Source organism: Thamnophis sirtalis, unplaced genomic scaffold (genome assembly GCF_051295495.1).
Source record: "Thamnophis sirtalis isolate CommonGarterSnake01/CBP01778 unplaced genomic scaffold, rThaSir2_p1.2 scaffold_2, whole genome shotgun sequence".
Classification (NCBI taxonomy): domain Eukaryota; kingdom Metazoa; phylum Chordata; class Lepidosauria; order Squamata; family Natricidae; genus Thamnophis; species Thamnophis sirtalis.
Window position 1 is genome coordinate 65,677,388 of NW_028261382.1, and position 71,758 is coordinate 65,749,145.

Here is a 71,758-nt window from a genome sequence, read left to right on the forward strand (position 1 = left end):
GACAATCTTCAACACAGTTTTTTACGTCATTTGTCGGAACACCTAAATCAATGGAGATCTGTGATCCGGAATCTCCTTTGCAATTCAAGGATTTTTCTCTGGGATTTAGAGCTTGAAGGGCTTGATGGCTCTGTGGTTAAAAAATAAATATAAATAAAAATGGCATTAACTGCGATGAAAGAACCAATTGTCACATCTTCTGCACCCCACTTGATTAGGGACAAAATAAGAGTTGGGCCTGAGCCAGATGTTCCAGCTGCGAGCCAGCGAAACAGCCAGGAGTCTTGCTTTTAAAACACCAAACCACTGTTTGCATGTTGGGGGGGGGGGGGAGAAAGAAAGCAAACCATGTGCAATAATTACAAATGAGTTGGGTGCGTTTGGCTCACTTTTGCCTTGTTAAATTTCCAATTTCCTGGAGGGTGAATTTCCCTGAGCATCAAAAGACACCACAGCTGTGTGTTGCCTCCTGAACGAATCCCAGGCTCCCAAGCCAGTTTTTACGAGTTGCCAAATAACACCTGCAGGTGTGGCAGGTAAAGGAAGAAGAGCGATCTGAGAAGAAACATCACTCGGGTGTTGCAGTGAATCTGTATATATATATAAAAGGCAAACACCACTCACCCATCACGAAATCTCCAGAACCGTAAACCCTACAACTTGAAATTTGGCATGTATTCCTCTTGGCTTCTAGGTGCTCGCTAGGAAAGGATTTTTTGAAATGACCATCAGATCATTAGTGTTTCATATACAATATTATATTCACATGGCTCTGATGCTAAGGAGTTAGACATTCTACTCTTCCCTTCCCACCTGAAAGGAACACTGTTTCAACTGCCAGTTGCCTTATATTAACACGCTCTGATGCTGCCCCTTCACTAGATACGGTGTGGGCATGGCCAGGGCATGACTCAACTGGCCTGCGGGCTGGGAATTTAGACATTCTACTCCCCCTCCCCACCTGAAAACAACTCTGTTCCAACTGCCAGTTGCTATATATTAACACACTCTGATGCTAAGGAGTTATACATTCTACATTAAGTTTCAATATTTAAATATCAAGCCTGATCACATAGTTTCATAGCGAAGCACAGGTATCCAGCTGTGTATGTGTTTGTGAATGTGAGTGTGTATGTATATACATACACTTAAAAAAAAAAATTTATGGTTGCACAAAGAGAAGACCCTGGATCCTGCAATCACCACATGCAACCAATCCCAGCCAGCTTCTGACAAGCAAAGTCCATGGGTGAAGCAGAATTCACTTAATGACCACTTGATTCACTTAACAACTGCAGTAATTGGCTTAACAACCAGGCCAAAAAGGTCATAAAGTTAGGTGTGACTCATTTAACAACTGCCTGGCTTAGAACTGGAAATCTGGGTCCCGATTGTTGCTGTATGTCAAGGGAATACCATGTTTAACCTCAGTTGAGCTAGTTTGGGACGCTGCATCTGGGTTAAGGGGCAGGTCTGGGTTAAGGCATGGCTTTTCATCACTTTCTTGGTTTTATTGTTCTGGATTTTATCCTGCGAAGAATCAACCCTTCAATATCTTCATAAATGACTTCTAAATGAGGGAATAGAAGGGGAACTCAACAAATTTGCAGATGACACTAAGCTGGTAGGAATAGCCAACAGCCCAGAAGATAAGCTCGGGATCAAAAAAGATCTTGACAGACTTGAATAATTGGCCCTATCCAACAACGTGAAATTGAATGTGGAGAAAAGCAAAGTTTTAAACTTGAGCAGGAAAAACCAAAAGTACAAGTACAGATTTAGCGGAAAAAACCCCAGTAACTGTGATTGGGACCTTTGGAGTCCCGGTGATCACTTAAATATGAGCCAGCCGTGTGGGGCAACAGCCAAAAAAGCAAATACAATCCTGAGTTGTATAAACAGAGGCTTTGAACCAAGATCAGGTGAAGTATTAGTACTGCTTTACAAAACCTTAGAAAGTCCACACCTGGAATGCTGCATCCAGTTTTGGTCACCACTTTATAAAAAAGATGTTGAGACTTTGGAAAAAGTGCAAAGAAGAGCAACTAAGATGGTCAAAGACCTGGAGACTAAAATATATGAAGAATGGTTGCAGGTTTTGGGTTTGGCTAGTCTAGAGAAAAGAAGGACTAGGGGAGGGGGGGACATGATAGAAGCATTCCAGTATTTGAGGGGCTGCCACAAAGAGGAGGGTGTCAACGTGTGTCAAAGCACCTGAAGGCAAAACAAGAAACAATGGATGGAAACTAATCCAGGAGAGAAGCAACCTGGAATTAAAGAGAAACTTCCTAACAGTGAGGACAATTAATCAGTGAAAGAGCTTGCCTCCAGAAATCATGGATACTCCCATCACTGGAGGTTTTTAAGAAGAGACTGGACAGCCACTTGTCTGAAATGAGCAGGGGGCTGGACTAGAAGATTTCCAAGCTCCCTTCAGCTTTATTTTGATTGATTGAATGGATGCGTTGAGATTCAATGTTAGGTTTAGAGTAAGGTTTAACTTTCATTTCAAGGTCTTCAGAACAGTTCTAGCTAGGTTCTATCCCTTCTCCTCCAGAGCAAACTCCTTTCTTTCTTAATTTGTGTGCAATTTAGTTATATCTCAATCCTGTCGGTCTCGCTACCTGTGATTAAGTAGGGTCTGCTTGGGCGGCGGGGTGGGGGATCGGACTAGATAACTTATAATGTTCCTGTTCTGACCTAGGCTTCACAAAATCACAGACTCCTTGTCCCGACAAAACCCCTCTTTATGAAGCTAATGTGAATTCCTCTCATTCACATCCAGCAAAGTCCCAGCAAACAGTCTTTCAAGGATGAATTGCCAACCGCAAACCTTATCAGGCTTGGAGAGCTGCCAGGCTGATATCTTCCAAATGCAACTGCTGTACAGGAAAATACTTGGCAAGGAGTCTCTGAGAGTCACGAACAAGTCTTCACACTAATTAAATGAAAGAATTGTCTCCTGAAAATTCCACTCTTCTTTTATTTTTCTTTTATTTCCTCTGGGACGGGCTATTCACCTGTGCCTTTACTCATAAGTCGGCCCTTTTTCCTTAGCTGTTCCCTTCATCAGGCAACACTGTGCATGCGCACACTGGGAACAGGCTCCAGATGTTCTTCTGCCTCACTGATCTCCGACTATGAAGGCAGCTGATAACTGTCGGACGGCCCTGGCCCCCTCTCTGCCTCCGATGCAGAGCCCTCCTCAGAGCCTTCCCCAGATTCCAGGACTGGCCCATGTTCCTCCCAAAACCTCCTCACTGTCCGAATCTGCCACAACAGTCCCTTCCAACTCTGTTAATCGGTATCTGTCTCCTGCGTGATGCAAATAAATAAATAAATAACACACTTTTTGTCCATTCCTGTCGTGAATCTTTTCTGTGGGCACTGAGGCCAGGAGAAATCAACTTTTTTTTTATAAACAAGGAAAAAGCATAAAACTGGACTGAGCATCCTTCAGGGCTCTGCCAAATTTCCAGAATGTCTGAGCATTAAAAATGGGCCCTTTGTCAAGCTTCGTTCTGGCCCTGCGTTTGGAAAAGGAGCAACAAAAATCTAAATTTTTCTTGTAAGTTTTCAACCGCCCTGGCAAGGGTGATACGTTATCGTTTTATTGAGTGCCACCAGTTTGAACACAGTCATGCTTGCAAAGGAAAGGAAAGGAGGAAGGAAGGAAGGAGAGCTCGGAAGATGGGAAGTTTATGGGATTCGTTGAGGCATTTACTATTGGCTAAGATTGCGTCTATCGTTTCTGCTCTACCTTTCTCCCAAGTCTCTTATTTTGCATCTAAAACTTGTCTTTGGGGCATCCTTCCAAGAAAATTCCTCCGGCTCAGAATAACAAAAGGGAATTGTTGCTGGTGAAGTCCAGAGGGCAGGATGCCACGTTGCAGGCATTCGCTTTCCAACCACAAATAAATAATTCACTGTGCAATATTGTTGCTTCAGCTCTGGATTTCTTGGTAATTCATCACACACTTTGCTTGGTTCCTGAAACAACCCTGTGAATTCTAAGCTAACCGAACGGGATGGTTCGTGCAAAAGGTGTCGTCGTAAAATTTCCAAAATAAGGTTAAGGCTAACTACGCTCAAAGGCAGCTGTGGCGTCTGTAACTAAGCTGGTTTAAGTCCCAAAGGTGTTTTTCCAAAAGGCAACTGGACTTTCTTGGTGGTGTTTTTTTTCCTACTTGAAAACATTTGAGAACAGAAGAAGCTCCTTGGATGAGAAGTGAAATGTTTTCAAGAAAACAACACGAAGAAAGTCCAATTGCTTTTTTGGAAAAACATATTTGGGATGATTGAGAATCTCCGTAGGCATAAACTGGTGAAGCATGCAGAGACACCGAAGGGCCAACAAACCAAGATATAAATGCTTAAACCCTGGATTAGGATTAGCCAGGCGAGGCTGTGAAAATGATCCGTAGCTGCTGGAGTTAAAACACACAGCTGATATCTCTGTCTTTCAATTTGGAGAGGTTCCTGCTAAAATTAAAAGGCTTGTTTTAGAAAGGCCAAATGAACCCCACGAACCTTAGAATTGGAAGGGATCATTGAGGGCATACGGCCCAACCCCCCCTGCTAGGTGTAGCAACAAATAGCCACCTAGCCTTGATTGTAACCATTCTTAAGTTGTTAGTTTCTTCCAGTCTTAAATTGCTGTAACCTCTGGGTTGTTTTTGCTGTAGGGTCCACAAGCAAGTAGGGGCAAGCAGAGGAGAGGAACTGGGGGTGGGGGAGAGATGGGCTATGGAATAAAGGGTGGGTCTCCCCAAATCAACTTTGAAGACGCCCTCAATTTAATAATACTTTTCTTTCCAGTTAATTTCTGAACCTTGGCAGTTCAGGCATTTTCTCCCAAGAATGAACATATCTTAAGTCTTAGAACAGCTGCACTCAACCCTGCTGATTATTTGCTGTCCTCCCTAAGAACAGGACTGTATTTCTGTTCACACTCATGTGGCTAAAGTCTTTGAAAATTTTTTTTCCAAAGGAGAGAGGGGAGAGGAGAGAGAGAGAGGAGAGAGAGAGAGAGAGAGAGAAGAGGGAGAGGAGAGGGAGGAGAGAGGGGGGGAGGGAGAAGAGAGAAGAGAGTGAAAAGAGAAAGAGAGAAGGGAGAGGAGAGAGAGAGAGAAAGAGAAGGGAGAGAGAAAGAGAGAAGACAGGAGAGAGCAGTGAGAATGAGAGAGAAGAGCGAGAAAAAGGGGAGACAGCAGAGAGCGAAAGAGAGAGAGAGAGAGAGTAGTGAGAACAGGAGAGGAGAGAGAGAAAAGAGAGAGAGAGAAAGAGGCAGAGAGAAAGGAGAAAGAGGAGTGAGAAAGAGGATAGGAGAGAGAAGTGAGAATGAGAGAGAAGAATGAGAAAAAGGAGAGAGAGAAAGAGAGCAGAGACAGAAAGAAAGAAAGAAAGAGAAAAAGTAGTGAGAGCAAGAGAAAAGTGAGAGAGAGAGAAAGAGAGAAGAGGGAGAGGAGAGGGAAGAGAGAGTGGGGAGGGAGGGAGAAGAGAGAAGAGAGTGAAAAGAAAAAGAGAGAAGAGAGAGGAGAGAGAGAGGGAAAGAGAAGAGAGAGAGAAGACAGGAGAGAGCAATGAGAATGAGAGAGAAGAGGGAGAAAAAGGGGAGACAGCAGAGAGCGAAAGAGAGAGAGAGAGAGTAGTGACAACAGGAGAGGAGAGAGAAGAAAGAGAGAGAAAGGGCAGACAGAAAGAGGAGAGAGAAAGAGGAGCGAGAAAGAGAGGATAGGAGAGAGAAGTGAGAACGAGAGAGAAGAGCAAGAAAAAGGAGAGAGAGAAAGAGAGCAGAGAGAAAGAGAGCAGAGAGAGAAAGAGAAAAAGTAGTGAGAACAAGAGAGAAGAGCAAGAGAAGAGTGAGAGAGAGAGAGAAAGAGAAGAGAGAGAGAGAGAGAAAGGAAGAGAGAGTGAGAAGTGAGTTGTGAGAGAGAGGAGAGAGAAGGGGGGAGTAAATATTAAGGGGAGAGGGACTTTATCTGGACCAGGCTAGAGACCAGAGAGAGAGAGGGTGGGGGTGGCTGGTTCATCACAGGGAGCCTTCCTCTGTACAGCTGAATGCCTGGCAAGATTTTGACTGCTTCAGCTTCGGTGGTGGCCGAGAGCACTTTCGTCTCTGGATCTCAAGTTCACTTTTCTCCCCTTCCTTTTTGGGGGAGCCATGAGCCAGAAGAGGATCTTCTCGAGGGCGAAGTCACACGTCTTCCCTATCCAGCTGGAGGAAAGTGGAGCAGGACTTGGCTTCTGGTTTCACACTCTTCGGCTCTACTGTTTCACATCTGGAAGACACCCCTTGGATCTCAGTAGGTTTCTGAATTCCATGCAACCTCCAGCCACATCCTTGCTTTCTCTTTTAGGAGACCCAGTTGGATCCATCTAATTGTCTTCTCCTGGCTGTACAGTCTTCTGAAGTCACTGTTGACGCTCTGGCTTCTTCCAGTTAAAAAAAAAAGCACAGTCTGGATTAGGATGGTTAGAAACTTAGGGAAATCCAAAGGTCAACCCAACTGTGACTTTTAATGCAACAGAAGGGGAAAACAAGAAGTACCCTCCTTGGGTGGAACCGTAGGGTCCATCTTTAAGTTTAATTATGTAGCACAGGGATAGTCAACCTTTTTATACCTACTGCCCACTTTTGTATCTCTGTTAGTAGTAACATTTTCTAACCGCCCACCAGTTCCACAGTAATGGTGATTTATAAAACAGGGCAGTAATTTTTATTTATAAAATTTATAAAGCAGAGTTACAGCAAACCCCTACCGCCCACCATGAAAGCCAGAATGTCCACTAGTGGGCAGTAGGGACCAGGTTGACTACCATTGATGTAGCAAATGGAAGTGGAACCCAATTTAGATTTCATACAAGCTCCAAGGTCCTTCTGAAGTTCAGACCTTGGGCCACCAAAATCTGATGTGGTCCTAACCTGATGAAGTTTATGCAACCCCAGAGTAAATCTATGGGACGGGGTGACTCAGTGGCTAAGATGCTGAGCTTGTCGATCAGAAAGGTCGGCAGTTTGGCAGTTCGAATCCCTAGTGCTGCATAATGGAGTGAGCTCCCGTTACTTGTCCCAGCTTCTGCCAACCTAGCAGTTTGAAAGCACGTAAAATTGCAAGTAGAAAAATAGGAACCACCTTTGGTGGGAAGGGAACAGCATTCCGTGCGCCTTCGGCGTTGAGTTATGCCGCCCACGACCACAGAGACGTCTTCGGACAGTGCTGGCTCTTCGGCTTTGAAACGGAGATGAGCACTGCCCCCTAGAGTCGGGAACGACTAGCACATATGTGCAAGGGAAACCTTTACCTTTACCTAGAATAAATCTGATCAAGATCCAAAGTTTGCTAATGAGTTTGTATGTATCTGTGATTATATTTTATACCACTCCAGACAAATGGTTGTCCAATCTCTTTTTAAAAAGCTGCAATGATGGAGCACCCACAACTTCTAGTGCAGGCCATTCCACTGATTAATTGTTCTCACTGTCAGGAAATTCCTTCTTAGCTCCAGGTTGCTTCTCTCTTAGTTCAGTTTCCATCCGTTGCTTCTTTTCCTGCCTTCTGGTGCTTTGGAAAATAGGTTGAGCCCCTCTTCTTTGTGGCGGCCCCTCAAATATCAGAACACTGCTTCCAATACCCATGTTCCCCTAAAAATTAGACTGGGTCTTATATTAATTTTTGTTCCGAAGGGGCATTAGGGGTTATTTTCTGGTTAGGTCTTATTTTCAGGGAAACACAGTAGTCCCAAAGGTGCTTTTTCAAGAGGCAATTAGACTTTCCAATTTTTCTTTGAAGACATTTCATTTCTCACCCAAGAAGCTTCTTCAACACTGAACTCAAGTAACTTTATTTAAAATACCAAGAGTGCCAAATCAGCAGAAGTATTAAACCCACGCTTAACCACCTTCCAAAACCCTCCCAACTTCTAACAATGGACTTTTCCCAGCCACCGATTTCCCCCCTTTTCAATCTCTTTTCCTAAATATTCTTCCACTTTCCCCTCCCTAATTATTTCCCGGCTTCCCAACACTCACTCACTCTCTCTCTCTCTCTCTCTCTCTCTCTCTCTCTCTCTCTCTCTCTCTCTCTCTCTCTCTCTCTCTCTCTCTCCCTCCCTCCCTCCCTCCCTCCCTCCCTCCCTCCCTCTCTCTCTCTCTCTCTCTCTCTCTCTCTTTTAAAAGTGGGTTTATATTTTTGAAGCTCAGTTAATTGTTTGCATCCTTCTCAAGCTGCGGCGGCGGAGAAAAGTCGGAGCGGCGACGGTGGGAAAGGAGGACAAAGTTTGATTGAAGTTTTCGAGCGGTCGCGCTTTGTAGTTTCTACCTGCTGTGGACTGAACCAGATGGTTTTGACTAAACCCAACCCCGTGCGTTTTGAAAGCCACTCTGTTTTTCGCCTCGCCTGAAACGAGATTCAGTTCCTGTCTTTCTCTGGTTCAGCAAATTCTACCAAGAACCATGTTCTGTTTTCTTCTGGATACCCAGATTTTTCCCAATTAAAAGAAAGCTCATCAAACAACCTTCGGAGCTTTTAAATGTATTTTCTTTTCTAGCCCGGCTAAGCAGAGGAGGAGAAGAAAAGAGGAAGAAAACGTAGAGATTTTCATTTCTGCACGAAATTCTTTCAGCCCGTTTTGTTTTATCTTTTCTTTTACGAGTCTGCTGAGCACAGGGAGTTGGAGAAATCGTCCCAAACACGCAACGCTACGATGAAATAAAGGCTTAAAAGCAGGACTCTCCAAACTTGGCAATTTTAAGACTTTTGGTGACTTCAATTCCCAGGATTCCCTAACTGCCGGAGGAATTCTGGGAGTTGAAGCCCACAAGTCTTAAAAGTAAAGGTAAAGGTTCCCCTCGCATATGCATGCTAGTCGTTCCCGACTCTAGGGGGCAGTGCTCATCTCCGTTTCAAAGCTGAAGAACCAGCGCTGTCTGAAGAAGTCTCCGTGGTCATGTGGCCGGCATGATTAAATGCTGAAGGCGCACGGAACACTGTTACCTTCCCACCAAAGGTGGTTCCTATTTTTCTACTTGCATTTTTACGTGCTTTCGAACTGCTAGGATGGCAGAAGCTGGGACAAGTAATGGGAGCTCACTCCATTATGTGATGCTAAGGATTCAAACCGCCAAATTACCAGCCTTTCTGATCAACAAGTTCAGCTTCTTAGCCACTGAGCCACTTCAAAGTTGCCAAATGTGGAGAGGGCTGGCTTAAAGGAATGGACCCGTGTAGAAGTCATTCAGTTGCACACTATGTGAAAGAAGCATGGAAACCCAAACCCAAGCTGGTCACACCCAATGTTGTGGCATTTGTGGATTTAATTTCCACCCACGCGGTATTTAGATAATACCAGAGCAGTGAATGTGTTAATCGCATCAAAGGGAATGGATAGGTGCGTTCAGCCTGACACTGTTTGAATTGTTTGATTTTGGGATTGACAAACACTGGGAATTGGCAACAGACTGGAGTCCTAAAAAAGGGATAGTTCTCAACTTACGACCATTTGTTTAACAATAGTTTGAAGTACACTCCCTTTTAGCACTGATAATGTTACTTAGTTGGGTCATGAAATGTCTGCAAGTCAACAATCAAATTAAAAGAGCACAAAGGATCCCACAGTCATCCCACTCCTCCTCCACTCTACAAACCCCTCTTCCTTCTAGCATTGATGATGTTACCTAGTTGGGTTATGAAACGTCTGCAAGAAGACCACCAAGCCCAGAGAGCACCAAGGACCTTACAATTTTCCTCCTCCCTGCAAATCTCACTCCCTTTTAGCCCTGATGAGGTTACCTAGTTGGGTCATGAAATGTCTGCAAGAAAACCCCCAAGCTCAGAGAGCACCAAGGACCCCACAGTCCTCCTCCTCCTCCTCTTCCTCCTCCTCCTCCTCCTCCTCCTCCTCCCCCCTCTCCCCCTCCCTCTCACTCCCTTCTAGCCCTGATGATGTTACCTAGTTGGGTCATGAAGTCTGCAATAAAACGATCAAAATTAGACAACACCAAAAACCACACACCCTTCCTCTTCCTCCTCCTCCTCCTCCTCCTCCTCCTCCTCCTCCTCCTCCTCCTCCTCCTCCTCCTCCTCCTCCTCCTCCTCCTCCTCCTCCTCCTCCTCCAGCCCTCTAGCAAATCTCATTCCTTTCTAAACCTGACAAGGTTTCCTAGTTGGGTCATGAAACATCTGCAAGAAAACCCTCAAGCTCAGAGAGCACCAAGGACCCCACCGTTCATCCCCGAGGGACAAAGATCCTCTTCTCTTGGAATTCTTGGCTTGTTTTTCAGAGTGCCAACTGCCAATTTGGCGTGGGGAAGGTCACCGAGAGCCAGCTTTCTCAGAACATGGATTTTGCTCCAGGCTAGCAAAGAGGCTCCTCGGCCTCCCTTGATTGGGTTTCGGTAAAAGGGACCCCGCAGCTTTTAAAAAGCTGGTATTTTCTTAGCCGACTGCCCTTTAGGATCAATCCAGCACTGTGTGTTGGTTGAAGAGCCCTTTGTCCCTCAACAGCAGAAGACCACGAAGTGTGGAGAGGGATGGGGAGACATCTCCAGGCTCCCAGCTGGGATGGCCACGACTGGTGCCAAACTCCCTACAGGAAGGGCAAGGGGAATTGTCTGTCACGCAGTGGCCATGGCCCTGGATTACAATGGGGCCACGGTGGAGGACAATCACCGCTGCTTTCTTGCCACGTTTTGGTGGCTCCTCCAACGGGTCCTTCTGGGGATGAGAATGCTATCTGATCTTCCCCTGGTGGTTTGGTGGAAGTGGTGTAAAGGAAGCAGAAGAGGCAGGCAGGGTTGCTGTGATGAGTGTAGCCCAAAGTGGCCCCAAAGTGTGAGGGTCCCCCCCCCTCTTTTGGTTGCTACTAACATGGAATGTGTTTTTCTGCATGCTTTTCTACTCTGGTGTATATTTATTTATTTTTCTTTCTTTATTTTGTCAAACATGTAAAAGAGAACAGGTGTAAGTATAAACATAAATAAGAACACAGTAAATGGGTACAAATAAATGGCGACAGTAGGACAGGGACGTTAGGCACACTGGTGCGCTTATGCACGAATGGGGGGAGGTCAACAGTAGACAGTCCTAGGTCAAGTGTTTGGGGATGTAGCAACGGAGTCAGGTAGAGCATTCCAGGCGTTGACCACTCTGTTGCTGAAGCTGAATTTTCTGCAATTGAGTTTGGAGTGGTTTACCTTCAGTTTGCATCGATTGGTTGCCTGTGTGTTAGTGTGGTTGAAGCTGAAGAAGTCGTTGACTGCTAGGATGTTATAGCAGAAGATTTTGTGTACTACGCTTAGGTCAGACTTTAATTGGCGTAGTTCTAGGTTGTCTAAGCCCAAAATGTCAAGCCTGTTGGCGTAAGGGATTGTGAGCAGAGGAGTGGAGGACTCTTCTCGTGAAATACCTCTGGAGCCGCTCAATTGTATAGCTGGTTAGACTTTTGCTGGTGATGGGCACGCTTTCGATCATACTCTCTAGCATATGGCACTTCTTAATTTTTTTAAAAAAAGATGCTCTACATAGGTTTTTTTTTCAGGTCATGCTGCATGAGGTTTATGCAAACTCTTTCCCAGTGTAATCCTTTCCTCTCCTTTTCCTCCTCCTTCTCATTGTCTGTCCTTTCTTCTCCTTCTTCCTCCTACCTCTAATTTTCCTCCTCTTCCTTCTTATTCCTTCTCCTCCCCTTTCTTGTCTTCCTTTCCTCCTTCTTCTCCTTCTCTTCTTCCTTCCATCCTCCTTCTTCTCCTTTCAATCCTTATTTTTTCTTCCATGCTTCTCCTTCTTTCTTCCATCATTCTTTCACCCCCTAATTCCATCCTCCTCCATTTCTTTTTGCCCTCCTTCTCTTCTTCCTTTTATCCTCCACCTTTCTCTTCTTTGTTCCTTCCATCCTTCCCCTTTGTCTTCTTCCTTCCACCTTCCTTCTTCTCCTTTCAATCCTTATTTTTCTTCCATCCTTCTTCTTCTTTCTTCCATTCTTTCTCCTCTTACTTCCATCCCCCTCCATCTCTTTTTGCCCTCCTTCTCTTCTTCCTTCCACCCTCCTTCTTCTCCCTTTCAATCCTTATTTTTTTCTTCCATGCTTCTCCTTTCTTCCATCATTCTTTCTCCTCTTAGTTCCATCTTCCTCCATTTCTTTTTGCCCTCTTCCTTCTCTTCTTCCTTCCATCCTTTACCTTTCTTCTTCTTTCTTCCATTCTTTCTCCTCTTACTTCCATCCCCCTCCATCTCTTTTTGCCCTCCTTCTCTTCTTCCTTCCACCCTCCTTCTTCTCCCTTTCAATCCTTATTTTTTCTTCCATTCTCCTCCTCCTTACATCCTCCTCAATCTCGTTTTGCTCTTCCTTCTTCCCTCCCTCCCTCCCTCTTCTCCTCTTCCTTCCTCAATCTATCCATTGTGAAATTCAAGAACAGTGAATTTTCAAGGATAACCCAATTGATTAGGTAGAAAACATGAGAGCCCAATTCACACCCCAATGCAAAGTCAAGGTATCCCTCCCAGACTATAAACGGAGCCTGGTCTGCGGGCAGGCTCACCCACCCACCCAAAACCTTCCATCCATCTGCGGCACACCCCTTCAGCATATGCTCCAAGACACAGAACCTCCTCTCGGTTCCCTTCCAATCTGTCTGCGGAGCCAAAATAACACTCCCAAGAATGCCAGCGGCGGCATGCTTTCAAGTCCTAATTCATAGCTGGCAGTGCCAAGAGTTCAACACTTCAAAGACGCTCACTCCCAGCCTCCAAGAACCGATTCTCAGGCTCCGAAGCCATTGTGCCATTCCGCAAAGCTCCTATTCCCCTCTTTGCAACTTTGGTTTGGGGTGGTGGGGTTCACGCCAGCTGAGTGAGTTTGCCTGGGAACTCTGCCCACTTTTGGGGATCCGTCCCTTGGGGGTGCTGGGAGATGTTCTCCCATCTTGGAGCTGAGCTGACTTGAAGACTGGGCTGGTGTCTTCTGACATGTTAGAGTTTTGTGTTCCCAGCTCTTGTGAGCTTGGGAAAAAGCATCTGGAACAAAGTGCAGGGTGCACCTTTTGGTGGGGGATGGATGTCCCAACATACTGGATTTTGTAGTCCCAATCTCAGCTCAGCAAATAGCAATAGCCCTTAGACTTATATACCTTTACAGCCCCTCTCTAAATGGTTTACAGAGTCAGCCTCTTTCCCCCAACAATCTGGGTCCTCATTTTACCCACCTCGGAAGGATGGAAGGTTGAGTCAACCTTAAGCAGATCAGAATTGAACTGCTGGCAGTGAGCACAGTTTGCTAGCAATACTGTATTCTAACCACTATGCATCATGGAAGAGAGGGAGGGAGGGAGGGAGGGAAGGAATAGCACTTAGATTTACATACTGCTTCAATGCTGTATAGCCCTCTCTAAGCGAGGGTTATAAAGTCAACCTCTTGCCCCCAACAATCTGAGTCTTCATTTTACCCACCTTGGAAGGACAGAAGGCTGAGTCAACCTTCAGCCTGGTGAGATTTGAACTGCCAAACTGCTGATAGCTGGTGATCAGCAGAAGTAGCCTGCAGTACTGCACTCTAACCACCGTGGCTCAAATGCAGCAGTGAGCTGGTGAAAATGGGTGTTCTCAGGCCAACTACCCTTTGAATAACAGAATAATAGAGAAGGGACATTGGAGGTTTAACAGGTTTAACAGATTTAACAGACTAACAGTTGGAAGGGAGCTTGTAGGTCATCTAGTCAAGCCCCCGCCCAAGCAGGAGACCCTACACCATTTCTGACAGAGGGCAGTCCAGTCTCTTCTTGAAAGCTTCCAGTGATGAAGCTCCCACAACTTCCGAAGGCAACTTCTGTTCCATTGGTTGATTGTTCTCACTGTCAGAAAGTTCCTCTTTATTTCCAGGTTGAATCTCTCCTTGTTCGGTTTCCATCCATTATGTCTTGTCTGGTAGAGCATCCGTCTCCTGGTGCTCTATGAACTTGGTGGTTTTCTTGCAGATGTTTCATAATTAAACTTAGGTAGCAACATGAAACACTTACAAGAAAACCACCCAACTTAGGGCAGCAAAGACCCCATAATATCATGGCTTTGTTAAAGGAGCTCCCTCTTTTTCCAGCACCATCTCAAGAGGGTGGGACCACCGTTTCTTCCATTTTTCTCCCCAACATCACAACCCACTAAGATCAAGGGACCCTGGGTGGCTCAAAGCCCACCCCAGAATCTGATTCCTTTCTCCAGTGAAGGCAATAATGGCAATAAAGATAAAGGTTCCCCTCACAGATATGTGCTAGTTGTTCCTGACTATAGGGGGCGGTGCTCATCTCTGTTTCAAAGCCAAAGAGCCAGCACTGTCTGAAGATGTCTCCGTGATCATGGGGGCGGCATGACTCAATGCCAAAGGTGCAAGGAACACTGTTACCTATTTTTCTACTTGCATTTTTTAACATTTTTTCAAACTGCTAGGTTGGCAGAAGCTGGGACAAGTAATGGGAGCTCACTCCCCTACGCGGAACTAGGGATTTGAACCACCAAACTGCCAACCTTTCTGATCGACATGCTCAGCGTCTTAACCACTGAACCACCACATCCCTTATGGGGCAATTATTTAACTTAGTTTAAAAAATGGTTTTGGAGATATGGAAAGGTTGCCTGCTCCACCTTTGGAAGGATTCTAATCCTTTTCCAGCCTTCAAGCTGACATTTTTGTGACTGTTTCTTCATTCTTGGGTGTGCATATGTGTGTGGGCAATGACTTTTCACTTTTTAAAGGACCTGATTTCTGTTCTGCAGAAGAGAAAAAGGTGCTGAGGGAATTGCACTTGGGTGGAAGACACAGAGGGGAGGATTCAGTATTTTAGACTTCCATGTATTTGCTATACAATGCTAGAAGTACTGGGCATGAACCAGTTTGAGAAGAGACTCCTAGGTCATGCTAAAAGTCTAACTGTGGAAAGAAAGAAAGAGAAAGAGAGAGAGAGAGAACAAAAGAGAGAGAGAGAAAGAGAGAGAGAACGAGAACTGCTAGGTTGGCAGAAACTGGGACAAGTAACGGGATCTCCCCCCGTAGGGATTCGAACTGCTGAACTGCCGACCTTTTTGATCAATAAGTTCAGCGTCTTAGCCACTGAGCCACCACATCCCTTATAATGGCAATAAGGTAGGGCTAATTAATTCACTTTTTGGCCTGGGGGAGGGCAGAGTGTGGGTCTCTTCCAGAGCTGCTGTGTTCTCTGCCGAGTTTTCTCTTGGATCCCCAGCTGGGAGCTGAAAAATACAAGATTTATTTCCTCTCTACCATTTTTGGCATCTCCTCCCAATCCAATCCAACCCTCTTCCCAAGCTGGTCTTTCAAGTGATGCAACCCTTTCCAAGTTTGGAAGGCAGTGGAAAAGGAACATCTTGAGCGCACACTTCCAAAGCATCAAACATTTATTATTATTTCCTCCTATGACGCAGAAACCATGAGCCTGGTTCTTTATTGGGTCACCTTCATTAGGAGGAACCTAGAAGAATGGTGGCTCAGTGGCTAAGACACTGAGCTTGTCAATCAGAAGGTCGGCAGTTCAATGGTTCAAATCCCTACTGCTGCATAAGGGAGTGAGCTCCCGTTACTTGCCCCAGCTTTTGCCAACCTAACAGTTCGAAAGCACGTAAAAAATGCAAGTAGAAAAATAGGAACCACCTTTGGTGGGAAGGTGGCAGCATTCCGTGCGTCTTCGGTGTAGAGTCTTCTGCTTCGCTGGCTCTTCGGCTTTGAAACGGAGATGAGCACCACCCCCTAGAGTCGGGAACGACTAGCATGTATGTGCAAGGGGAACCTTTACCTTTACCTTAAAGAGGGTATACCACCAGACACACACAGGCATAGTGGACACACAATTGGACACACAATCAATATTTGCCTTATATCCTCTAGTGCCATTACAAATTTACCTCCCACTTTTTCTTCATTGGCTTAGTAATTATGATGTCACAACCTATCCAAAGTGTCTAAATTAAATACATTATCTCCACCCCCGATTATATCTCCTTCTGCCCTTATTTACGAATTTCCTTTTATGGTCCTAATTTCTAGGGGTTGTCTCTAGAGCAGGAGTCTCCAACCTTGGCAACTTTAAGACTTGTGGACTTCAACTCCCAGAATTCAGTTGTTAAAAGCGAGTTTTGCCCCATTTTACGACCTTTCTTGCCACAATTGTTAAGTGAGCCACTGCAGATGAGATGTTGGTAACCCATTGGCTAAGTGAATTTTGGCTTTCCCCATTGACTTGGCTTGTCAGAAGGTCGTGTTGGGAGGAATGTCCTTCTGGGTTCAGTTCCAAACCAGGAGAAAGACATTGGAAACATGGAGGCTGATTGGAAAGATCAGCACATGGTACTGGGCAGCTGATCACATGGAGTTGAGAATGAGAGGTTTTTATACCTTCTCTTCGGCTTTGAACTGGAGCTCCCTGTTCCTGTGCAAAAACATGTATTCTATTAGCTCTTCTAGGGGTCATAGCTAACTTTGTAGGTTGCGAGAGTCCAAGGATTGGTTGAAGTTTGCTGGGTGATGCAATGTGCCCAGTGATTGTACCATGTGATGGGCTCTTCTGCTAGATGGGTTAATACTATTATGTCCCAGAGGGTCATGTCTTAATCCCATCATCCTGGAGCTGGAGGTCTTTTGTCTTGTAGATAGGCTGGCTCAGTCCTTCTCAATGGTCACCAAATATCTGCTGAGGGCAGGGAGCTGCTCTCTGTCTTGTTTTTTCTTTTATCACCCAGGAAAATATAATATTCTGCCTTTATAATATTTCTCATGTTATTTCATTCTTCTAGGGGGGGGGGGTTCCCTCAGTCACAAAAGGGGATCACATGACCTTGGGACACTGCAACCATCATAAGTACATGCCAGTTGCCAAGCATCTGAATTTTGATCACCTGACCATGGGGATGCAGCAATGGTTGTATCATAAAAGGTCCTTTTTTCAGTGCCATTTTAACTTTGGTCACTAAATGAACTGTTGTAACTCAAGGACTACCTGTCTTCTACTTTCCACGATTCTTAACTTAGAAGTATGTCAGTCCCTTTCATTTTTAATAGTCAAGGGCAGAGTCAACAACCCATGGCTCTGAAGCCGCATGTGACTTTTTTATCCCTCTGCTGTGGCTCCCTGTAGCCAGTCGGCTCCACAATTGATAGGGCTTTCGGGTTAGGACAGGTAGAGGAAAAAGGACGCCGTGCTAGTAGGAGACTCTATGGTAGGGGAACCAGATATCTGGTCGGCTCCAAAACTGAACGAGAGGGAGGGGGGAGCTTCCAGTTAGCACCTTTGTGGCTCTTTGAGTGTTTAAGGTTGCTGACCAGGGGTGAAATCCAGCAGGTTCTGGCAGGTTCTGGAGAACCGGTAGCAGGAATGTTGAGTAGTTCGGAGAACCAGCAAATGCCACCTCTGGCTGGCCCCAGAGTGGAGTGGGAATGGAGATTTTGCAGTATCCTTCCTCTGCCATGCCCACCAGGCCACGCCCACCAAGCCACACCCACCAAGCCATGCCCACAGAACCGGTAGTAAAAACATTTGAATTTCACCACTGTTGCCGACCCCTGGTCAACGGTTAGGGTTGTCTGTTGAGCTGTCCATACACACACAGGCAGATTCTGAACACAGTTATGGAGCCGTGTCTCACCTGCTTTGGAAGCTATTCCACATCCATCCATGGAGTCCCAATTTGGGCCTCCAAAGTGCATTGAAGGGATGGATTTTTTCCCTCCACCCAAATCCTGGTTACGCCCCAACCATTGCCTCTGTTGGAAATCCAGATTCAAAAGGAGTAGCTTGTCATCACGCCTCTAAAAAAGGAAAAGAACTTCTAATGAACACCGCCTGTCAGCCTGGCTTTTAATTGCTGTGTTTTGCAGACACTGAAGAGCCCAACCCACGGCCCTGTCTTGGTTGGAAAAATAATCTTGTTTGGTTTTTTTTGCAGACAGACAAAGAAAAAAAAACAGTAGCCACAGCTGGGGAGTTGAAAAGCAGTGCAGGGCAGTTTCGTAAGAAGTTTCCAAAATCTGAAATTAATTTCTCTGGTTTTATGCGCTGCCGGCAAGTAGCCGAGCTTTAGCTAGGCCACCGGGGCCAAGTCGGGGAAAAGAAATAAAAATATCCTGCTCGCTGGCCAAAAAGAAATGTCCCTTTCTATTAGTAGGAGACGAGTTATTTGACATTGAAAAGATAAATTTATGGGGCCCATTACTCAGTGGATATGACTTGTAAGTACAAGTTTTTGTAGTCGTAGATCACGGACAAGAGGACGGGGGTGAAATATGGGCCTCCTTGATTGGAGCTGTTGGGGGGAAAATCAGCTTTATATGTACACAAGGAGATGTGTAATGTGATGGATCATATTTATGGGGTCTATATTGATTTTGTCTTCTTTCTGGTTTTTGCAGCTGCTTTGTCTCATGCTTCATTCTGTTTTCTAAAATAAATAGGCACATTAAAAAAAAAAACATAGAAGCGGTTAAGGCTTGAACGGTCTGGAATAAACTGGCTTGGTCCAGGTAAATGTGGGTTAATTGGGATAAAATGGAATTTCAATCGTTGGAAAAGCAAAGGTGTAGGGATACTGAGTGGGCGGGGTAATGCCATGCAGGTGGGTGGGGCCAGAATGCTCCAATAGATGCAGAGAGGTGGGTGCCAAGTGAGGGATGCTGAATGGGCGTGGCTGTGCCATGTAGGTGGGCGGGGCCAGAATGCTCCAATAGATGCAGAGGGGAGGGTGCCAGGTGAGGGATGCTGAATGGGTGTGGCTGTGCCATGTAGGTGGGTGGGACCAGTATGTTCCAATAGATGCAGAGGGGAGGGTTTCAAGTGAAGGATGCTGAATGGGCACGACCATGCCATACAGGTGGACGGGGCCAGGATCTGCAGAGGTCACCTGAGATTTCCTTCTATTGGAAGAATTTGTCCTTTTGGAAGACCATTTAGGCTGAGGATCATGGGAATTCTAGCTGTCCAACACCTCTGGAATACACCCCAACCGGAAATCTTTCTCCTAAAATAACTGCACATTTGGCCTCTCGATGTTTAAGGCATTCACTTTGGCTCCTTATCATCTTTGCAACCCAGAGCTTTAATTTATTCAATTAAAAAAGTGAATCCTTTTCCAATTTAGGAAATGATGAATAACCGGCTTGTGAAATTCCACCGAAGATGCTGTGGGAACTTTCCTTGCCGGATTAGCCGAGGGCCCAATGGAGTTCTCCACAACTCCCACCCTGGATTTGCAGCCTTAATTTTCCCACGTGGAAGATGCAGGAAAAGAGAGAGATTGATCACTGGAAGGTGCCCTTTCCAAATCTTGCTTTTCACATCAAACATTAAAACAGAGAAAAAGTTGAGGGAGGCATCAGGTGCTGGACCAGAACATGGATTGGGGTGGTGTTTATTTATTTGAATAAATTTGTTTGTCACCCATCTTGCAGCTCTATACAGATAAGCTTTGACTAATAACCATAATAGATCCAGAATTAGTTATAAATTATGCTGGTCACTAAGCAGGTCACCAGGGGACTGCATTTGGTTTTACAAACCTATTTTGTGGCAGCTAAGCAAAGTCGTAAAGCGAACCCACGGTTTGCTATGAGCCAGAAAACTGGAAATAAGTACCGGTTTCATTAAAAAACATCGTAAATAACAGACATGTGATTGCAGGATGCTGAAAAAGATTCCCAAATGCAGGCTGGTTGCTTGAGTGCCCAAAATACAGTCATGTGACCACAGGAGGGTGGATGGCCATCAAAACTTTGAATCTGGGACTTAAATACCTTTTGGGTGGTCTGTCCTGACTTTGGTTGCTAAACAACTGGTCATTAGGTCGAGGTCTTACCTGTGGAGACCCAACAATCCCAGGAGGGAAAAAATGGCTTTGATGATTGACAAAGAAAATGGAATTTGTTGTACCCATTGCTGAAGGTGTGATTGTGATGATTTATGCAAATGAGACACTGTGGTTCAAATGGGACGGCTAAGACGCTAAGCTTGTCGATCAGAAAGGTCGGCAGTCCGGCAGTTCTAATCCCTAGCACTGTGCAATGGAGTGAGCTTCCATTACTTGTCCCAGCTTCTGCCAACCTAGCAGTTCGAAAGTACATTAAAAAATGCAAGTAGAAAAATAGGAACCACCTTTGATGCGAAGGTAACAGCGCTCCTTGCGCAGTTGGCCTTTAGTCATGCCGGCCAGATGACCATGGAGACATCTTCAGACAGCGCTGTCTCTTCAGCTTTGAAACGGAGATGAGCACTGCCCCCTAGAGTCAGGAACTACTAGCACATATGTGCAAGGGGAACCTTTACCTTTATGTACACTGCATGTGGCTGGAATGAGCTGTTCCTTCTAAGTCTGGCTTGGCCAGAGAAATATTGGGAATATGGCTGTAAACAACAAAAGAACATTTCATCCAGCAGCAAAACACAGTTCTTGGAGAAACAAAGTTGTTTGCCTTCACTTGCTGTCTGCTTTTGCAGCTGGCTCCATTCCTCACAAAGTTAATTATTAGCCCTTATTTTTTCTTTCCTCTTTTCCCTTCCTTTTTTTTCTTTTCTTTTTATAGTAAGCTGATCTCTCCAGCTTGGTTTTTAAAAAAAGAAAAAAACAAACCCTAGTTTTGAACAGAGTGAATATTTCTTGCAAAATATCTCAGCCTGTTTGAAAGGAGCCTGGAGCCACAGCCAAGCGTAGACACACCGAAGTGTAAAAGTTTTGTTTTCTCAGAGTGGGAAGGATCTCAAGAAGACCTTGCATTCAGATTTGGGGAGACATTTTGCTGAAAGGCTGTCTGTTTTAAACAAACAACCAATTAGCCATGTTCGGGCAGGTCACAAATGGTGGCAGGGATGGCCTGGAGGGTACAAAGTACCACAGTTTTTAGAGTCAGAAGTATTTCAAATTCAGGTTTACAGATAGTCCTCAACTTACAGCCGGAACTGGGACCAGAATTTCCACTGCCAAACAAACTGAGTCGGGCTTGATTTTATGACCTTTTTTTGCCAGGTTTTGAGCAAAACACTGCAGTTGTTAATTATATAGTTGTTAAGCAAACATGGTGTAGAAAGTTAGCACGCACATCCTTCCTAGAAGAATGAAATATTTTGAGGAATATTAGAAAAAAAGGCCGGATAAAATATTTCCCCTGAAAGAGAAATAAAAAATTTTCAGGGAGACAGAAACTCAGAGTACCAGCTCCCTGCCCCAGCAGATATTTGGTGACCATTGAGAAGGACTGGACCATCCTATCTACAAGACAAAAGACCTTCAGCTCCAAGGTGAAGGGATTAAGACATGACCCTCCAGGACATAATAGGATTAACCCACTAAGACACAGAGCTCACTACATTGCATCACCTTCCAAGATTCAACCAAACTTAGCTCAGACAACCTACAGAGCCAGCTATGACCCCTACAACAGCCAATAGAATACATGTTCTTGCACAGGAACAGGAAACTCAAGTTCAAAGCCCAAGAGAAGGTATAAAAAACCCTCACTCTCCACTCCATGTGGTCAGCTGCTGAGGACCTCAAACTGATGTGATTCTGCTTCATCATTAAACCACCATAAGTTAAGTACATTGACATATAGTGGAAATACACCAAGGGGAGGAGTGGGATAGAAGAAAGATGGGTAGAGAGGGCGGGAGAGAGGATGGGAGGGAGGGTGAGAAGGAAGGGAGGGAGTGGATCGGGAGAGAGGAGTGGTAGAGGGGGAGGAGAAGTAGGGTAGAGGGGGATGATGGAGGGAAGATAGAAAGTTGGAGGGGGGTGGAAGAAAGAGGTGTACGGAGAGTGAAAGAGGTATATTGGGTTTCTATTTTTTGGGGTATTGTTGATAAGAGGAATTGCTGCGATTATTGTTTAATGTTGTATGGCTCCGGCTATGCATAGTATATATGTGAGTGTATGAAAATGAAAAAATGGAAAAAGAAAACCTTTTTCAAGAGAAACTGAACCGGATGGATATTTCTTCCAACACTGGGTTCTCCCATTGACTTTGCTTGTCAGTTTTAAAAAATAAAAAGTGGATTTGTACTCAGAGTGAAGAAGGAACTTCTTTTTTTAAAAAGATCGATGGATAGATGCTCCCCAACTTGGATTTCCTGATGCTGAAGAATCTAAGCTTTCCAGAGCAATCGTATAAGTTAAAATTAAATGTTACAATGCCTTGGAAGTGATAGTCCAGCATTGAATTATGTGGACCACAACAGGAGGGGATCACACCAGAAAACCTGGTCAGAGGGGGAAAAAAAGTTTCTGTGGCTTTGCTTGTAAACCAGTCATCTAAAATCAAGCATGGTTTTTCACTGGAAGTAAATCCTTAAAAATATCCAAAAATATCCATCAACACCGCCACCAATATACCAATTTTAGAGATGCAAAATATTTATAAAGCACAGCACCACCTTGTGGTCACATTGGTATAACTCCAGACAGAGAAATCCTCTATTTACAATTTAAATGGTTATCGGACTTTTTATTGTTGAGTATGATGTTTCTAAGTGCAAGAAGGAGTCTTTATTTTTTTCAGTGCCATCAACTTCAAAAGGACATTAAGCAAATGGTCATAAGTCAAGGACTCCCTGCAACTCCCTTTCTTTAACCCAGGCTGATATAGCCTGTCCAGAGATGGGGGGAAAAACCTTATTATTTCATACATGACTTGAGATATTTCAGCAGTTCGAATGTTGTGATGACATATAGAAATATTGTGATTTTTCTCCCCCTGACATCCAGTCTCGTTTATTATTCATGTGCAGTAGAGAAATGTGGTTGTTGAGATGTCAGGAATCCTGCTGAACCCTTGGAGAACACAGGTGCAAAATTCATCGAAAACTTAATGTCAAGCTTCATTAATCCCTGCAATGTGTTGCTATGTTTGTTTAGCTTTTCCAAAAGTATTTTTAAAAAATATGTAGTCCACTGGATAGGTTGGTAAAGAATGACTTTTTACTGGACCGTGTTTAAATTTATCAGCTTGTAGTATTATTGCCTTGAATGAAATATATATATATATATATATATATATATATATATATATATATATATATATATATATATATATATATATATATATATATATATATATATATATATATATATATATATATATATATATGTGTGTGTGTGTTTTTATTTGTGCTGATAAATAAATAAAGGAAGGCTAGTATAGATCTATTTCAAGCTATTTAGCTCTCATCAGCTAGCCATATCCTTACTGGGATTCGAACCTGTGCTCTATTGCCTCCCAGGCAGGGAGTTAACCATTTGAGCTACAGAGAACGACTCCTTTTATCAGCCAGCCAGGGTGGGAGGTATATACTTAAAGTCACAACCCCTGGTATGCCCAAGTGTGGGAGGAAGGTCACACTTCCACTCTCTCCACTATATATATATATATTCCAAAGTTCCTTCCAACTCTGTTATGCTCCAATTCTATCATATTAGATCTTTTAAGTTCAAAGTGTTTGTTGGCCATCAAACCTTCTTTAGATGTTCTTCAGTGACAATGAGCAGTTGAGAAATGATGCATGAATCATTTTTATCATCTGAAGATTACATTCTGAGGAATTCGTGAGTTTCTGCTAGAACACCTTTACGTTCCAAATATTGTCCTCTGTCTTGTCTTCTCCTAGGAGCTCCATTAGTGCAGGATCGGAAGACGTGGAGAGACCTGGCTCACAGAATCACCAAAAGTCAGACACGCCTTAATGGATAACATTGTCCTCATCATCATCTGGAGTTACATGGTGAACGCCAATACTTTCTCTTCTTCCCAAGTTGTAGATTTTATGGGGAATCCTTTTTTAAGAGAAAGAAATCTCCACCTTGCAGTTAAGCCAATGGCTTTCTTGTAGTAGGTTTTAAAATAAGTTTTGCAACTCTAAAAGCTAAAATTTCATTTACCAAATGGAAGAGAGAGGAACAGCAGGAACCTTTTACAGAAAAGTCATTCTTCCATCTGACCTGAACTTCACATTATAGCCCTTCAACATGTTATTTTTGTTTTTGCCCTCCTCAAAGCTCAAGGAAACCAGATCTTCAAAAAATCCACTATGATTTTGCTCCCCCCAAATCAGAAACAGATGAGAGATGCTATCTTTAAAGGATAAAGCCATTTCCCTCTATCTCTAGCTGTTGATAAGAGAGGATGCATTGGCTAATTCAGTTTCCAGGCCCGCTCACCAGCATTTGAAATTACTTTTAGGGAGGGAAAAAAATCTGGAAAAAATATATGTGTGTGTAGACAGACAGACAAGAGATATGGAGAAATAGATTGAGATAAATAAGAGATGATAGAAAGGAAGATAGAAACACAGAAAGATGATAGAATGATAAATACACAGATTATATATAGACAAAACAATGATAAGTGATAGATTTTTATGTTTGTGTGAGATAGATGATTGCTAGAAAGAAGTATAAATGACAAATAGGCAAGAAAAGAGATTAGAAAGATAGGTAAATAGACAAGGATAGACAGAAGATAGTAGAGATAGCTATAGATGGATAGACAGACAGATCTAGAGATGATACAAATCTATGAATGAATGAATGAACTTGGAGGTCTTCTAGCCCAGCCCTCTGCTCAAGCAGGAAAACCTATACCATTTCAGATGTGACTGTCTAGATTCTTCTTAAAAACCTCCAGTGATGGAGTGTCCATGATTTCTGGAAGCAAGTTGTTTCACTGATTACCATAATTATCCTCACTGTTAGGAAATTTCTCCTCAATTCTAGGTTGCTTCTCTCCTTGATTAGTTTCCAACTACTGTTGTCCTTTGGTGCTTTGGAGAATAAATTGAACCCCTCGTTTGTGGCAGCCCCTCAAATACTGGAAGACTGCTGTCATGTCATGTCTTTTCTTTAGACTAGCCAAACCCAATTCCTGCAGCCGTTCTTCATGTGTTTTAGTCTCCAGGCCTTTTGTCATCTAAGTTGCTCGTCTCTGAATTTTTTGCAAAGTCTCAACATCTTTTTTGTAGCATGGTGACCAAAACTGGTTGCAGTATTCCAAGAATGGTCTTACTAAGGTTTTATAAAGCAGTAGTAATACTTCATATGATCTTGATTCTATGGCTCTGTTTATACAACCCAGGATTGTATTAGCTTTTTTGACTGCTACTGCACACTGCTGGCATAGATAGATAGATAGATAGATAGATAGATAGATAGATAGATAGATAGATAGATAGATAGATAGATAGATAGATAGATAGGCAGGCAGGCAGGCAGGCAGGCAGGCAGGCAGGCAGGCAGGCAGGCAGGCAGGCAGGCAGGCAGGCAGGCAGGCAGGCAGGCAGGCAGGCAGGCAGGCAGGCAGGCATACATACATACATACATACATACATACATACATACATACATACATAGAGATGATAGGCAGGCAGAGACAGAGAGAGATATACTGTATATCTAACACCTATCTCTGGATTAGTTACAAAACAAACAAGTTGCAAAAGAAGGAACAATCCATCATGCTGCCATTTTGTGCATCCCGTCCCGTCTGCGGATTTTTGCCATGTATCTGAGGTTGCCGTTCTTTTTTCAACAGCCACAGATATTTTTCTGGCCTCCTCCATGGCCATCCAGCAATTCCCACCATTTCCCAGAAACATGGCGAGCCCAGCGGTCCCTTGGAAGCAAGGAAAACAAATGCCCCTTGAAAGGCAGTGCTGTCGAGCCTCACCCAGGCATCCCGGCATCCCTCTCAACTTTAGGTTGCGCAACTTTGTGTTGCGCTTCTCAATGGCATTGATTCAGTGGCTGGCAGTGGAGCGTGACTGTTGCACATCTGGATGAGCGGTTAAAGCAACAGCTGGCGGACAGGGTGACCTGAACCACCAGAGTAAATAGAAGGGGTTCTATGCGCTGGGAACCCTGATTTAAATAAACACAGACATTTCGAAAAACAGAGCCGGGTCATTTGGCAAAAGAATGGGCCTTAAATCTGTTTGCCCACTTTTTTCTGTTTTTTCCTTAGCGAAGGCAAAGCACTTTGGTGTCACCACTGAGGGACACCGACTTGTCTTTTAAAGACACCAAGAGTCAAGACTGACTTTGGGGTTTGTTGTTTTAAAAAATTGTTTTCCTTCCACAGAGAGAATTGAGGTGTGTGTAAAAAATTGGATACGAAGCTGTTGATGTTCCGGTTATTCATAGGTTAACAAACCCATTGCATCTTTCCTGGTTTTATCAAACTGAAGAATACCCAGCATTTCAGAATTAGTTACAGGATAACTGTTAGAAGGTATGTTGGAGGTCTTCTAGTCCAACCTGCTGCTCAAGCAGAAGACCCTATACGATTGCAGACAAATATGTCAAGGTGGTAATTTAGGAGCTGACTAGCTGATGCAATGAAGGAAATGAGTCAGCAGGGTCTCAGGCTGTTAGCCCTTTAAGAGCCTGTGTAATAAGAGGCCCTGCTAGTGAGTTTGTTGGTTCCTCGAGTTTCCTCCCTGCTGTAATTGCTGGTTGTTTAGATGCTGCTTGTAGAATGCGTATGTATAGTTTCCTATATTCCTTTTGTAGATAAAAATCACTATTTGATACAAACCACTGTTGCTTGTACTTGCTCCTGGGTTGATACGCGGAACCAGACAGGTGGACACTCTGACAGGTTATGGGCCCAGAGAGTGGAAACCCAGTGAGAGCTTGCTCCAGAGTCAGTAGTAGTGCATCGTGGTTTGCTTGTGGTTGATGGTTGCAAGCAGGCAACATGGATTCCGTCTTCAATGGGAGGTGATTTTGTGGTGTCACGGCTAAATTAGACAAACTATCTCTCCTGATGTGTGAAGATGGAAATGTACCTGTGAAGGGAGGAGTTATCCAATGTGTTCTTGAAAACTTCCAGTGATGGAGTACCCACAACTTCTGGAGGCAAGACTGAATCAGAGTTGGAAGGGTCCTTAGAGGTCTTCTAGTCCAACCCTCTGCTTAGGCAGGAAACCCTACACCATTTCAGACAATGATTGTCCAATCTCTTCTTAAAAACTTCCAGTGTTGGAGCACTTTTCCAACTGTATCATTTTGATGCCTTTACGCGAGTCTTGAGCCGACTGACAAGTAGAGATCAGCATCCGAGCCATTAAACGGGAAATCGCAGTATCCCTTCCAACAAGCAAAATGAATAGGGAAGCCACATTCACTTAACAACCATGTTACTGATTTAACAACTGTAGTGATTCATTTAACAATGGTATGTTGTCAAGTGTGACAAATGGTCATAGGTCATTTTTTTCAATGGTGGAACTTTGAACGGTCACTAAGAGAACTGTTGTAGGTTGAGGACTACATGTAAAAAGGCAATCTCTCCAACAGGGTAGGAGCACAAACAAGTCCACCAGAAGAGCCATGTGTCACTGATCCTGTCAGAAAGAAGGAAATCATCCCGACACAACTCAGGGGCACCCCAATCCCTGGCTGAGCCCCAAAATGAGAACTGAGGCTGTGAGCACTGTGTCAATTTTACTTCCAACCCCGCTCTGCTCGTCAAGGAAACTTTGGGATGCAAGGCCATCCAGGCTCCTAAATACACACGTTCCTCGACTTACAACATCAATCGAACCCCAAAATTTATTGCTAAGCAAAAACATTTGTCAAAGTGAGCTTTGCCCCATGTTACGACCCTTCTTGTCATAGCTGTTAAGTGAATCACTGTGGTTGTTAAAGCTAGTCAGACGGTTGCTAAGTTAATCTGGCTTCCCCGTTGGCTTTGCTTGTCAGAAGTTCACAAAAGGGAATCACGTGACACCCCTCCCCCCAGGACATTGCAACTGTCAGAAATGTGAGTCAGTTGCCGAGCGTCTGAATGGTGATCTCGTGGCCATAGGGATGCCGCAACGGTCGTTAAGTATGAAAAATGGTCATTGGTCATTTGTAACTTTGAACAGTCACTAGGCACATGGTTGGAAGACACAGGAACAGTGAAAATCTTGCTCTAGGTAGTCTTCGAATTATGGCCACAATGGAGCAAACATTTTGTTAAGTGAAATGGTTGTTAAGTGAGTTTTGCCCTATTTTGCGACTTTTCTTGCCAACATTCGTAAGTGAACCACTGCAACAGTTAACCTGTTGCAGTTAACCTGTTGTTAAGTGAAACCGGCTTCCTCTTGTCGGAAGGTCACAAAAGGGGATCACGTTGCAATGGGGAAACATTGCAACCGTCGTAAATGTGAGTCAGTTGCTGAGCATCTGAATATTGATCTTGTGACCATAGGGATGCCGCAACAGTTGTTAAGTGAGAAAAATGGTCATCGGTCACTTTTTTTCTGTGCCATAACTTTGAACAGCCACTAAGCGCATGTTTGGAAGACACAGGAACAAGGAAGATCTTGCTCTAGGTAGCCCTCGAGTTACGGCCACAATGGCCCCCACATTTTCTGTCAAGCAAAACAGTCGTTAAGTGAGTTTTGCCCCATTTTGCGACCTTTCTTGCCACTTGTTAAGTGAACCACTGCAGCAATTAATCCATCTTAAGTGAATCCGGCTTCCTCTCGTTGGAAGGTCGCAAAAGGGGATCACGTGACCATCGTAAATGTGAATCATTTGCTGAGCGTCTGAATTTTGATCCCGTGACCATGGGGAAATGCTGCGACGGCCATTAAGTATGAAAAATAGTGATTCCCTTTTCTTTCAGTGCCGCTGTAATGGCGAACGGTCACTAAACGAACCGTAGTAAGTCGAGGACGGCCTGTGCCAAGGCCTTGCTCAGAATTCTGGACTGCGAGGGGAGATCTCACGGTCCTCCTGCCCGCGGCGTCTCCCTTTTGCCCGTCTCTGGGGCTTCGCAGCCCACCGGGTTCCTCCACTTGCCGTCACTCAAACCTCCCTCAGAGCCGTCCTCGACGGCGACACGGCCACCTTTCGCGCGCTGCCAAACATTTCGCGAGATCCGCCAAGAGTTCGCAGTTCTCGCGCCCCGATTCCTTAAACCAGGGATGGGGAAACCATCCATTTATGAGTTGTGGACTTCCACTCCCAGAATTCCTCAGCAAGCATTGGCTGGCTGAGGAATTCTGGGAGTTGAAGTACACAAGTCATTACAAGACCATAGTTCCCCACCCCTTAAACCAATCAGATTTCTACGCCTGGGTCTCGCTACTACGCGACGACCAATGGAGAGGAGCACTTTTCCATTCTTTTTCTCCAAAGAGCTGTCATCCCCACCGCTGTCTGTATTCGTCCCTCCTCTCCGTTCCATCAGTCCATTCGCTAATGCACTTGTCCCGCCCTCACACTCTCTTCTTCGATTGGGTGAAGTGGCTCATCTTATACTGCCACCCAAGCTTCTCACCCTCCCTCGTAGGCCTTCCGGGCAGCCAATAGTAAGCGAACAGCCCGCCTCCGTCATGCCCACTCGTTGCCTGAAATCCGCCCCAAAGCGCCCCCACTTTTTTTACTTACCTCTCCGCCGATTGGTTTAGAAGTGGGAGGCGCGGCTCCTCGGCCGCCAGGCGCATGCGCAGAGGGGCTCGCAGGGTTACTGACTCTACGGGATGTCTCCGGTGCACTCTAAGCCTGATTCGGTGCCGCTCTCGCGGAGGCTGCTGTTGCGGTACCTGCTCCTTCTCCGTCTATATCCGGTGCTCACCAAGGCAGCTTCCAGGTAGCGTGCGCCTGTCTGCCCTCCTCGACGCGCTTTCAGAATCAGGGCTGGAAGGGACCCTAGAGGTCTTCTAGTCCACCCCCACCTCAAGCAGGAGACCCTCTGCCAGTCAATCAGAATGGAGCTGGAAGGGGCCCTAGAGGTCTTCTAGTCCACCTCCCCTGCTCAAGCAGGAGACCCTATGCCATCAGACAGGTTGCTGTCCAATCTCTTCTTAAAAACCTCCAGGGATGAAGTCAGGGAAGCACACAGTTCTGTTGATTAATTGTTCTCACTCTATTTCTTTCTCCTTGGGATCTTCTCTTCCAAGGTCCAGAAAGATTCAGTCAATCAGCATAGAATGATAGTCATGGAACAGGCTTCTCAAGAGCGCCCTCCCATGCTGGGATAATAACTCCCCCAAGAATATCAATCAATTAATTGATCAGAATAGAGCTGGAAGGGACCTTGTAGGTCATCTAGTCCAACCCCCCCCCCACCCGAGCAGTAGACCCTACACCATTTCTGACAAATGGGAGTCCAGTCTCTTGAAAGCCTCCAATGACGAAACTCCCACAACTTCCAAAGGCAACTTCTGTTTCATCGGTTGATTGTTCTCCCTGTCAGAAAAATTCTCATTTCCAGGTTGAATCTCCTTGTTCAGTTTCCATGATTCCTTGTCTGGCCTTTGTGTGCTTTGGGAAATAGTTGACCCCCTCCTCTCTGTGGCAGCCCCTCAGATACTGGAAGACTGCTATCCTGTCTCCCCTGGTCCTTCTCTTCACTAGACCAGCCATGCCCAGTTCCTGCAACCGTTCATCGTATGTTTTAACCTCCAGTCCCCTCATCATCCTGGTTGCTCTTCTCTGTACTTTTTCTAGAGTCTCAACATCTTTTTTATAGTGGTGACCAAAACTGGATGCAGTATTCTAGGTATGGTCTTACTAGGGCTTTATAGAGTGGGATCAGTACCTCCCTTGATCTTGATTGTATCCCTCTGTTAATGCAACTGAGGATTGTGTTGACTTTTTTGGCTGCCACTGCACATGGTTGGCTCCTATTTAGCTCGTTGTCCACTAAGACTCCAAGATCCCTCTCCCAGTCACTGCTATTAAAGCCTGGTTTCACCCAATCTGTATGTGCACTTTTGGTTTCTCTTGCGTAAGTATTAAGACTTTATTTCCCACCCACTCTTTTTGGGGCAGCCCCTCAAATACTGGAAGAATGCTATCCTGTCAATCAATCAATCAATCAATCAATCAGAATAGAGCTGGAAGGGACCTTGGAGGTCTTCTAGTCCAGTCCCCTGCTCAAGCAGGAAAATCTATACCAGTGATAACTAACCTTTTTTGGCTGGTCCTTCTTTTTGTTAAACTAGCCACACCCAGTTCCTGCAACCGTTCATCGTAGGTTTTAGCCTCCAGTCCCCTCATCATCCTGGTTGCTCTTCTCTGCACTCTTTCTAGAGTCTCCACATCGTTTCTACATTAAGGGATCTTTTTTTTTTTTACAGCTTATACACTTTTACATTATGCTTCCTTTCTTCCCACAGTGCCTTCCTGTCAGCTCTAGGGAGTCTCCTGTCCCAAGTAATTGAGAAGAGCCAGAAAAAGAGGAGCCTTGACTGGCGGGAACCCCTCCGGTTTGCTATCTATGGGTAAGAGGGGACTGGTGGAAGAAGCTCACAGGAGGTGCAGCTGAGCAATTTGTGTGGTTTGAAAAGTCTGGGAGAAGATCTTGTCTCTGGCATTGCCTTTTGAATGTTGTTATGTCATGGAAAGGGACTTGGTGGCTCTGTGGCTAAGGCGCTGAGCTTGTCGATCAGAAAGGTTGGCAGTTTGGAGGTTCGAATCCCTAGTGCCGTGTAACGCAATGAGTTCCCGTGACTTATCCCAGCTTCTTCCAACCTAGCAGTTCAAAAGCACGTAAAAAATGCAAGTAAAAAAAATAGGGACCACCTTTGGTGGGAAGGGAACAGCGTTCCATGCACCTTCGGCATTGAGTCATGCTGGCCACATGACCACGGAGAAGTCTTAGGATAGCACTGGCTCTTTGGCTTTGAAATGGAGATGAGCACGCCCCCCTAGAGTTGGGAACGAATAGTACATATGTGCGAGGGGAACCTTTACTTTTACCTATGTCATGCAGCCTCTCCAATAAAACTTTAGTTCCCAAAATTGGCGAGGCGACCCTTTCCTCCCATCCGTTGGTATCCAATGTTTTGGTAGCTGTCCCTGAAATGGTTGGATAGACATATGGGTGTTGCATTCCGTTCCCATTCCCATGGGATGTCTTCGAATGGCATGAAGGTCGCTTTCAGTTTCCGCTTCCCCTGTCTTCCCCTTCAGCTGATGGCAGACTGGCATCTATTGCGAGCGAAGGATGGCAACTCTGTCACTCCCCTTCCATTCTTGCAGTGGCTGCTGGGCTTCACTGCTCTTTTGCCTGTCTGAATCATATTAAATTCTTCTGTGTTTTGTTCCAAAGTCCAAGCAAAATGCTTTTATTTCGGTCCAGATTGCCAGGCTTCCAAATAGCAGCCAAAAGTAAATCAGAGTCCAAGGCAAAATATTGCTCAAGGTCTCAATTTATTAAGAGAGCCATGTTGGCACCACTGGGAAAACCCGAACCTCGAAGCTTCCCAGTTTTCCCCACGCAGTTGAAAGTTCAATATCTTGCCCTCACACCCACAAGTCCATCACATGGTCCAATCTTCTGCTGCCATGCTGGCAGTTCCACCCATCCAATTTGGGTCAGGTGCAGAGGTGCAGAGACAAAGGATGACCTTGGCTTTCTAGAAATACTTCTGTTATGGCTACATATTATCTCACTCCGTACAATCCTCCCTCCCATTTTCCCACAATAGAAAATGCATAGTAGAATAATAGAAAGTCTGGCAGGCCAAAGATAAAAAAAAAAAGATGGCTGCAGGCCTGACATCCCCTTAGCTCTAGCTTTCCTTGACATTCCTTCTCTTTCTATCCTCTTCCTGTCCCTCTGTTCCCCTACCTCTGGACCTCTCCCCCGTTGGTCTGCTTTCTGGGGCTTTCTCGCTTTCTCTCTGTCTGCACTTCTTCCCCATTGTCTTGGCTTTCCTCTCTCTTTCAGCTCTACCTTTTACTTTGCAGACTGTGTAACAATGCTCCACGTTCTGTCATGCCCCCATCGGAGCATGAATCTTCAGGGGAAAACGAGTTGGAACCTGGAGCCGACAGAGGGGGCCGCTTTGTTGGTTTCGGAAGAAAATGGGGAAGGCCAGGGACTTTCAGGATTAGGACAGATTGTTGGCAAGGAGGAAGAGGGGCAGGGTGAACATGAGGGACAGAGCTCAGGTGAGGAGCAAGGATCACCCCCGCCTGATCCAAGAGCACGGAGAGTGGAGAAAAGGTGTGAACAACGCAGACTGAGCAGATTATTCGGGAGAAGAGTTCCCCACCCATTTTCACAAGGCACACCGGGGGAATGAGACTTAAAGAGATGCTGTGGGGAGGGGCATTTGCCGGGCACAAACGCTGAGTTTCTGAAGTGTTAAGTGCCGACATTGGAACTTCCCAAGAGTCCTTGCATTCCTTCTGGTGTTCTGGACTAATTACTTGGATCTTTTGCTTCCTGAACTCCTTGATTTGCCAAATAAATTTGGATTTATTACTGTGTAGCTTTGGTGTAGACAGCGCTGGGCTAGACTCTTTGCAGCCCAGAGGCTACTTGAGATGTGCTATGTGGGGGTTTATCACTACTTTGCTCTGGACGTGCCAGAAACATGGGAGTGTCTGGGGAAATTTGGAGCCATGAAGGGGTGGTTTGAACTTCCAGCTGTTTGTATTATCTGTGCCCTGCTCTGGGTCATCACGCATTCTGTGGTTGGCCAACTTCCCAGGAGCATCTTGAATGGGACTTGGATGATGTCACAGCAGCTCAGCCAATGACTGATGACCTTGGGGAGTGGGTGTTGCAGCCTGTTATTAAATATTAATCTTTTTGAGACTGGATTTTTAAAAACATAAATGTATAATGATATTTTTATTTACCAATCATTGCTTAGTTGAAGAAGATTGCACAAATCAAGTTCTTAAATGTTACCTGCTTAGTTAACAAAATAATACCATATCTATGGTAAGGATAACAAAAATCATAGACCCAAAGATCTCATGATGCTGATTTAAAGTCTCCGTTTCCATAAGTTTTTGGATCAATCAGATTTTAAATCAAACCTTTCATCAATATCTATATATAAGATATATACATTTAGAAACACAAAGCTAATGCTGAAAGCAGAAAAGAGGATAGTTGTTTCAAACCTCAAATTCTTAAGTACATTTTGTGTACGTAAATAAGTTGGTTACCCTGACAAAATGTTTTCTTCTCATGCAACTCCAAACATATCTGGGGTATGGGAAACATTTCCAGAGTGAGCCTTTGACTGTCGCTTTCTAACCATTTGGTGGACTACTTGAAAAATACAGGCAAAGGGGGGGGGGGGGGCTTTTGACACCTACATTTTGTTTGAGGCTCGATTTTATAACCAGTTGGTTTCGTTCCTTTTGCAGTTTCTTATTCACCGGACCTCTCAGCCATTACTTCTACCTCTACTTGGAGCAGCTGGTTCCTTCCGACGCACCGTTTTCTCTCCTCAAACGTCTGCTGGTGGACCGTCTCATTGTCTCCCCGGCCTTCCTGGCCCTCTTTTTCCTGGTCATGAACTTTCTGGAGGTAGGGACTTGCTTAGGGATGATCCAAGAGGATCCAGGGCTCCTAGAAATGGGGGCAGCCGGTTTAACCTGTTCCCCTTGGTAGCATCTAGATGGATGGTTGTCTTCTGCTTGGACATATCTGGTTCTACTGTCCTTACTGGGAAGGGTGTTTTGGTTCCTTCCTTCCTTCCTTCCTTCCTTCCTTCCTTCCTTCCTTCCTTCCTTCCTTCCTTCCTTCCTTCCTTCCTTCCTAACTACCTAACTACCTAACTACCTAACTACCTAACTACCTAACTACCTAACTACCTAACTACCTAACTACCTAACTACCTAACTACCTAACTACCTACAGATAAATAGGGACAGTAGAATGCAAACAGTGTGTTTCCAGTTGCCCAACAACTTCCAGAGCAGTGGGAGAGAGAGTTGGAGGCTGAAGGTGCATCTTTCAAAACTGTGCTTCCAAATCCACAGATTTTGGGCTTCCTCTTCACTTCCTTCTGTTGGAAGGGCTTTGCACCACTTTCCAAAGAAAACCTGAGCAAACATCTTTATGCAGCCACAAAATTCACTGGGTGCCTCTGATTTGCCTTAGCCTGTCCTACTTCACAGGATTGTTGTACTGGTGCCTCTTTATTGCATTATAAAAGAATTTTCTCCCTGCGGTGTACCTCTTGGGTGCTGGGGGGGGGGGGGAGAGACAGTTTCTTTTTCCTTTGCATGCCATTGATAACCATTTTTTTTTCAGGGAAAGGACATGTCTGAGTTCTCCAAAAAGATAAAATCTGGTTACTGGACATCCTTAAAGATGAACTGGAAAGTGTGGACGCCTGTCCAGGTTATTAACTTCACGTATGTCCCTTTGCAAGTAAGCTAAATAGCCCTTACACTTATATGCTGCTTTACAGTGCTTTACAGCCCTCTTTAAGTGGTTAACAGAGTCAGCCTCTTGACCCCAACAATCTCACTCCTCATTTTACCCACCTCAGAAGGAGGGAAGGCTGCGTCAACCTTGAGCTGGTCAGGATCAAACTGCTGGCATTTTGAGTGCATTCTAATCACTGAGCACCATGGATGGATGGATGGATGGATGGCAGGCAGGCAGGCAGGCAGGCAGGCAGGCAGGCAGGCAGGAAGTAAGTAAGTAAGTAAGTAAGTAAGTCGCTTCACAAGGTTTTCCAGCCCTCTCTAAGTGGTATACAGTGGGGCAAAAAAGTATTTAGTCAGCCACCAATTGTGCAAGTTCTCCCACTTAAAAAGATGAGAGAGGCCTGTAATTGACATCATAGGTACACCTCAATTACGAGAGACAAAATGAGAAAACAAATCCAGACAATCACATTGTCTGATTTGGAAAGACTTTTTTTTGCAAATTATGATGGAAAATATTTGGTCACCTACAAACAAGCAAGATTTCTGGCTTTCACAGACCTGTAACTTCTTCTTTAAGAGGCTCCTCTGTCCTCCACTCATTACCTGCAATAATGGCACCTGTTTGAACTTATTAGCAGTATAAAAGACACCTGTCCACAACCTCAAACAGTCACACTCCAAACTCCACTATGGTGAAGACCAAAGAGCTGTCGAAGGACACCAGAAACAAAATTGTAGACCTGCACCAGGCTGGGAAGACTGAATCTGCAATAGGCAAGCAGCTTGGTGTGAAGAAATCAACTGTGGGAGCAATAATTAGAACATGGAAGACATACAAGACCACTAATAATCTCCCTCGATCTGGGGTTCCACACAAGATCTCACTCAGTGGTGTCAAAATGATCACAAGAACAGTGAGCAAAAATCCCAGAAGAACCACATGGGGGACCTAGTGAATGACCTGCAGAGAGCTGGGACCAACGTAACAAAGGCTACCATCAGTAACGCACTACGCCACCAGGGACTCAGATCCTGCAGTGCCAGACATGTTCCCCTGTTTAAGCCAGTACATGTCCGGGCCCGTCTGAAGTTTGCTAAAAAGCATTTGGATGATCCAGAAGAGGATTGGGAGAATGTCATATGGTCAGATGAAACCAAAGTAGAACTGTTTGTAGAAACACAACTCGTCGTGTTTGGAGGAGAGAGAATGCTGAGTTGCATCCAAAGAACACCATACTTACTGTGAAGCATGGGGGTGGCAACATCATGCTTTGGGGCTGTTTCTCTGCAAAGGGACCAGGACGACTGATGTACAGGAAAGAATGAATGGGGCCATGTATCGTGAGATTTTGAGTGCAAACCTCCTTCCATCAGCAAGGGCATTGAAGATGAAAGGTGGCTGGGTCTTTCAGCATGACAATGATCCCAAACACACCGCCCAGGCAACGAAGGAGTGGCTTTGTAAGAAGCATTTCAAGGTCCTGGAGTGGCCTAGCCAGTTTCCAGATCTCAACCCCATAGAAAACCTTTGGAAGGAGTTGAAAGTCCGTGTTGCCCAGCAACAGCCCCAAAACATCACTGCTCTAGAGGAGATCTGCATGGAGGAATGGGCCAACATACCAGCAACAGTGTGTGCCAACCTTGTGAAGACTTACAGAAAACGTTTGACCTCTGTCATTGCCAACAAAGGATATATAACAAAGTATTGAGATGAACTTTTGATATTGACCAAATACTTATTTTCCACCATAATTTGCAAAAATAAAGTCTTTCCAAATCAGACGATGTGATTGTCTGGATATGTTTTCTCATTTTGTCTCTCATAGTTGAGGTCTACCTATGATGTCAATTACAGGCCTCTCTCATCTTTTTAAATTTTTGCACAATTGGTGGCTGACTAAATACTTTTTTGCCCCACTGTACAGAGCCAGCCTCTCACCCCCAACAATCTGGGTCCTCATTTTACCGATGTCGGAAGGATAGAAGGCTGAGTCCACCTTGAGCTGGTCAGGATCAAACTCCTGGCTGTGGGCAGAGTCAGCCTACAATACTGCATTTTAACCACTACGGCATCATGGATGGATGGATGGATAGATGGATGGGTGGGTGGGTAGAAAAAAGGAAGGAAGGAGAAAAGGAAGAGCAATAGCACTTAGACTTACATGCCGCTTCCCAGGGCTTTTACAGCCCTCTCTGAGCGGTTTACAGAGTCAGCCTCTTGCCCCCAACAATCTGGGTCCACCTTTTACCAACCTCGGAAGGAGGGAAGGCTCAGTCAACCTTGAGCTGGTCAGGATCAAACTCCTGGCTGTGTGCAGAGTCAGCCTGCAATACTGCATTCTAACCACTGAACACCATGGAAGGAAGGAGGGAGGCAGGGAAGGAAAGAAGGAAGGAAAGAGCATTAGCAATAGCACTTAGACTTATATACCACTTCACAATGCTTTATAGCCCTTGATAAGCGGTTAAAGAGTCAGCATATCTGAGTGAGAATCGAACTGATGGCCGTTAGCAGAATTAGCCTGCAATACTGTATTCCAACCACTGCATCACAGAAGGAAGGGTAGATGGGTAGATGGAAGGAAGGGAGGGAGGGCAATAGCACTTACTTATAAAATGGGGCTATGGTGGGGTGGTGGTGGTTGTTTGGTTGTGCATGGCCTATAATTTGCCCTTTCTTTCCCTTCTCCCTGAATACCAAATATTTTGGCCCTGCAAAATGCATTGGAAAGGAGGGGAGGTTTCCCACTGGTGCAGTGTTCTAAAGTTGCTTCTCAAGTCAAGGACCCCGTGACATTCTTTGATTTCATTTTTATTTGAGTCCTGCCCTCCTCTCCCTCTTCACTGGCATCCTTTTCTTCTCTCTGAAGTTCCAGGTGCTCTTCGGAAACCTCGTTGCAGTCTTGTGGTTCGCCTACTTGGCGTCAGTCAAGAAGAGATGAGGCGAACGCCACGGCATCTGGGCCAGCAAAGGAAGTGGCCATGGTTTTTCCTCCCCCCCCCCCCCCCCGAGGTGGTGGAAGGAGGGAGCAGAGGGAAGGTGGCTTGTGAGCCTGGTGCCCACTTCCCTCCCTTTGCAAGTTGCCCTCCGGCTTTTCATCCTCACCTGGACGAAGGGACTTCTCCTTGTTGCTGCTCCCCTTCAACACACTTAATAGCCATGACTAACAAGAGGCCATTTTGTGCTCTTCTTTTCAGATTTTTTTCCAGGTGCAATTGCTGGGAAGGTTTTTCTGCCTTTTTCTCACATAGCATTTAAAGGGTGGTGGGTGAATCTGTGGGCAGGGATCAGAACAGGCCATAAATATATGTCTGGGCATGGTTTCCTGAGCAATAAACTTTTAACGAGAGCAGTCTTTTGAATTAATTTCGGCGACAATTAAATTAGTTGCAGATGTTTTCCCTGTGCCCCAGTAATGTTTTATGCATCATGGCCATATTTTTGTCCTCAAAGATAATCAATGCCTGGTTGTAAATGTGCGGACTAAACGTAATTTCTAATGTTAGATTTTCCCCCTTAGCAGAGGGAGCCTCCTTGTGGGGTATTGTGAAGCCATTACCATGGCAACTCCACTGTGCTACACAATATAAGCCGTTTTACGACAGTACGGTAGAAGCCATTTTAAGGCACAACAGGCTGTATCTTAACAGAATACACACCCTGAGGGTTGTTAGGGGTGTCTTACCCCTACTAAGTATTTGTTTCCATTTGAACAGGTGTTCAGGTCTGCTATCTTCAGCTTCTTTGCTTCGCTGGCATCCTGCCCTAAATGCAGGGGAGGTGGGGAAGGAATTTGGGGAAGCAAAGGTCTGCATGGGATGCGGGGAGACAAGCTGATGAAAACCAGAGGTGCCAAACTAGAGTAAGCCAGCCACCAAGGACACCTGGGAACAGAAGGCGAAACTATATGGAACGGCGCCAAGCAACAAAACAGTTCCTGAAACATCAGTAAGGGATACTGTTGGGCACTGATGGACTGGTCAATGGGAAAGAGCAGAGGAAAGGGAAAATGTGCAACCTTTGTGCGGGAATACTCAGATCTAGCTTTCCTTTCGCTGCAACCACTTAAGTTTAGTAAAATAACCTTTCAATTCAACTGAATGGAGTTGAGGGTCTTTTTTCTTAGAGATCTAAGTTGGGGCAGGACTGACAGCAGGTTCATAGGAAAAACCAATTTAATTTGCAAGTAATTAAAGAGGATGCAATATTTCCTAAAAGTGGAGAACATGAGGTCCTGAGGGTGTGCCTTCTACTGCTCAGGACTGCCGCATGACAAGACCCTTATGCCAGTGATGAAATTCATTTTTTTTACTACTGGTTCTGTGGGCGTGGCTTGGTGGGCGTGGCAGGGGAAGGATACTGCAAAATCTCCATTTCCTTCCCACTCCAGGGGAAGGATGCTGCAAAATCCCCATTCCCACCGCACTCGGGCCAGTCAGAGGTAGCATTTGCCAGTTCTCTGAACTACTCAAAATTTCCACTACCGGTTCTCCAGAACCTGTCAGAACCTGCTGAATTTCACCCCTGCCTATGCTTACTTCAGATAGTCCTCTCAATCAGAGGTATCTTCGAAAGGGCCTGTGACACAGCACAGAGAGAACATAAACAGCTGACAGTTCAAAAGCTCCCATGTTTCTGGCAAGTCCCAGAGCAGAGTGATAAGAACCCCCCCCCCCCCACACACAAACCTCCAGCAGCCTCTGGCTGCATTTGGCCCAGCCCAGCGGTGTCTGCACCAAGGCTGCACGGCAATAAATCCCAAATGTATTTGGCAAAACAAGAGCAGGCCTTCCTAATTCCGAAAAGCCTTGCCTGGACTGACTGCCCTTCCCCAATTTCCTCCAAGGCCAACAGAGCTGTCCTTTCAATCGCTGTCAGTTCTTGTTCCAGCTCATCTTACCCCACAGATTCCGACAGATTGAGACATGACAGGGCCTCTTCTGCTCACCTTAATGATTTAAACAAATTGATTCTGAGACAGGCAGTCCTTCAAACAGCAAGGGCTCAAGTCATTAGAATAGAATTAGAATAGAATAGAATGATAGAGAATAGAATAGAATTAGAATAGAATAGAATAACCAGGTTGGAAGGGACCTTGGAGGTTTTCTAGTCCAACCCTCTGCTCAGGCAGGAAACCCTATACCACTTCAGACAAATGGTTATCCAACATCTTAAAAACTTCCAGTGTTGGAACATTCACAAGTTCTGGAGGCAAGTTCTTCCACTGATTAATTGTTTCAACTTTCAGGAAATTTCTCCTTAGTTCTAAGTTGCTTCTCTCCTTGATTAGTTTCCACCCATTGCTTCTTGTCCTGCCCTCAGGTGCTTTGGAAAATAGTTTGACTCCCTCTTCTTTGTGGCAACCCCTGAGATATTGGAAGACTGCTATCATGTCTCCCCTAGTCCTTCTTTTCATTAAACTAGACATACCCAGTTCCTGCAACCGTTCTTCATATGTTTTAGCCTCCAGTCCCCTAATCATCTTTGCTGCTCTTCTCTGCACTCTTTATAGAGTCTCCACATCTTTTTTACGTTTTGGGCGTGGTGGTTTAAAGATCAAATTAATACTTATTATGTCAACGAAGCAACGCCAGATCTTTCAAAGCTGGCGTATGCTCTTGTTTACCAATCTGGTAACCAAATTTTGCGCCCATGGAAGCCACCAGGTAGAATGCATTGCAGGGATCAAGCCAGAATGTAACCAAGGCAAGAGGAACTATGGCTTGATTTGACTACCGCGGGAACCGTACACTAAATCAGGGGTGTCCAAACTTAGGAACTTTAAGACTTTTGGACTTCTGAATTCTGAGAGTTGAAGTCCACAAGTCTTAAAGTTCCCAAGTTTGGACACCCCTGCACTAAATGCTGGTGCCAATATATTCCTCGTTGCTGCTTTGTCCTGGGAAACAAGAGATAGTGAAGGTCAGCCTTGCCAGTCTATACACCTGCCATTTCAGAAGACGTTATTCAGCCCTAGAATCTCGTTTCTGCTGATCAAGAGGTCTTGTCTTGACTGGAATTAATCTCAACCTGTATCTCTCTTATAAGTGACGCGGTGGCTGAGTGGCTAAGACGCTGAGCTTGTCAATCAGAAGGTCGGCAGTTCTTTGTGGCAGTCCCTCAAATACTGGAGTACTGCCATCATGTCCCCCCTAGTCCTTCTTTTAACTTGATTAACTTGATTTTTTCTTCTTGTGCCATATCTGTCATTGGATGTTGACGATCCTATTTTGATCAACAGCCACATGAAAAAGTGCTGCTGAGTTTTGTCCAAACCGGTCCCTTAGATTTGGAAGCCATGATGTTCTTCTGCCTGGACCTCATTTGACTTCAATCGTTCCCTGGGAGATTAAGTGAAGGATGGCCTATTTTTCCAGGTGTTGCGTCCCATGTTCAAAATATTCTTTCGCTTTTTGATGGTTTTGATGATTTCCCTTGGCTTTTCCCAGGCGGCTTATGCCTTCCTCATTTCTGATTTTGTCAACCCAGCTTAAACGTAACAGACACCTGTCAATCCACATTTCAAATGCTTCTAGTCACTGACTAGTCTTTTCCCAAAGGGACACGGTGGCTCAGTGGCTAAGACACTGAGCTTGTCGATCAGAAAGGTTGGCAGTTTGAATCCCTAGTGCCGCATAACAGAGTGAGCTCCCGTGACTTGTCCCAGCTTCTGCTAACCTTGCAGTTCGAAAGCACATAAAAATGCAAGTAGAAAAATAGGAACCACCTTTGGTGGGAAGGGAACAGCATTTTGTGCGCCTTTGGCATTGAGTCATGCCGGCCACATGACCACAGAGACGTCTTCGGACAGCGCTGGCTCTTTGGCTTTGGAACGGAGATGAGCACCACCCCCTAGAGTCAGGAACAACTATATGTGAGTTTACCTTTACCTTATTTCTCTTGTCTTATCCATTAGTGAAGGCAGGCACTGATCAGTAGGAATTACTCTTCCCTTAGAGTTGGGTGTCCTCAAATATTGATTTTATGTAGCTGCTGCTTACAGAAGGAATAAGAACCACTGCAAAACTGCCTCAAGACCCAAATCCCACCACATTCTTCAGAAGGCTACCCTGTAGTAGCCTTATGCTACTCTATCTAGTTCTTGGTGTACAATGGGTTGCCCCTAATGACACCCTGAGCAGGTTTAGGCCTTTATTAATGTATTAGCATAGCAGCATCACTTAGACTTATATGATGCTGCACAAGTGCTTTCCAGCCCTCTCTAAGCAGTTTGCAGACTCAGCCCGTTGCCCCCAACTATCTGGGTCCTCATTTTACCCACCTTGGAAGGCTGAGTCATCTTTGATCCAATCAGATTCAAAGTGCTGGCAGTCAACAGAGTTAATGTTGCATTCTAACCACTGCGCCCCATGGAAGGAAGGAAGGAAGGAAGGAAGGAAGGAAGGAAGGAAGGGGAAGAACAATAACAATAGTAATAGTACTTAGACATATGATGCTGCACAGTGCCTTCCAGCCCTCTCTAAGCAGTTTGCAGAGTCAGCTTCTTGCCCCCAGCTTCTTGGGTCCTCATTTTATCCACCTCAGAAGGAGGGAAGGCTGAGTCATCCTTGAGCTGGTCAGGATTGAACTGCTGGCAGTTGGCTGAGTTAGCCTGCAATGCTGCATTCTAACCACTGTGCACCAAGGAAGGAAGGAGGGAGGAAAGGAAGGAAGGAAGGAGAAAAGGAAAGAAAGGAAGGAGGGAGGAAAGGAAGGAAGGAGAAGGGAGGAAAGGGAGGAAAGGAAAGGAAGGAAGGACGGAGGGAGGGAGGGAGGATCTTTTGGAGGATTTTAGTTTGGTCTGGTGGATGGCTGAGTTGCAGTGATTCGCCCTCCATTTAGCACCAGATGGCGCTCTTGTTCCAACCGTGAGCAATGATTTGGGAGGCTGTCTCTGAAGTCCGCAAAGGGAATGCAAGACCTTCTATGGGACTTAAAGGATTTCCAGCCTAAGAGAACAAGGAGACACAGCCATGATCGCAAAGAAGAGAGGCCGAGCAAAACAGAGAAAGGCAAAGCAAAAGGGGCCCCTCTTCTGTGCCCCAAAGGCTGCACCCCTCCCAAACAGCCGCTGTAGTGAACTAAGAGCCAGGAGGCTAGACTTTCCCCAGATTTTACTGTAGTGTGAAATATTTCCAGCAGAGACACAACATAAACAAAAGCAAAACTTTCCAACCAAGCCCTGAGTTTGGGAAGCAGCTTGCAGTCACAATCTTTTTAGAAGTTGCCTTGCCTTCTTCTTATCGAAGGGGCTAGTCCAGGGGTGAGCAACCCATGGCTCTGGAGCCACATGTGGCTCTTTCATCCCTCTGCTGTGGCAATAGCAATAGCAATAGCAATAGCAGTAGACTTATATACCGCTTCATAGGCCTTTCAGGCCTCTCTAAGCGGTTTACAGAGAGTCAGCATATTGCCCCCAACAATCTGGGTCCTCATTTTACCCACCTCGGAAGGATGGAAGGCTGAGTCAACCCTGAGCCGGTGAGATTTGAACCGCTGACCTGCTGATCTAGCAGTAGCCTGCAGTGCTGCATTTAACCACTGCGCCACCTTGGCTCTCCCTGTTGCCGGTCGCCTCCACAATTAATAGGGCTTTCGGTTAGGACAGGTTGAGGAAAACAGATGCCGCGCTAGGAGGAGACTCTTTGGTAGGGGAACCGGATATCCGGTCGGCTCCAGAATTGAACGAGGTGGGGGGAGTTTCTAGTTAGGACCTTTGTGGCTCTTTGAGTGTTTAAGGTAGCTGACCAGGGGTGGAAATCCAGCAGGTTCTGGAGAACCGGTAGCAGGAATGTTGAGTAGTTCGGAGAACCAGCAAATGCCACCTCTGGCTGGCCCCAGAGTGGGGTGGGAATGGAGATTTTGCAGTATCCTTCCTCTGCCATGCCCACCAAGCCACGCCCACCAAGTCACTCTATGCCCACCAAGCCATGCCCACAGAACCAGTAGTAAAAACATTTGAATTTCACCACTGAAATTGGGAAACCGCACTTCCAGTCAGCAGAGGGAAAAGGATGCCGCACTAGGAGGAGACTCTATGGTGCGGGAACCGGACTTCTGGTCGGCTCCAGAATTGCACGGGGATCTTCTGGTTAGGATCCTTTGTGCCTCTTTTGAGTGTTTAAGGTTGCCGACCCCTGGGCTAGTCCAAAGACACTCACCTGACTCTCAGGTCTAAGGCAGGACTCGAACGTCTAGCCTGGTGCCTTTCACCACTGTAACAACTCCGGTTCTATAATGAAGCCCTTAGTTTCCCAATAAATCCAACTCTTTCATTTCTCTTTCCACTGCAAGGAGCATCCGTGTTCTGATATACCACACTAGCCAATAACTTGGCGTTGCCCAGGTATTTATTTATAGGGGGAAAATGTCCAGACCAAACATAATTTCTAATGTTGGATTTTCCCCTTTACCAGAGAGTGCCCCCTTATGGAGTACTGAGAGCCGTTACCATGGCAACTCCACTCTGCTGTACAGTAGAAGCCATTTTAAAGGAGTATGGTAGGAGCCATTTAAAGACACAACAGGCTGCATCTTAACAGAACACCCACCCACATGCAGGGCGTTAGGTTTTTTTTACCCCCACAGTATTTGTTTCCAGAGAGTAAGGCTGTAAACAAAAGTCAGGATCGAACTCCTGGCAGTGGGCAGAATTAGCCTGCAATACTGTATCCTAATCACTGCGCCACCACAGGTTAACATGGATTCTTTTCTCCAATGCTTCCAATTAGAAAAGTGAAACTGGGAAAAACTTCCTTCTTGGTTATATCTGATTTCAGTAGGATAAATAATTCCCTTTTCAAACCTTGATGCAGAAATGTGTTAGCGATTTGAGCATGTCGGTGTTCTCCTCTGTTAAACTAACCTTGAAAACTTTTTGGCCGGTTTCAACTTGCCATGGACGTTTGGGATAAGAAAATGAGAGAAAGACACTTTTTGCCTTGAGGAATGATTTAAATCTTTAAAACGATTTAAAGATAAATGCTACATATCTGATACCCAAGGAAGCTTGAGGAATACTTCAAAGAGAGCAAACACGGCTGCAATTGTTAAGTAGGGGCTTAGCTAATATGGAGAGGCACAAAAGAGATTTTTGAATATATGGCAATAACTTTGAATTTATCTTTCTTACATACTGGACCACCAGAAAATTGGGCTGAAAAAACGCTGGTGTAAAGTAGAACATTTGGGAATAATGCAGCTACTGTACTACAGTCCAAACTATCATCATTTGTTCTGGAACACAATAAGAAAGAAAACCTCTTCTGGCCAGTCCAAGATGATCAGCGACACAATCAGGAGGGCACAACAAAAAACTTGGATAACAGACAATGCAACACTGTATCCAGTTTTGGTCACCGCTTTATGAAAAAGATGTTGAAACTTGTGCAGAGAAGATAAAAGGCCTGGAGACTAAAACATATCCCATCTCCTGTGCTGAGATAATAACTCCCCCAAGAATATCAATGACTCAATCAATCAATCAGAATAGAACTGGAAGGTCTTCTAGAACTGGAGGTCTTCTAGTCCAACCCCTTGCTCAAGCAGCAGGCCCTATACCATTTCACACAAGTGGCTGTCCAGTCTCTTCTTAAAAACCTCCAGTGATGGAGCACCTTCTTTATCTACTATTTCAGACAAATGTCTGTCCAATCTCTTCAGTTATAAGTAACTGAATGTTATATCTTGTGATTTATGATTGTATTTTATGATTATGATAATGATTGATCATTTGTTGCTGGTATGTACACTGAGGGTTTATGCACAGGAGACAAATTTGTGTGTCCAATCACAAGGCCAATAAAGCTTCTCTTCTCTTCTCTTCCCTTTCCTTCCCCATCTATTTACTTCTCTTCTCTTCCCCATCTATCTTCTCTCTTCCCTTCCATTCCCATCTATTTATTTCTCTTTTATTCTCTTCCCTTCTTTTCCTTCCCTTCTCTTCCCTTCCCCATCTATTTGCTTCTCTTTTCTCTTCTTTTCCCTTCCCTTCTCTTCCCCATCTATTTACTTCTCTTTTCTCTTCTCTTCCCTTCTTTCCCTTCCCATCTCTTCCCTTCCCCATCTATTTACTTCTCTTTTCTCTTCTCTTCCCTTCTTTCCCTTCCCATCTCTTCCCTTCCCCATCTATTTACTTCTCTTTTCTCTTCTCTTCCTTTCTTTTCCTTCCCTTCTCTTCCCTTCCCCATCTATTTACTTCTCTTTTCTCTTCTCTTCCCTTCTTTCCTTTCCCATCTCTTCCCTTCCCCATCTATTTACTTCTCTTTTCTCTTCTCTTCCCTTCTTTCTCTTCCCATCTCTTCCCTTCCCCATCTATTTACTTCTCTTCTCTTTTCTCTTCTCTTCCTTTCTTTTCCTTCCCTTCTCTTTCCTTCCCCATCTATTTATTTCTCTTTTTTCTTCCCTTCCCTTCTTTCCCTTCCCCATCTATTTACTTCTCTTTTTCTCTTCTCTTCCCTTCTTTTCCTTGTCCCCATTGCGTGACCTTGGGACACCGCAACAGTCGTAAGTATGAGTCTGTTGCCAAGCTCTGAATTTTGATCTCACAGGGATGCCAGGATTTTCGGGAGTAATCAGGCCAACAATTCTCTCCTTCCAAAGTTGCGGATCAAAAGGCAGAGAGGCCATTTTTGTAGGTTAGAAAAGAGAAATGATGGCGTCATCTCCATCAAGATCCAGATAACTGAGAGGCAGTTAAAAAGGAGAAGGGCATTGGCAATTACTCTGAGCTACTGTTCTGACCGAGGCTTCCCCCAAAAGGACAAAGCAGATTCTTGGTCCCAACAAACCCCTTTTTATTAAACGAATTCCTCTCATTCACATTCAGCCAAGGCCTACTAAACAGTCTTTTAAAGGAATATTTATGACCACTGACCTTATCTAGCTTGGAAAGCTGCCATGTAAATATTTTCCAAACACAGTGCTGTGCAAGGAGAGACAGCACAGAGTCTCTGAGATTCACGGACAGATCTCCACACTCCTGAAATGAAAGAACGAACGAATTGTTTCCTGCAAAAGCCCACTCCCCTTTCGCTCCTCTTTTACTTCCTATGGGAGGGGCCATTCACCATCCACTTGTGGTTTTATTCCCCAGTCAACCCTGATTTCTTAGCTGTTCTTTTCTTTTGGCAGCTCTGCACATGTGTACACTGGGAACAGGCTCTAGCTCTTCCTCTGCCTCACTGCTGTCTAGCTCCGAAGGCAGCTGAGAACTGCCAGACGGTTTCGGCCCCCTCTCTGCTTCTGATGCAGAGCCCTCGTCCAAACCTTCCCGAGCCTCCAGGACTGGCTCATGTTCCTCCCCAACCTCCTCACTGTCCAACTCAGCGGCCAGCAGTGGACCACAACAGCTACTAGTCCAAGCGAAAGTCCAAGGATCTGGTCACAATGTTGTTGTCTCTATTATTTTTGGTCTCCCGGGGCTGCAGCAGCAGACACAACTTGAAAAGTCCAGTCTCCAGTCTACAAATGGAGCAGCACCAGTGTTGGCAAACACATCTGGGTCTTCCTTCTCGAAGGAAGGTAGCCTTATTTGTTACCAACCATGAATCATGAGCCTGCATTAATTAACATCTGGAGGCCATCAGACTGGGGCAGACTGTTCTAATTCATTACCAACAACTAATAGAGACTTAACAGCAATGAATTAGCAGGTGGCAGGGACCTGTCCAGTGTTTAATCATCAGTTCTGTCCTATATTTTTAAATTTGATAACTGCAACCTCGCTATCATGGTGCATTTATTTAAGACACGTGTATTGTTCCTTTATCTGAGTATTCACTATAGGAGGAACAGTCAACTCTATTGTATGTTTTTTTAGGTACCATTCTTGATAAATGGAATCGCATCACATCAAATCAAATTTATTACAGTCCAGAGATCACAACAAATAAAAACACCCAAGGAATAGTCTGTTAAAAATTGTAGAGTAGAATAATACATAACAGGTCGGTCGGTCTGTCTATCTATCTATCTATCTATCTATCTATCTATCTATCTATCTATCTATCTATCTATCTATCTATATCTATCTATCTATCTATCTATCTATCTATCTATCTATCTATCTATCTATCATCTATCTATCTATCTATCATCTCACAATTGGGCATTCAGTCTGTCAGTTACACATGACCTAACATTAGTATAATATCCATCCTTAAATTGTGAGACTCACAGTCATTAAATATTAAAATGCAAATGAGTAGTTAATGCAAATGGATTTGCTACATTAGCTGTGTAAAATAGCAATGGTGGATTAATCATGTGTTTCTGATGAATCCCCAGTGCTGCTGCGTGGAATCTAGCCACTCTTGTGATGCCCACCATGCCAGCCATCCAATCCATTCACTTTCCAGGTCTCCAAGCCCTGTGGTCCAGACTCACCAAGGATGCTGGACATTGCCATGGCAAGCTCCAGCCAATGAGCTTAGGAAGAGTTGCTGATGATGTCACAAACCAGATTTTGTCCCTTGTCATTTAGGGACAGTTCCAAGTCCAATGCCCCTGAAAGATCTGATTTATCATGGTCCTCGCACGTACGACTGTAGCAGCATCCTCATGGTCACATCTTCATGATCTGGACGCACAGGGAAGGCTTCTTATTTTCATTGCCCTGTCTCTACCTGCCCCTACGAAACAGATTTGGGCAACTTCAGGTCCAAGTACGGCCTTCAGGGAAAGCTGCCCACTTGAGGGATCTTCTCAAGACTGGTCTGCACACTAGCTGGCCCTTGAGGGAAGGACTTCTGAGAGGGCTTGTAGCTCCCCTCAAGCAATTCCATCAGATAAGCTGGGCTCTGGTTTGAGAGAGGTAGGAGGAAAAATGCCTTTCGCCATTTTGACCCCCTGATACTTTCAGCCCTCTGACCCAGCCATCCAATCCTCTCACTTTCCAGGAAGTTTGAGAACCCCTGTGGTCCAGACTCACCAAGGATGCTGGATGTTGCCATGGCGAGCTCCAGCCAATGAGCTTAGGAGTAGCTGCTGATGTCACAAACCAGAGTTTGCTCCTTGTTTGGTGGGCGAAGCCCATATTAAAACCATTTATTTGGGAACAATTTCAAGTCCTATGCCTCTGAAAGAAGTGACTCATCCATGGTCCTCTCACGTATGATGGTAGACTATCTATGGTCATGATTTGGGTGGTAATGGACCACAGGAAGGATTCTAATTTTCATCGCCCTCTCTCTACTTGCTCCCTCGAGATGGACTTGGGCAACTTCTCCAGGTCCAACTCAGGATACTGTCCAGTTCCTAGGTGATTCCAGTCCTGAGCAGCTGCGGGAATGTCCTTGGTTCCCAAGAGAAAGTATTTTGTTTTGACTACAACAGCCCAACTATCTCTCCCCCCCACAAACCCTGGTCCCTCTTCTCCAGTATGTCAATGCTAAAGTCCCAAAATCGGCTCAGTCGGGCCAACTTCAGGGTTGACATTCTTCCTACGTACGAGTCTTTGCATGCATTGGCATTCATCAGTCTCAAAAGACTATGCATCATGCTCTAGGAAGAGGTCAAAGCTGGAGTGTCCTCTCCAGATCCCGAGGCCTGAGTAGATTGATATGGAGGATAGACTGTTACCCAAGCAGCAGATCCTCCCTCTCCACGTGATTGAAATAGTTCAGTGGAACAGCAGAGCTGATATAATTGGTTCCAGCTGCATCGCAGGAGTTGCCAGAACGTGGTTGTACACAGTCACGAACTGCTTCCAGGACTCCGGCTCCGGATTTTGCCTCAAGGTTGACTCCTGAAGCCTTTTCCAGTAGTGGATGCAGCCACAAGGCACTGGAGGTTTGTAATCAGTTTCCCTTCTCCTAGAAGATGATTCTGCTGCTTTATCTGCAGTTGGGGCGTACAGCCCTCTTCTGCCTTCAAAACCGTTGACCGTCTTCTGTAACCCTGGAAAGGGGCCCTTACGAGGTGCTACCAGTCGGGCCAGCCGGACCAAGGTTTTTTAAGGAGGTGTTACTCCTACATCATTCACCCTTGGTCCTGGCTTGTAACAGGCAGAGCCTGGCTTCCCAAACATTGGGCCCAGGATGGCGGGTTTATACAAGTCTATTTTGCTATTAAAAGCACAAAAACGGAGGAAGACCGTTATCACATGTCATAAAGATTCCTCCTGCATCTTTGCATCATGACTGTTCTCAGAGCAGTAGAAAGAATTCCAGATCTGGGAAAACCAGGGGGATTCCCAGGGCCAGCGATCAACATCGGCATCATGTGCAAAATGTTGTGAATTCCTACCAAGTCTGGCCCTTGGTATTTTGTCAGTAGTTGGGCAAAATTCCCAGCTACTAATTGCTTTATCTTTCTCCTCTTCTTCTTTGAGCTCAAGCAAGGTGATTGGCAGAGCCGTGGTCAAAGGTTTTCCCTGATGTTCAGAACTGTGAGAAGCACATGAAATGCAACTGTAATAACTGGTTCAGCATCCGTGGGGAAAGGATGAAGAGCCAATAAGCAGCTGATGGGAGAAAGAAAATGAAAAGCACATTTTAAGGACACACTTCCCCTGTCCATCTGCTACAGTGGAGAAAAACCATAAACACTTTTAATAAAGCTGTATTTGGAGTAAACTGATGTCCCCTCCTGTTATCCAAAGAATACACCTCCTACACACAGGCATACATACACACACTTCCTTTCTTTTTCATGATTAAAAATCTATTGTGTCCCAAGTTTGTCGCAACTTTTCGGTGCCCGAGAGGATCTCACACTGTTTTCCTTTAGCAGTTGAATTTTTCCAGCAGTTGGGAAGTGAAATCTGTGTGCTACATTTTTTTTTATTCATAAACATTTTGTATATAGTATATTGTCAGGGCATACCATTTACAAAAAAGCAAAGAAAAAACAAAAAGAAATATTAACACATATATTGATAACAATAGTAATAGTGTAACAAAATAATTTAAACTAGATTTCTCTTTATTTGTAATTCCGTTAATTATTTGCTTATTTGTAATTCCGTTAATTACATTAGCCACCTTTATATTTAATTCATACATAGCAATAATCCTTCTTCATCTAATTTCTACCTCTTATCTAACTACTCGTAAAGTCTATTCAATGTGAAGTAATATTCTGTGTCTTCTTTGTCCTTTATTTTTAATGTCAATTTGTCCATCTCTGCACAGTCTAATATTTTCCAAATTACATCCTCATCTAATGGAGTGTTCTCATTTTTCCAATATTGTGCAACTACAATTTCTGTTGCTGCTTTTCAGAAAATGAGAAACAAGAAAGAATTCTTCTTGTAGAAGCAATTCTATATAAATTGGTTCGAAGCAGAACATACGTAGTCAAGAGTATTTTTAATTGATTCTCATAATTTCTAATTTTAAGCAAAACTCGTAATTTCTATTAATTTTTCATGTAGCACCATGGCTTGTTTTCGATGGGCAAATCTGGAACCACTGTCTCTCTCTTTTTCTACTCAACACAGAGACCGAATGAGATTACTGAGAAATGAAAAGACTGATAGCTGATAAGGGGAGTCTGTCCAAAGAGATGAGGTGTCAAATGTCCCTTCCAGCCCTATGACTCTATGGTTTCACACTAAGCTAGATCCCTGATTAACAGAGAGTAGATAGATTTGTAGCAAATGTTTGGGGAAAACAGCTCTTGGAAATGTCAATGAAATAAATAGATTATTAGGCTTTGAGGACCAATTATAGACCAAGAACCTGTCCAGAGTCCTTAGATAATATTACTTTCCCTGCATGGCAATTTTTTTTTCATTCATTGGCGTTTCCCTCCCTAAATGCTTGAGATCCACCCATGGAGCCTCAAAACTGCAATTATTATTTTATTATCAGTAGCCCCAGGGATTTGCTGGAAGTCTTTTGAGATGAAAGGAACCCTCTAATGACAGTCGTTTCCCAAAAAAGGAGACAAATAGGCCGGGAATGAGTGAGTGGCAGCCTCAATGAGCAATCGATAAAGCCATTTAAAGCGTTTTCCCAGCAGGGTTGCCATAAAAAAAGGGGGGGGGGAGATGCATGATTTTGCACTTGAGATGCAACCGGGTACCTCTTAAACTTCAAAGAAAATATATGGTGGAGAATCAGTTTGGAGGAAGAGAAAGTAGAAGCCCTCTTCACAACGATCCAATACAGGGGAAAAAAAAAAGTGGGAGGGGGGAGAGGATTTGGCAGGAATATCTTGCCCAGTGGATACCTGTGGTGGCACAGTGGTTAGAGGGCAGTATTGGAGGCTACTTCTGCTGCCTGCCGGCTTCCTGCAATTCGGCAGTTCAAATCTCATGAGGCTCAAGGTTAACATAGCTTTCCTTCCTTCCTTCCCTGGTGTGCAGTAGTTAGAAAGTAGTATTGCAGGTTATTTCTGCCTCCTGCCAACATTTGGATCCTGACCGGCTCAAGGTTAACTTAGCCTTCCATCCTTCCAAGGTGGTAAAATGAGGGCCCAGATTGTTGGGGGCAAGAGGCTGACTCTGTAAACCGCTTAGAGACTGTGCATGGTCTATTGCCGTTCCTTCCTTCCTTCCTTCCTTCCTTCCTTCCTTCCTTCCTTCCTTCCTTCCTTCCTTCCTTCCTTCCTTCCTTCCTTCCTTCCTTCCTTCCTTCCTTCCTTCCTTCCTTCCTTCCTTCCTTCCTTCCTTCCTTCCTTGAGCTATGGTGGTGCAGTGGTCCACTGCTGTAAACTGCGTAAAGAGGGGCTGTAAAGCACTGTGAAGCAGTGTATCAGTCTAAGTGCTACTGCCATCTTTTCAGGTAAAAGATGCATCTATGGGCCCAACAGAAACTTCTTGTAAACTTTTCATGTCAAGGACCATCTCAGATGCCTTCTCAACATTGAAGGAGACATTTCAGAGTGCCGAAGCATTATCCCAGGTCTATTTTAGGAACTTTTCCCCCCTTCTATTTTTCTTGAGGAAATCCCTGAAATTAACTTTCATGGCTGCCATTCTGCTAGAATGTTTCCCTTAGAATAGAATAGAGCTGAAAAGGGACATTGGAGGTCTTCTAGTCCAGCCCCCTGCTCAAGCAGGAGAACCTATACCATTTCAGATAAGTAACTATCTAGTCCAGTGGTAGTCAACCTGGTCCTTACCGCCCACTAGTGGGCGTTCCAGCTTTCATGGTGGGGGGGGGGGTGTTTGCTGTAACTCTGCTTTATAAATTTTATAAAGTAAAGTTACTTCCCTACTTTATAAATCACCGTTACTGTGGAACCGGTGGGCGGTTAGAAAATTTTACTACTAACAGTAGGTATAAAAAGGTTGACTACCCCTGATCTAGTCTCTTCTTAAAAATCTCCAGTAATGGAGCACCCACGATTTCTGGTGGCAAGCTGTTCCACTGGTTAACTGTCCTCACTATTAGGAAGTTTCTCCTTAATTCCAGGTTGCTTCTCTCCTTGATGAGTTTCCATCCATTGTTTCTTGTCCTGCCCTCTGGTGCTTTGGAGAATTATTTGACCCCCTCTTCTTTGGGGCAGCCCCTCAAATATTGGAATACTTCTATCATGTCACCCCTAGTCCTTCTTTTCTTTAGATCAGCCAAACCCAAATCCTGCAGCTGTTTGTCACATGTTTTAGTCTCCAGGCCTTTGATCATCTTAGTTTCTCTTCTCTGCACTTTTTCCAAAGTCTCCACCTCTTCTTCAAATTGCGGTGATCAAAACTGGATGCAGTATTGTAAGTGTGGTCTTACCAAGGCTTTGTAGAAGGTCTTGTACTTCCCGTGATCTTGATTCTATGCCTCTGTTTAGACAACCCAAGATTGTATTAGTTTTTTTTTGGCTGCTGCCACACACGGCTGGCTCATATTTAAGTGATTGTCCACTAGGACTCCAAAGTCCCTCTCACAGTGACTGTTTTTCAGCCAGGTCTCACCTAATCTGTATTGATTTTTCCTCCCTAAATGTAAAACTTTGCTTTTCTCCACATCGAAATTTATTTTGTTGGATAGGGCCCATTGTTCAAGTTTGTCAATAGCCAAGGATATGCCACCAGCTTCCTTCTTTTCTGAGGTTTTGTGGCAGTAACACCCACAACAAGAGCGGGAAGGCACACTTCAAAGCAAAGCATGCAGTTCCAATTTTGTTTCTAATTTCCATGAAGGCTTCTGCACCCCCACAGAGTCCTCAGGGGCATATTTAGAAAAATAAATACAGCACTGGCTACAGTCTGGTGCAGCGGCTTCTGAAAAAAATATATGAAGAAACCTAAAGCAGAAATAATATGGGAAGTTGGAAGAAACTGTATGAGTTTGTCTTGGCGAAACAGAAATTTTACATGGCTGGGCAGGACACTTTGAATTTGAAATGTCTCACGCTTACATGGTTCTGGTTTATTTGAAACACTTTTTTGGAGTTTGAAATGGATTGCTCTTTTCCAGAAGCTTCAAATGCTGGTTTTAGATTCAAATCCACAGCAACTTTGAGGGCGAATCACCTCCAGAACATCCAATTGTGTCTGCTGATTCCTAGCTCTTTGTGCCCATCTGGTATTCTTACATCTTACATCCCACCTGGCCCACTTCCATCTACAGGCAGCATTACTGTATATGAAAGGTAGATGCAGTTTGCACTGCATCAACAATAGCCCAATTGATAAATCATGGGAAGCAGTGGTTTACTTAATTGTGCATCGATCAGATTTTACCCCAGTATTGTGTCTGGTTCTGGGTACCACAAATGAAGGGGGATTCAATAAAATTTGAACAAGTTCTAAAAAGGGCAACCTTCAAGGGATAAAAACTCAATGGACAGGCTGACCATGGAGTTAAAAGAAAGAGAAGAGTCGGACTATTATAAAATTTGGAGTAGACTGTGCAAGTGGCAGTACAAGAGAACAGAAGCCAAAACAAGAAATTTTGAAAACTATCGAATATACTATGAAGAAAAATGTATATATGTAAAATTTGATTTTATGTATTATACTACTATATTATAACAATAATCCAATTGTTAAAAACTAAGAGAAGGCAATAATTGAATTGTAAGCCACAAATGCAGAATATACATGCTGATATGGAAAGCTATAAAAGTATATTATATTGTTATGTTGTTTGTGTTTTTATCTGTTTTTGCATTTGTTTTTTATTGTTCTTTTTAAACTTGAAAATGTTTAATAAAAACTATTTTTTAAAAACCCTCAAATTTAAGTTTAAAAGATTAAAGGAATTGGGTAAATTTAGACTCGAGAAAGAATTATTATCTCTAACACTGGTAGGTATGTCAATGTAGACTAAGCAGTGATTTCTATCATATCACAGAACAGGACATAAAATAATGGATTAGAGGAAGGCAGACTCTGAGTGAATATTAGAAAAAATATTTGATAGTAGACAGTGGGAGACAGGCCCAGAAAGCTGTTGGAGTCCTCTTCATGGATGTCTTCAAGAAGCTTCAAAAGTCATTTATCTGGATGCTGGAATTTGGATTTAAATTTTTAGATTTAAATTTTTAAAGTTTTGGATACTTTATTGTCATTGTGCATAAACAGTATGCACAGTATACCCATACAACAAAATTCGCCTAACACCCAGAGACCAGGCCCAACACACATGACACCCACCCACCCAAAAACCTGATGATCTCAATGGTTTCTTCCAATGGACAAATCCTGTTCCTCTTGGAGGTGAGTCCATGCTTCCCAATTTGAAAAAGGTGTATGCAGACCTCTGAATATTCACGGACACATTTTATATTCTCATCACTCAATATGTGGAAAAACACAGTCAGCCGTGGACCAGAATACTCCAACATTGAAGGTTTCAAATAAGAGATTGGACAACCATTTGTCTGAAATGGTATAGTTTTTCCTACCTGTGCAGGGGATTGGACTAGCTCTAAGGTCCCTTCCAACTTTGTTATTCTGTATTTTCACTGTCCTGTATCTCTAAAATTAGGTATAGAGCAGGCTTAAAGGAATTACGTCAGAACATCAGCAGAGCAACTCCAAGTGATTAACACCAGCAGTTTCTGCTAGGTGACCATGGAATTATCACCTGATTTGAGGTCATTGATTTATCAACTTCATGGTGCCAGCTACCTATAACATGTATTTCATCTGTTCCATTCTTGTTTAAACACTGTCAAGGTACTTTTCAGACTTACACACCTCAGACGTGTCTTGCAGAATAAAAAGTGCAGCAATGGAAAATCTGTTTTAATAAAAGGCAGGAGCTGTGACTTACTATGATTTTATATCTATCTAAGATGAAAACAATGACTATGGATAACACTTATTTTTACATGAATAATCCAGCCTTAATACTTAGAATTTTATCTTAATACTTGGATTTCTATTCTTTCTTGAGATTAAATTTAATCACACATGTACCACTTTCATCTTAAGAAATAATTTCTTTTCAGTTCTGTAATGGACACACACACACACACACACACACACACACACACACACACACACACACACACACACTGGCATGAATTTTGGATGCATTTGAAAAAAGGGCAAACTGCAAAACAGACTTAATGGCCTATCAAGAAGGAAATGTGTGGATTTCAGTCATTTTGTTGGGTCCCTCCCTGAAAGTGTCAGATTTGAATATTTACATGGAGACTGTTGACAAAACAGTTAGTTGACAAAACTAACAAAATGGATTAATTAGCGTAACAAAGTTGGAAGGGACCTTGTAGGTCATCTAGTCCAATCCCCCACCCAAGCAGGAGACTCTACACCATTTCTGACAAATGGCAGTCCAGTTTCTTCTTGAAAGCTTCCCGTGATAAAGCACCTACAATTTCCGAAGGCAACTTCTGTTCCACGGGTTGATTGTTCTCACTGTCAGGAAATTCCTCCTTATTTCTAGGTTGAATCTCTCCTTGTTCAGTTTCCATTTGTTATTCCTTGTCTGGCTTTTAGCTGTTTTGGTTGACCCCCCTCCTCTCTGTGGCAGCCCTTCAAATATTGCAACACTGCTATAGTGTCTCCCCTGGTCCTTCTCTTCACTAGAATAGCCAAGCCCTGGCGGAATGGGGATGGAAATGGAAGAGGATTTCAAGATAATGGGAAGGAGGGAGGTTTTAAAAAAACCAGAATGGAGTGTAGGCAAGTTCAGAAGGATGTCTCTTCTCTTCTTTGCATTAGGGTGATTGCTTGTGAAAATAGAACATATTTTCTTTTTATGCTTGTTTCCATAACACAAAGGACAAAAACATTCTCTGCATTCCATGGAGGAAAACAGCTATTTCAGGCAGTGTAAAACTGATTAAACACTTTGCAGGAACTGTATTTCTCGCTGCCTGCCTCCTCCAGTGGTTTCCATCTCCCCCACACAAAACAGGGGCAAAAGGAAATGTCGATATTGCTAATAGCTACATTTAAAAAGTGTGTTTTGGAGCTATTTTCCAGAGGCCAAGGTTGCAAGGGGGATGCTCATTATTCTTTTCTGCCTTTCTCCCTTTTTCAAAGTGGCTTTTGAAATAAAGGCCTCTGGGGAGTTTAGTTTGCTTATCTTACATTTAGTTGAAAAATGGCAGGAAATTGTGCTATCATTTTGGTGATTTGCCCTGAATTTTGATGGACAACTTTGGACAGATCTACAGGCTGTACAATGCCCCTGGAGAACATCTCTGCTTTTTCAGAGCTTTTTTCCATCAATATTTTAGTTTATTCTGCCTTCCTGGTTTGTTAGGGCACAAAAGACTTTCCATCCAAGCAGGAATCATTCTGTGGAATGGGATGATGACCATACAGCCAATCTGGTGTGTGTGTGTGTGTGTGTGTGTGTGTGAATATCGTAGATTCATTAAGCCACTTTCAAAAGCATGCAGTATGTATTAAGATACTGACTTTTTAGTTCTATCATACACAGCTTAGGTCAACATTCAACAAGGAATTCCTGTATCCTCAGTAAATCAGGACAATTCAAGGTATTTTTGTTCTGACAGCTCAGTGAAAAGCTTAAATCTCACAAAAATCTTCTACAACAATTTCAAACAGAGTGTGTTTGTTAGAAGGGAAATATTGGAGCCAGTCCTGTTCTCAAATCCAAAGGCTTTATATGCTGAGACTCCTGTGAGTCCCTTGAACTGCAAGGCGATCCAACCAGTCAGTCCTAGAGGAGATCAACCCTGACTGCTCTTTAGAAGGCCAGATCCTGAAGAGGAAACTCAAAGACTTTGGCCCTCTAATGAGAAGGAAGAAGGACTCCCTGGAGAAGAGCCTAATGGTGGGAACAATGGAGGGCAAAAGAAGAAGGGGACGGCAGAGAATGAGGTGGCTGGATGGAGTCACTGAAGCAGTCGGCGTGAACTTCAATGGACTCCAGAGGATGGTAGAGGACAGGAAGGCCTGGAGGAACGTTGTAAATGGAGTCACTATGGGTCGGACACGACTTCGCAACTAACAATAAAACTATATTTATCCAATTACATTTTGGAGAAGGGATGGGAAAAATTAAGAGAGAGACTGTTCCATTAGCCATTAGATCTTTAAATTTGCTGGCTAAGAATAAAACTATTTTTCAATTCGAGAAAATAATTGTCAGTGAGTTTGATACAATTTTTAAGAAGAATTAACCATTGCACCACCACGACTCATGATGAGTAAAATGCACTGGTTTTTTTCCATTCCTTTCTCTGCAGTGTGTCATGATGACATAGAACAGAAGTTAGGCTAGACATAGTGATGAATTGTATGTCAAAATCAGGGGTAGGTGGCTGCCACCATTGGCACCCAAGCAGGAGACCCTACACCATTTTTGACAAGATGGCAATTCAGTTTCTCCTTTTTTTTTCCAAATACTTTTTTATTTTCCATTTTCATAACATACAATCACATGTATACTATTACATAGCCAGTATCCTATTGTATTAAGTAGTAATTACATCAGTTCCTCTTGTCATCAACGCCCAAAAAGATAATTATTAGCTCTTCTGCTCTCCATACACCTCTTTCTTCTACCTGTCAGCCTCTGCTTTGCTGCTGCTTCTGCTGCCATGAAACGGGGAGGGAGGGCATGGTATTTGGGAGGGGTTACTAATTGTGCTGGAGGAAGATTCTGGAGCTCAGCTGCCTGTTGGACTACGCATGCGTAGGAGGTTCCCGCCAAGACTAACGGCACCGACATTCCATCTTAGTGATGCCTTTTGAAGTTATCTCACACCTGACACTTGGGAGAATTATGATTGGACTGTAACTGTGATGCCAAGGGGTGGGGAATGGGTCATTCTATATATCAATGATGACTCCGATGACGACGCCTCGCCTCGTTGGGTGAGTTCAAATAAAGGCCCCATGTTGATCCCAATAGAATTAAGAGTACCACCCGATGGGGAGACAGAACAGCTTCCTGCCCTCCTTGATTTGGGCTGTTCGAGATGTATGATTAACCCTGCAATGGTTGAAAAACTGGGCCTGAAATTAAGGACTTTGAAAACCCCTATTGTGTTTTGCCAAATCGATGGATCCATTGCAGGGGGTGGCCCAGCCCATTTCTACACTGAACCTCTAGAGATGAAAATGGGCACCCATGTAGAATTGATCTCTTTTATTGTGGCTCCTGGAATGGACAGACCCCTTATTTTGGGACTCCCCTGGCTTCGTAAATGGAATCCTCGCATTAATTGGAGGGAGGGGTGGCTGCGCATTCGGACCAGCACAGCTCCAAAAGGGGAGGCCGATGCCCCAGAGCCTGCTGGCTCCAATCCCGCATTGGCCGCCAGGGGCCAGGAGAGAATTGAGGGGGAAGAAAAGATTCCAAAAGAGTATTGGGACCTGAAAGGGGTTTTTAGTGAAAAATCTTCAGATAAGCTTCCACCCCACAGACCTACTGATTGCTCCATCGATATTTTGCCGGGGGTAAAGCTTCCAAAGCCCCAAATATATTCAATGTCTCCTAGGGAAATGGAGGAAATGAGGAAATTCATTGATAAAAACTTGAAAAGGGGTTTCATTGAGCTGGCACGACCCAAGGTAGCTGCACCCGTGTTGTTCAGAGAGAAGAAAGATGGCTCCCTGAGATTATGTGTTAATTTCAAAAACCTGAACTGCATCTCAGCTCAGACCCTATACCCGTTACCACTGATGAAGGACATGCTGGCCCAACTGGGAAAGGGCCGCATTTTCACTAAATTGGACCTCAGGGAAGCATACTATAGGGTCCGCATAAAGGAGGGGGATGAGTGGAAGACGGCCTTCAACTTCCCCCTCGGTTGTTTCCAGTTCCGGGTGATGCCCTTTGGCCTGCAGGGGGCGCCTGCTGTCTTCATGCAATTAATCAATGAAATTTTGCATGACCACCTTTACAAGGGCGTTATCGTATATTTAGATGATATCCTTATTTACACTCAAGCTTATGACGAACACGTCACGTTGGTCCGCATTGTCCTGAAGAAGCTCCGGGTCGCTGAACTTTATGCCAAGTTGTCCAAGTGTGAATTTCACCAGGAGAAGATTGACTACCTTGGGTATCGTATCTCCCCCACTGGCATTGAGATGGACCCCGCTAAGGTAAAGGCGGTCACTGAGTGGGAGGTGCCCCGTACACATAAACAATTGCAAAAATTTTTGGGTTTTGCCAATTTCTATCGTCAGTTCATTCCTTCTTTTGCCAAAATTGCGCTTCCCATCACTAATTTGTTGAAGTCCAAAGGTGGGCCTAAACCTAAGCCTAGCAGGCCATTGGATTGGACCATGGAGTGTCAGGCTGCTTTTGAGAAGTTGAAACGACTCTTTGCGGCGGAACCGGTTCTGAAGCATCCGGACATGGACAAGCCTTTTGTCGTTCAAGCTGATGCCAGCGATGTGGCAGTTGGGGCCGTCTTGCTTCAGACTAACGACCAGGGTAATTTACAACCGTGCGCATACACCTCCCGTAAGCTCACGGACACGGAAAGACGTTGGGCAATCTGGGAGAAGGAGGCATTTGCTGTACGTTGGGCTTTGGCCACGTGGCGCCACTTTCTGGAGGGCTCTAAGCACCTCTTTGAGGTGTGGACTGACCATAAGAACCTGGAAGCTTTGAGGACTCCGAGGCGCCTCTCCCCTAAGCAGATGCGCTGGGCTCAGCATTTCGATCGGTTCAATTTCACACTCAAGTACATACCGGGAATTTTATGGCTGATGCTTTGTCCAGACTTCCTCAATACAACTGCTCTAAACTCAGTGTTATCCAGCCCGTGGTTCCCACGTCCAGCCTCGCTGCTCCGGTTGTTACTAGGCAGCAGGCGCGCTCGAAAGTTGAAGTGTCTCAAGATTTCCTCTCTGACCTCAAAAAGGCCCTTCCCCAGGATGACTGGTTCCAACAGCATCAAGGTGAATGCACAATGAGGGACGATTTACCGTGGATTGGGGCGAAACTTTACGTCCCTGCCTCTCTTCGTCTCATTGTCCTCCAACGAGCTCATGATTCCAAGTTGGCGGGTCACTTTGGGTTTGTGAAGACGCTGCATTTGGTGAAGAGGCAGTTTTGGTGGCCCTCTTTGAAAAAGGACATTGAACTTTATATTGCCAGTTGTCCGGTCTGTGCAGCCGCTAAACGGCCACCAGGGAAGCCGCAAGGTCTACTCCAATCTGTAGCCCACCTGGTCGCCCCCTGGAAGGAGATTTCTATGGACTTTATTGTCGAACTTCCTGAGAGCCAGGGGCACACCGTCATATGGGTGGTTACTGACTTATTTTCCAAACAAGTTCATTTTATTCCGTGCCACAAGATTCCTTCTGCAAAGGCACTTGCTAAGCTCTTCATTTCTCACATTTACCGTTTGCATGGTGTGCCTGATCACATCGTTTCCGATAGGGGTGTCCAATTCACTTCTGTTTTCTGGAAGGAGTTTCTTAAGCGCATTGGCTCCGCCCAGGGCCTAACTCCGCCCACCACTCTCAGACTAATGGGGCTTGTGAGAGGACTAATTCTGTTCTGAAACAATATTTACGTTGTTTCATCAATTACCAGCAAGATGATTGGGTGGACTTGTTGCCGCACGTGGAAGTGGCTTATAATAATTCAGTACATAGCAGCACTGGATTCACTCCTTTTCGTGTTGTGTCTGGTCAGGATTTTGTTCCTATTCCTGAAGTTCCCCTTGAGCAACCACAAATTTCGTCCGTCTCCGAGTGGAGTGAGCGATTGGGCCATATTTGGCCTTTGGCACTTAGTACTTTGGATGCTGCGCATCGCGCTCATAAGAAACAGGCTGATAAGAAACGTGCGCGACCTTATCAGTACAAAGTGGGTGACCAGGTTTATTTATCCACAAAGTTCCTTCAAACTACACAAAAGTCTAAGAAGTTGGGGCCTAAGTACGTGGGCCCGTTTCCCATTATCAAAGTCATCAATCCTGTTTCGGTTCGCTTGCAGCTATCCAAGCATCTCAGCCGTGTTTATCCAGTTTTCCACGTTAATCTCATTGAACCTGTTCGTTTCTCATCTTTACGTCCACCTGTGGACCCACCGCCTGCCCCCTGTTGATTGATGGTGAACAACATTTTGAGGTTCGGGAGATATTGGACTCTCGGCGACGGCGGAATCGGATACAGTACCTAGTGGCTTGGAAGCATTTTCCTCCATCTCATGCCGAGTGGGTGGACAAGTCCCATGTCCGTGCTCCCCAATTGCTTCGACAGTTTTATTCTGCTTATCCTGACAAACCCTGACTTTCTCCCCCCCCTCTTTTTTCTTTTCTGTTTTTGTTGTTCGTCTGTTTGTTTGTGTTTTGTCGTTTTCCAGGCCTGGACGCCTTTTTTCCGGAGGACAGCCGGATGTCAGCCTCTGCTTTGCTGCTGCTTCGGCTGCCATGAAACAGGGAGGGAGGGCATGGTATTTGGGAGGGGTTACTAATTGTGCTGGAGGAAGATTCTGGAGCTCAGCTGCCTGTCAGACTACGCATGCGTAGGAGGTTCCCGCCAAGACTAACGGCACCGACATTCCATCTTAGTGATGCCTTTTGAAGTTATCTCACACCTGACACTTGGGAGAATTATGATTGGACTGTAACTGTGATGCCAAGGGGTGGGGAATGGGTCATTCTATATATCAATCGCTTTCGCGCCTAAATAATCAGTCTTCGCTTCGCTATGCCTTTAATCATTTATAATTAGTAAAAGTACACTTGGTTTCTACCTATGGAGTCTCGTGGTCTTCTTTCCTAATTACCCAATGAAGAGGTTCTGACACTACCTCTCTCCTACCTCCTTTCTTCGCTCCATCATCCTTTCCTACTCTACTTCCCCTTCCTTTCTCCTTCTCCTCTCTCTTCATTCCACTCCTCCTTATCCTCCTCATCTTCCCCCCTTACCCTCCCTCCTATCCCTCTCTTCCCATCTTTCTTCTCTCTTCTATTTCCCACTCTTCCTCCCATTGGTGTTTTTCCGCTTCTGAGCAAACTCCAATCTATGTTGATGGTATTTATGCTTCTATATCAATATACTTAACATATCCTAATTTTAAAGAAAAAATAAGAGAAAACAGTATACATGTACAATCATAATACATTAAAATCTAACACCCCTCGTCATATCCCTCCCTCCCACCCTCCCCCCAACCCCCCCAGCCTTCCCTCCCCCGACTTCCCAGAACCCATACACGGTATAAATCTTTAACAAAAACAGTCTAAAATATATTGAAAGAAAGAATAAAAAAATTGATAACATCTTTACATTGAACTTAGCTCCTCCTTGCTAAGCTAACTTTAAACAATTTATATCATTCTTGATCTTAATCGTAAGTTATCTGGAATTTCTTAGTCCTGTATTTATTTTGTATATAATCAATCCATTTTTTCCAGTCTTGTTTATATCTCTCGTTTGAGTGGTACTTAAAATATGCAGATATTTTAGCCATCTCGGCCAAATTTGTGACTTTCAATGTCCATTCTTGAACTGTAGGCAAGTCTTCCTTCTTCCAATATTGCGCCACCAACAATTAAGTGCAAAATTAATCTCTATAGCTGTACAATCAGTAATTATACCTAACAAAAATAACTGAGGAGTAAACTTTATCCTTTTTTTAAGAACGTTTTGCATAATCCACCATATTTTTAACCAAAATGCCTTAACCTTTTTGCAAGTCCACCAGTCTCTCCTTGAAAGCTTCCATGAAGCTCCCACAACTTCTGAAGCAACTTCTGTTCCATCGCTTGATTGTTTTCACTGTCAGAAAATTCCTCCATATTTCCAGGTTGAATCTCTCCTTGGTCAATTTCCATCCATTGTTTCTTGTCTGGCCTTCTGGTGCTTTGGAAAATTGGTTGACTGCTTCCTCTTTGTGGCATCCTCTCAAATATACTGGAATACTGCTATCATGTCACCCCTAGATTTGCCCCTAAAATGGCAAATGTGCTGTTTGCCTTTTCATTTCCTGATGCTCCTTGTCTCATCTGGATTCATATCCTATTGATGTACAAGAGGTTCTTTGCAGACATAGGTGCCTACATCTAATATTTGATGATTTAGTACAGGAGTGTCAAACTCAAGGCCCAGGGGGCGGATCTGGTCTGCGGGTGAAATGCTACCAGTTCGGACCAGTTTGCCTGAATTGGTAGTAAAACATACTTTTAAAAGTTTTTAAAAAACCATTCCGACAATCGCACATCGCACAGCTGAGCTTCAGAACTATTTTTAAAAAACCTTTAAAGCATTTTTTTTAACTACAGATTGTCCGGGGGTATCGGAGGTGGGGGTGGGTGTCCGTTTTTGCTTCCCTGCGGCCTGCTAGGCCAAAAACAGGGGGGGGGTGTTAACAGGTGCTGAGAAAGAAAGAAAGAAAGGAAGGAAGGAAGGAAGAAAGAAAGAAAGAAAAAAAGAAAGGGAAGGAGGGAGGGAGGGAAAAGGAGAGGAAGGAAGGACTACAAACCTGGCATTAGAAGCGGCTTCAGAGGATAATCCAGGGCTGGAAGGGACCTGGAGTTCATCTAGTCCAACCCTCCTCCAGCAGGACATTGTGAGTTTCTGTCTTTTGATCCCCCAGTTACATGAAACATAGCCACGCCCATCCAGTCACATGACCCCTACCAAGCCACACCAACAGAACCAGTAGTAAATCTTTTCAGATTTCACCATGGGATCTGGCCCACAGGGCTGCCCTGGAAACAGCAAAGGAGTGGCTCATGGTGCCTCTGCCAGCTAAAATGGAGCTCTGGAGGGCCGTATCCTGCCCTCCCAAGCTCCATTTTCATTGGCAGAGGGCTGCAGGAGCCCGTTGCAGCCAAAAACGGAGCTTGGGAGCCCGTTTTCTGTGTCAGAGCGCCCCCGACACAAGTGATGTTGAGCTGGCCATGCCCACCCTGGCCATGCCCACTCCGCACTCTCTCCCCCCCCCCTCCGGGGTCAAACACAATCCTGACGTGGCCCTCAATGAAATTGAGTTCAATACCAGGGGTGGGTTCTAGCTGCTACTACTGCTGGTTTGCTTAGGGACACACTGTGCGTGCACACTTGATGCATGCTACATGTGCATGCGCAGTACTAAAAAACAAGATGGTGGCAACTACGCCACCACTGAGAGAACCAGTTTGGGGCGTGGCAGGCCAAGTTACTACCTATTCAGCTGAACCGGTCTAAACTGGTAGGAACCCATCTCTGTTTGACACCCTCATTGAACACATGATAGGATACGTTGCCCCACAATCCAGAATGCCCCGGTGATTCTCAGTAATGCTAAGATTGGCGCCGAGGCAGCTCTGTAGATTCTGATACTCTCTGCCCATAAGGTAGAGATATATAGATATATAGATAGATGATAGATATATAGATAGATGATAGATAGATGATAGATAGATACATAGATAGATAGATAGATCGATGGATGGATGGATGGATGGATGGATGGATGAATATAGATTAGATAGTTAGAGATAGATAAATAGGTGATACACCAGACAGACAGACAAACAGATTAGATAGCTAGATGATAGCTAGATGATAGCTAGATGATAAATAGATAGATAGGTAGATGATAGACAGACAGATAGAAGGTATAGATGATAGATATATAGATAATAGAAAGATAGATAGATGATAAATAGATGACAGACAGACAGGTGATAGAAAATAGATGATAGATAGATAGATAGATAGATAGATAGATAGATAGATAGATGATAGATAGATGAAAGACAGACATATGATAGATTTAAAAATATCTCCACTAAATAACTGTTCTCATGGAATCTTGTCTGAATTTTTTTTATCCAATTTCTATTTCATCAAATTGAATAATTGGTAGAAAAATTGCAGGATAATCTTTTTGTGCTTGGAATAAGTTGCTTTGGAAGGAAACATGCAGCTAACTTTCTGCTAAAAAGAAAAGAAAGAAAATTCTCCAATCTGAATCTAATTTGAACTATGGTGCTCCCTGTGAGGAAACATTCATATTTACGATCATCCTTAATCACGGTGCCCCTTAACTAAAATAAAGCAAAATAGGATGGCAATAAAATAAGTGAAACAGAAAGTGCTATCACTCCTATACCTCCATTTAAATGGATGTCAGTTTTACTCTGGGGGAAATGCAGGAGGAATATTTCTGCTTCTTTCAGTTTCTTAGCAACCAGGACAATTGGCTGGCTGGATAGGCGTGGCCAGGTGGTCATGTGACTGACTGGGTGTGGCCAACTCAACATCACTCATCACACCCAGCCTTGCCTCCAGGCTACTTGCCTCAAAGGCAGAGATGGGATTCAGCAATTCTGACCAATTCGGACTAATCCCACCACTGGCTGGCCCTGCCCCCACTCATTTTCACCCATTTTTCAGTGAAAAATGACCTGAAAAATGGGTTGAGGTGGGGCCAGCCAGTGGTATGATTAGCTGGTTTGCCGAACTGGGCAGAATTTTAACAAACAGTTCACCCAAACCGGTCCAAATGGGCTGAATCCCACCTCTGGATACATCTGCTTATGGATTTAATTCGAGATTTTTTTCTCTCTGTTCTAAAATTTTATAAAGCTGTTTGGAAAATAGTAATTACTCTTTTATTTGTTTGTTTGCAGATGGAAATATTTGTGAATTAGGTTAAGCTGAAAAGTGAATTTTCTTTAAACCAGTGTATGTTGACAGGCTGGAAGGAAAGAGCCTTTGTGATCCCCAGGGCATTGAATGAAATGGATCATTTCTCTGTGTCTCTCCTGAGCTTGAAAAGCCGAATGTATACAAAGAACAGTGGCATGATGGCTCAGTGGTTAAAGCCACTCAGCTTGTCAGTTGGACAGGTCTCCTCTCCCCAAGATGGCTGCTTCCTGGTAGGGAAATTTTACTCTCCTGCCAATGATTTGCTGTTTTTGCTGCCAAGGCATTGCTCCCTGGATTTGAATGGGGGCATTTAGGAATGACCCAAAATGACTTTTGGACAGCTGTGGGCCAGTGGTGAAATTAAAAAAAATTACTTACCAGTTCTGTGGGTGTGGCTTGGTGGGTGTGGCTTGGCAGTCATGTGACTGGGTGGGTATGGCTGCAGCACTGACTCACACACAATGTAAAAGCAGCTGGATTTCACACAAAATGCCCCCCACAACAAGCTCCCTCACAGAGTCACAGAAAGCTCAAAAACCAACTATCACACGAAAGTAGCACAAAAGCTGCACAACTGACTCACACACAATGTAAAAGTAGACGGACTTTGCACAAAATGGTCCTTGCAACAAGCAGGAACATCACAGACAATCAGGAAAAGCTGATTGTTGCATAGCTGATCGTCGGAATATTTTTTAGCATTTTTTTACTACTGGTTGGGGCGAATAGGTAGTAAAAAAATGCTAAACACATTTTAAAAAAGCTCCAATAATCGCACAGCTGATTGTTGCACAGCTGACTACCGATTCGGGTGAACCAGCCTGAACCAGTAGCATTTCACCCCTGTTATGGGCCCACACGGGAGGTGGAATCTTGAAGATTGCAGTTTCCTGTGGGGGCAGCCAGAAATGCACAATTTTTTAAAAATCCACCTCTTCCTATCAGAATGCTCTCATAAGGGTTATAACCCCATTTTTTGAAGTGTTGCTTTGTTCTTTATCTTTAAATGCTAATCGTCTGGCTGATTGCTGATTTATTTCAACCCCCTGCTGAATTTTATCTTTTTTTTTTTGTTTCTTTTTTTGATCTATTTAGCTGTTCTTGTTAACTTCTGTTTTTCCATAAAGGAAACACAGCACATGCTTTTGGATGGTAGTAGCAGTAGCACTTAGACTTACCCTGTTTCCCTGAAAATAAGACTTCCCTGGATAATAAACCCAATCGGGCTTTCCCCCCAAAATAAGGCCTCCCCAAAAATATTGCAACACAGCAGCAGCCATGAGAAGACCATGCTCGCCGCCTCCTGCATCTCAAAAATAATACGACCTCCCCCAAAATAAGGCCAAGTGGTTATTTCGGAGGCCAAAAGAAAATAAGACCCTGTCTTATTTTCGGGGACACAGTATATACTGCATCACAGTGCTTATATGGCCCTCTAAATGGTTTACAGAGTCAGCCTCTTGCCCCCAATAATCTGGGTCCTCATTTTACCCACCTCGGAAGGACGGAAGACTGTCAACCTTGAGCCCCATCAGGATCGAACTGCTGAAAGTTGGCAGAGTCAGACTGCAATACTGCATTCTAACCACTGTGCCACCAGGAAGGAGAATGAGAAAGGAAACAAGAGGGAAGGAAGGAAAGAGAGAGAGAGAGAGAGAGAAAGGAAAAGCAATAGCACTTAGACTTACATGCTACTTCATAGTGCATTTACAGCCCTCTCTAAGTGGTTTACAGAGCCAGCCTCTTGCCCCAACAATCTGGGTCCTCATTTTACTCTCCTTCCACCTTGGAATGAATAAAGGCTGAGTCAACCTTGAGCCTGGTGAGATTCAAACTGCCGAACTGTTGGTAGCCGACAGTCAGCAGATGTAGCTTGCAGTACTGCCTTCTTCACTCCTTGGTTAATTTTCATCGGTTGCCTCTTGTTTTGCCTTCTGCTGCTTTGTCAAATACTGCATTTTTCGGAGTATAAGATGCACCTTCGTTTTGGGGAAGGAAAACAAGAAAAAAAAATCTGCCTCTGCTTACCAGCATCCATCAGTAGTCATCTGGCTAATGTCCTTGCAGCAAACAGCAAACAGCCTGGCCAGCCTCAGCACATTATCGCAGCCTGATTCAACATGAGCAGCTGATTGGTGGGTGGATCGGCATCCCGGAATCCCCCCAATGAGCTTTTCCAGGCTGCAGGGATTGTCACTGACCATTGCCACGTCCGTGCCTTGAGTTTTTGGCCTCCGTGCCTCACGTTTTCAGCTCTGAATGTTCCGTTTTAGATCCATTCCTGGCTGCTGGGATTGCCACAGCACATTGCTGCCGATTGCCGTCTTGACGTGTCACATTGGAAGGATTTATACTCTTTGCAGACAACTGGTCATTTGCTTTCTTTTAAGAGAGTCCATTGTGGCCACTTGGAGGTTTTTCTGTGTTCTCAGGATCACCTGAGTGGTGCAAATGCAGAGGAGGGTTCCTACCAGTTCGCACCAGTTCGATAGAACCGGTTCGTCAAATCTACCAAACCGGTTAGGTTCCACCAGTGGACTCAGAAAGCAGGTCACACCTACAGAATAGGTTCCAAAAATTTTTGAAACCCACCACTGATGCACACACACACACACACTCACACACACACTCACACAGAGAGAGAAAGAGAAAGAAAGGAAGAAATAAATAAAGAAAAAAAGAAAAAAAGAAAGAAAAAGTGAGAGATGAAAGAAAAAAAGGAAAAAGGCACAGAGAGACAAAAGGAAGGAGAGAGAGAGAGAGAGAGAGAGAGAGAGAGAAAACACATGGCCAGCAAGCCACTCCCACCAGGTCACATGGCCGGCAAGCCATTCCCACAAAGGAGGCCACACCCACAGTTCGAAAATTTTTTGAAACCCACCACTGTGCAAATGGTTCCTGTAGTCTGCAATTTTTCCCTCTGGAAATCCATTCCTCCTCCCACACAATTCAAAGGGTCTTCATCCCAAACTGCATAGGTTGTCCCAAAAGTGCTTTTTCAGGAGGCAACTGGACTTTCTTGTTTTTTCTTTTGAAGGCATTTCGCTTCTCATCCAAGAAACTTCTTCAGCTCTGACTTCGATGGTGGGGAATGGAAGGATTTATATTCCTTGCAGACAGCTGGTCCTTTGTATCCTTTTGGAAGGTCGTTGAAGCACTTGGAGGTTTATCATGTGTCCTCAGGGTCACCTGAGAAGCTAAATGTCTTCAAAGAAAAAACAAGAAATTTCATGAATTTAAATACGACAAGAAGCCCTAATTATAATATCCTGCTTTCAAATTTCTGCAAAAATAATAATAACCCAAAACAGCTTCAGTTCAATTATGCAATAGCGAATCCCAATTTGGAAACTTCAAATGAATGTTACAAAAAACCCTTCATGCAGAGAGAGCTCAAAGGAGCAGCAAGGTTTTTTCAAACAGGAAAGTTATAGATCGAAAGTGAAAGAATTGCGATGGAAAAGGAAATAACTAGGTCCAGATAATTGATGAATTTGCTGAGCAGGCAAAATGCAATTCAGACAGATGAAAATAAAACATTATTATGTGTTGCTGGATACTATTTCACAGATGGTAACTCTTTTATAATTATATATCATGCTGAAGTACTAAACAGCTGAGGCGACATTTTTAATTTACATAAAAACATGTTTGTTTAAATCTCCACCGCCACTGACAAGTTTCTGGAGCTTATATTTTATTGCCTATTTTCCTCTCTAAAATTATACCTTTAGCCAAAAATGAAAATCTTGCAAAAATCAAGAAAATTCTAGAGATTAAAGCAAATCTATAGCTTTTGCCAGCCATAAGAAATAAAATGAAGCCATGTTTAGAAATATAGGTAGTCCTTGAGTTATGACCACAATTGAGCCCAACATTTCTGTTGTTAAGTGAGACATTGGTTAACTGAGTTTTGCCCCATTTTACAACTTTCTTATCACAATTGTTAAGTGAATCATTTCAGTTGCTACATTAGTAACTTGGTTGTTAAGTGAACCTGGCTTCCCCATTGATTTTGCTTGTCAGAAGGTCACAAAGGGGGATCACGTCACCCTGAAACACTGCAACCGTCATAAGTACATGCCAGTTGCCGAGCATCTGAATTCTGATCATGTGATCATGGGAATGCTGCAATGATTTAAGTATGAAAAACGGTCATAGGTTTTTCATTTTTCAGTACTGTTGTAACTTTGAATGATCACTAAACAAATTTTGTAAGTTGAGAACTACCTGTAGCGTGTACTTGTCTAAGGTTGCTGAGATGTGCAAAGGATGGACCATTCCTTTTATTCTCTATTTTTTTCTTGGGTTTCTCAGCAAATTCTGTCTGGATCAGTGGTGGATTGCACTTACCATCGCTACCGGTTCGCTGATCGTGTGCACATTGCGCACATGCACACAGCGCCTGCGAGAGCCTGACAATCAGCTGTTTGCCGCAGGAGCGGTGGATTGTGTACATGCGTGCAGCATGAGTCAGGCACGAGCGTGAACCAAGGCACCTTGGAAGGCCAGGCAAGGAATAATGGATGGAAACTGACCAAGGAGAGATTCAACCTGGAAATAAGGAGAAATTTTCTGACAGTGAGAACAACCAACCAATGGAACAGAAGTTGCCTTTGGAAGTTGTGGGAGCTCCATCACTGGAGGCTTTCAAGAAGAGAC

At 44.3% G+C, this 71,758-nt stretch overlaps 1 protein-coding gene across 2 annotated transcripts; it reads left to right on the plus strand.

The window, feature by feature from the left end:
• The first annotated feature begins 29,452 nt into the window (after nucleotides 1–29,452).
• On the plus strand, nucleotides 29,453–38,498 carry PXMP2 (peroxisomal membrane protein 2). Of its 2 annotated transcripts, none has more exons than XM_087705842.1 (5): nucleotides 29,453–29,613; nucleotides 31,145–31,249; nucleotides 34,140–34,302; nucleotides 35,032–35,135; nucleotides 38,027–38,498. In XM_087705842.1, exons 1-5 carry the CDS (start codon nucleotides 29,504–29,506, stop codon nucleotides 38,205–38,207), a joined length of 663 nt encoding a protein of 220 aa, XP_087561968.1. In that variant the 5' UTR covers nucleotides 29,453–29,503; the 3' UTR covers nucleotides 38,208–38,498. The 2 variants fall into 2 exon arrangements, with proteins under 2 accessions (XP_087561968.1, XP_087561969.1); XM_087705843.1 differs by having other exon boundaries at nucleotides 29,454–29,613; nucleotides 35,032–35,151.
• The last annotated feature ends 33,260 nt before the right edge of the window (nucleotides 38,499–71,758 follow it).

Excerpts from the sequence above, each read along its gene's own strand:
- PXMP2 (XM_087705842.1), top strand. The coding sequence starts at position 29,504 with ATGTCTCCGGTGCACTCTAAGCCTGATTCGGTGCCGCTCTCGCGGAGG. Across the intron at positions 31,250-34,139 it reads CTCCGGTTTGCTATCTATGG|TTTCTTATTCACCGGACCTC; the intron begins GTAAGAGGGGAC and ends TTCCTTTTGCAG. Across the intron at positions 34,303-35,031 it reads TGGTCATGAACTTTCTGGAG|GGAAAGGACATGTCTGAGTT; the intron begins GTAGGGACTTGC and ends TTTTTTTTTCAG.